The following is a 72089-nucleotide window of genomic DNA, read 5'->3' as shown; positions in this document are numbered from 1 at the left end:
CAAATCTACCAGCATGTTTTGTCGAATTTGAATATAAAATAAGTGTAACTAAAGAAGACACTTGTAGAAAAACTTAAAATTGATTCTTTTCAATATGAAATACAAATAAATTTTTATAATTATCTAAATTATCATATAACAACACGTTTTATAGTGTTTATGAAGTATAAGGTTAAATGAAATTAATGAAAGTTAATAATAGAAAATTAGAATATCTTTTTTAATCTAATGGTCTGAGTTTGATGACATTAACAAAATTAGAATTGAATTTATTATAAGCAGTTGAAACTATGAATTTTTTTATTTGTCTAAATTATCATATAAATACACGTTTTATAGTGTTTATGAAGTATAAGCTTAAATGAAATTAATGAAAGTTAGTAATACAAAATTTGAATTTCTTTCTTCATGTTATTGTCAGAATTTCTCGGCATTAACTTATTGTCACACTACTCTTAATTAACTATCAATTACATTCGATAACCATTACACATACATTGCATAAAACAATTAATATTATCAGTATCTTCTAGTCCATTTTACACGTAGGATATTGATACTTTCCGAAGTGGTAGTAATGTGAATTCATGTCTCAGCATGCAACGAGTGATCTATGTACTGCCATCTGAAAATATTTAGTCAGTTAAATTTATAAAATGGTTGGAGGATAAAATGTCACTACTACACACCATAAGGTGAACGAAAATCTTTTTATGACAACTAGTGTTTGGTAACCATTGAATAATTCAGAAATTAAAACAATCAAACAAAAACTAAGAGACCAACTACATTCTTAATAGAAAATATTTGAAAGAATCTTACAGTTGAAACATGAATTAAAATACAAATGTATAAATGCAAAAAGATATGAAATATAATCATATAATAGATGATAAGAAACATTAATTATGATAAGCAATCAAATATTATAAAAATCTACCAGCTGTTTTGTTGAATTTGAAGGTAAAATAATTGTAACTTTAAAATACACTCATTGGAAAATATAAAATTGATTTTTTGCAATTTAGTATGACATTACTATTCTTCAGAAATAATTCTGATTTGAACATAATAATATGAAATTATATTTGAATAAAATCATCGTAAAACATCTATTGAATCTTGACAATTTAAATTAAATCACTTTGGGATGTGGTTAAATTAAAACCTATTAATGAAATAAATATAGTAAATAATATTAAAAGATTTTTACAGCTAAGGCAAATGTTATGAATGAAAATTTCAAGCTAAAGGTGTTTCCCAATCCTTTATTCAGATTTTTAACAAATTTCAATTGTTACACTACTATTAAATTACTATCAATTACATTCAATAGCCATTTCACGTACATTGCATAAAACCTATATAATTATCAGTATCTTCTAGTTAATTTTCAACGTAGGATGATGATATTTTCCCAAGTGGTATGAATGCGTAGTCATGTCTCAGCAAGCCTTGAGTGATCTGCTGTATTGCCATCTAAAAAAAAGTAGTCGATTAAATATGTATAATGATTGGAGAAACAATTATTATGATAGATAATAAAAGATAGTACAAATCTACCAGCATGTTTTGTCGAATTTGAATATAAAATAAGTGTAACTAAAGAAGACACTTGTAGAAAAACTTAAAATTGATTCTTTTCAATATGAAATACATATGTATTTTTATAATTGTCTAAATTATCATATAAAAACACGTATTATAGTGTTTATGAAGTATAAGCTTAAATGAAATTAATGAAAGTTAATAATAGAAAATTAGAATATCTTTCTTAATCTAATGGTCTGAGTTTGATGACATTAACATTAGAATTGAGTTTATTATAAGCAGTTAAAACTACGATTTTTTATATTTGTCTAAATTATCATATAAAAACACGTTTTATAGTGTTTATGAAGTATAAGCTTAAATGAAATTAATGAAAGTTAATAATAGATAATTACAATATTTTTCTTAATCTAATGGTCTGAGTTTGATGTAACTATCATGAGAATTGAATGATCAATATGCGGTTAAAAATATGAATTTGTAATAATTGTCTAAATTATCATATAAATACACGTTTCATAGTGTTTATGAAGTATAAGCTTAAATGAAATTAATGAAAGTTAATAATAGTAAATTAGAATATCTTTCTTAATCTAATGGTCTGAGTTTGATGACATTAACATTAGAATTGAGTTTATTATAAGCAGTTAAAACTATGAATTTTTATATTTGTCTAAATTATCATATAAATACACGTTTTATAGTGTTTATGAAGTAGAAGCTTAAATGAAATTAATGAAAGTTAATAATAGAAAATTAGAATATTTTTCTTAATCTAATGGTCTGAGTTTGATGACATTAACATTAGAATTGAGTTTATTATAAGCAGTTAAAACTATGAATTTTTATAATTGTCTAAATTATCATATAAAAACACGTATTATAGTGTTTATGAAGTATAAGCTTAAATGAAATAAATGAAAGTTAATAATAGAAAATTAGAATATTTTTCTTAATCTAATGGTCTGAGTTTGATGACATTAACATTAGAATTGAGTTTATTATAAGCAGTTAAAACTACAAATTTTTATATTTGTCTAAATTATCATATAAATACACGTTTTACAGTGTTTATGAAGTATAAGCTTAAATGAAATTAATGAAAGTTAGTAATACAAAATTTGAATTTCTTTCTTCATGTAATTGTCAGAATTTCTCGGCATTAACTTATTGTCACACTACTCTTAATTGACTATCAATTACAGTCGATAACCATTACACGTACATTGTATAAAACCATTAATATTTTCAGTATCTTCTAGTCCATTTTACATGTAGGATATTGATACTTTCCGAAGTGGTAGAAATGTGAATTCATGTCTCAGCATGCATCGAGAGATCTATGTACTGCCATCTGAAAAAATTTAGTCAGTTAAATTTATAAAATGGTTGGAGGATAAAATGTCACTACTACACACCATAAGGTGAACGAAAATCTTTTTATGACAACTAGTGTTTGGTAACCATTGAATAATTCAGAAATTAAAACAATCAAACAAAAATTAAGAGACCAACTACATTCTTAATAGAAAATATTTGAAAGAATCTTACAGTTCAAACATGAATTAAAATACAAATGTATTAATGCAAAAAGATATGAAATATAATCATATAATAGATGATAAGAAACATTAATTATGATAAGCAATCAAATATTATAAAAATCTACCAGCTGTTTTGTTGAATTTGAAGGTAAAATAATTGTAACTTTAAAATACACTCATAGGAAAATATAAAATTGATTTTTTGCAATATAGTATGACATTACTATTCTTCAGAAATAATTCTGATTTGAACATAATAATATGAAATTATTTTTGAATAAAATCACCGTAAAACATCTATTGAATCTTGACAATTTAAATTAAATCACTTTGGGATGTGGTTAAATTAAAACCTATTAATGAAATAAACATAGTAAATAATATTAAAAGATTTTTACAGCTAAGGCAAGTGTTATGAATGAAAATTTCAAGCTAAAGGTGTTTCCCAATCCTTTATTCAGAATTTTAACAAATTTCAATTGTTACACTACTATTAATTTACTATCAATTACATACAATAGCCATTTCACGTACATTGCATAAAACCTATATAATTATCAGTATCTTCTAGTTGATTTTCAACGTAGGTTGATGATATTTTCTCAAGTGGTATGAATGCGTAGTCATGTCTCAGCAAGCCTTGAGTGAATTGCTGTATTGCCATCTAAAAAAAAGTAGTCGATAAAATATGTATAATGATTAGAGAAACAATAATTATGATAAATAATAAATGATTGTACAAATCTACCAGAATGTTTAGTCGAATTTGAATATAAAATAAGTGTAACTAAAGAAGACACTTGTAGAAAAACTTAAAATTGATTCTTTTCAATATGAAATACATATGAATTTTTATAATTGTCTAAATTATCATATAAAAACACGTATTATAGTGTTTATGAAGTATAAGCTTAAATGAAATTAATGAAAGTTTATAATAGAAAATTAGAATATCTTTCTTAATCTAATGGTCTGAGTTTGATGACATTAACATTAGAATTGAGTTTATTATAAGCAGTTAAAACTATGAATTTTTATATTTGTCTAAATTATCATATAAAAACACGTTTTATAGTGTTTATGAAGTATAAGCTTAAATGAAATTAATGAAAGTTAATAATAGAAAATTAGAATATTTTTCTTAATCTAATGGTCTGAGTTTGATGTGATTAACGTGAGAATTGAGTGTTTTATAAGCAGTTAAAAATATAAATTTTTATATTTGTCTAAATTATCATATAAATACACGTTTTATAGTGTTTATGAAGTATAAGCTTAAATGAAATTAATGAAAGTTAATAATAGAAAATTAGAATATCTTTCTTAATCTAATGGTCTGAGTTTGATGACAATAACATTAGAATTGAGTTTATTATAAGCAGTTAAAACTATGAATTTGTAATAATTGTCTAAATTATCATATAAATACACGTTTTATAGTGTTTATGAAGTATAAGCTTAAATGAAATTAATGAAAGTTAGTAATACAAAATTTGAATTTCTTTCTTCATGTAATTGTCAGAATTTCTCGGCATTAACTTATTGTCACACTACTCTTAATTGACTATCAATTACAGACGATAACCATTACACGTACATTGTATAAAACCATTAATATTTTCAGTATCTTCTAGTCCATTTTACATGTAGGTTATTGATACTTTCCGAAGTGGTAGAAATGTGAATTCATGTCTCAGCATGCATCGAGTGATCTATGTACTGCCATCTGAAAAAATTTAGTCAGTTAAATTTATAAAATGGTTGGAGGATAAAATGTCACTACTACACACCATAAGGTGAACGAAAATCTTTTTATGACAACTAGTGTTTGGTAACCATTGAATAATTCAGAAATTAAAACAATCAAACAAAAATTAAGAGACCAACTACATTCTTAATAGAAAATATTTGAAAGAATCTTACAGTTCAAACATGAATTAAAATACAATTGTATTAATGCAAAAAGATATGAAATATAATCATATAATAGATGATAAGAAACATTAATTATGATAAGCAATAAAATATTATAAAAATCTACCAGCTGTTTTGTTGAATTTGAAGGTAAAATAATTGTAACTTTAAAATACACTCATAGGAAAATATAAAATTGATTTTTTGCAATATAGTATGACATTACTATTCTTCAGAAATAATTCTGATTTGAACATAATAATATGAAATTATTTTTGAATAAAATCACCGTAAAACGTCTATTGAATCTTGACAATTTAAATTAAATCACTTTGGGATGTGGTTAAATTAAAACCTATTAATGAAATAAACATAGTAAATAATATTAAAAGATTTTTACAGCTAAGGCAAGTGTTATGAATGAAAATTTCAAGCTAAAGGTGTTTCCCAATCCTTTATTCAGAATTTTAACAAATTTCAATTGTTACACTACTATTAATTTACTATCAATTACATACAATAGCCATTTCACGTACATTGCATAAAACCTATATAATTATCAGTATCTTCTAGTTGATTTTCAACGTAGGTTGATGATATTTTCTCAAGTGGTATGAATGCGTAGTCATGTCTCAGCAAGCCTTGAGTGAATTGCTGTATTGCCATCTAAAAAAAAGTAGTCGATAAAATATGTATAATGATTAGAGAAACAATAATTATGATAAATAATAAATGATTGTACAAATCTACCAGAATGTTTAGTCGAATTTGAATATAAAATAAGTGTAACTAAAGAAGACACTTGTAGAAAAACTTAAAATTGATTCTTTTCAATATGAAATACATATGAATTTTTATAATTGTCTAAATTATCATATAAAAACACGTATTATAGTGTTTATGAAGTATAAGCTTAAATGAAATTAATGAAAGTTTATAATAGAAAATTAGAATATCTTTCTTAATCTAATGGTCTGAGTTTGATGACATTAACATTAGAATTGAGTTTATTATAAGCAGTTAAAACTATGAATTTTTATATTTGTCTAAATTATCATATAAAAACACGTTTTATAGTGTTTATGAAGTATAAGCTTAAATGAAATTAATGAAAGTTAATAATAGAAAATTAGAATATTTTTCTTAATCTAATGGTCTGAGTTTGATGTGATTAACGTGAGAATTGAGTGTTTTATAAGCAGTTAAAAATATAAATTTTTATATTTGTCTAAATTATCATATAAATACACGTTTTATAGTGTTTATGAAGTATAAGCTTAAATGAAATTAATGAAAGTTAATAATAGAAAATTAGAATATCTTTCTTAATCTAATGGTCTGAGTTTGATGACAATAACATTAGAATTGAGTTTATTATAAGCAGTTAAAACTATGAATTTGTAATAATTGTCTAAATTATCATATAAATACACGTTTTATAGTGTTTATGAAGTATAAGCTTAAATGAAATTAATGAAAGTTAGTAATACAAAATTTGAATTTCTTTCTTCATGTAATTGTCAGAATTTCTCGGCATTAACTTATTGTCACACTACTCTTAATTGACTATCAATTACAGTCGATAACCATTACACGTACATTGTATAAAACCATTAATATTTTCAGTATCTTCTAGTCCATTTTACATGTAGGATATTGATACTTTCCGAAGTGGTAGAAATGTGAATTCATGTCTCAGCATGCATCGAGAGATCTATGTACTGCCATCTGAAAAAATTTAGTCAGTTAAATTTATAAAATGGTTGGAGGATAAAATGTCACTACTACACACCATAAGGTGAACGAAAATCTTTTTATGACAACTAGTGTTTGGTAACCATTGAATAATTCAGAAATTAAAACAATCAAACAAAAATTAAGAGACCAACTACATTCTTAATAGAAAATATTTGAAAGAATCTTACAGTTCAAACATGAATTAAAATACAAATGTATTAATGCAAAAAGATATGAAATATAATCATATAATAGATGATAAGAAACATTAATTATGATAAGCAATCAAATATTATAAAAATCTACCAGCTGTTTTGTTGAATTTGAAGGTAAAATAATTGTAACTTTAAAATACACTCATAGGAAAATATAAAATTGATTTTTTGCAATATAGTATGACATTACTATTCTTCAGAAATAATTCTGATTTGAACATAATAATATGAAATTATTTTTGAATAAAATCACCGTAAAACGTCTATTGAATCTTGACAATTTAAATTAAATCACTTTGGGATGTGGTTAAATTAAAACCTATTAATGAAATAAACATAGTAAATAATATTAAAAGATTTTTACAGCTAAGGCAAGTGTTATGAATGAAAATTTCAAGCTAAAGGTGTTTCCCAATCCTTTATTCAGAATTTTAACAAATTTCAATTGTTACACTACTATTAATTTACTATCAATTACATACAATAGCCATTTCACGTACATTGCATAAAACCTATATAATTATCAGTATCTTCTAGTTGATTTTCAACGTAGGTTGATGATATTTTCTCAAGTGGTATGAATGCGTAGTCATGTCTCAGCAAGCCTTGAGTGAATTGCTGTATTGCCATCTAAAAAAAAGTAGTCGATAAAATATGTATAATGATTAGAGAAACAATAATTATGATAAATAATAAATGATTGTACAAATCTACCAGAATGTTTAGTCGAATTTGAATATAAAATAAGTGTAACTAAAGAAGACACTTGTAGAAAAACTTAAAATTGATTCTTTTCAATATGAAATACATATGAATTTTTATAATTGTCTAAATTATCATATAAAAACACGTATTATAGTGTTTATGAAGTATAAGCTTAAATGAAATTAATGAAAGTTTATAATAGAAAATTAGAATATCTTTCTTAATCTAATGGTCTGAGTTTGATGACATTAACATTAGAATTGAGTTTATTATAAGCAGTTAAAACTATGAATTTTTATATTTGTCTAAATTATCATATAAAAACACGTTTTATAGTGTTTATGAAGTATAAGCTTAAATGAAATTAATGAAAGTTAATAATAGAAAATTAGAATATTTTTCTTAATCTAATGGTCTGAGTTTGATGTGATTAACGTGAGAATTGAGTGTTTTATAAGCAGTTAAAAATATAAATTTTTATATTTGTCTAAATTATCATATAAATACACGTTTTATAGTGTTTATGAAGTATAAGCTTAAATGAAATTAATGAAAGTTAATAATAGAAAATTAGAATATCTTTCTTAATCTAATGGTCTGAGTTTGATGACAATAACATTAGAATTGAGTTTATTATAAGCAGTTAAAACTATGAATTTGTAATAATTGTCTAAATTATCATATAAATACACGTTTTATAGTGTTTATGAAGTATAAGCTTAAATGAAATTAATGAAAGTTAGTAATACAAAATTTGAATTTCTTTCTTCATGTAATTGTCAGAATTTCTCGGCATTAACTTATTGTCACACTACTCTTAATTGACTATCAATTACAGACGATAACCATTACACGTACATTGTATAAAACCATTAATATTTTCAGTATCTTCTAGTCCATTTTACATGTAGGTTATTGATACTTTCCGAAGTGGTAGAAATGTGAATTCATGTCTCAGCATGCATCGAGTGATCTATGTACTGCCATCTGAAAAAATTTAGTCAGTTAAATTTATAAAATGGTTGGAGGATAAAATGTCACTACTACACACCATAAGGTGAACGAAAATCTTTTTATGACAACTAGTGTTTGGTAACCATTGAATAATTCAGAAATTAAAACAATCAAACAAAAATTAAGAGACCAACTACATTCTTAATAGAAAATATTTGAAAGAATCTTACAGTTCAAACATGAATTAAAATACAATTGTATTAATGCAAAAAGATATGAAATATAATCATATAATAGATGATAAGAAACATTAATTATGATAAGCAATAAAATATTATAAAAATCTACCAGCTGTTTTGTTGAATTTGAAGGTAAAATAATTGTAACTTTAAAATACACTCATAGGAAAATATAAAATTGATTTTTTGCAATATAGTATGACATTACTATTCTTCAGAAATAATTCTGATTTGAACATAATAATATGAAATTATTTTTGAATAAAATCACCGTAAAACGTCTATTGAATCTTGACAATTTAAATTAAATCACTTTGGGATGTGGTTAAATTAAAACCTATTAATGAAATAAACATAGTAAATAATATTAAAAGATTTTTACAGCTAAGGCAAGTGTTATGAATGAAAATTTCAAGCTAAAGGTGTTTCCCAATCCTTTATTCAGAATTTTAACAAATTTCAATTGTTACACTACTATTAATTTACTATCAATTACATACAATAGCCATTTCACGTACATTGCATAAAACCTATATAATTATCAGTATCTTCTAGTTGATTTTCAACGTAGGTTGATGATATTTTCTCAAGTGGTATGAATGCGTAGTCATGTCTCAGCAAGCCTTGAGTGAATTGCTGTATTGCCATCTAAAAAAAAGTAGTCGATAAAATATGTATAATGATTAGAGAAACAATAATTATGATAAATAATAAATGATTGTACAAATCTACCAGAATGTTTAGTCGAATTTGAATATAAAATAAGTGTAACTAAAGAAGACACTTGTAGAAAAACTTAAAATTGATTCTTTTCAATATGAAATACATATGAATTTTTATAATTGTCTAAATTATCATATAAAAACACGTATTATAGTGTTTATGAAGTATAAGCTTAAATGAAATTAATGAAAGTTTATAATAGAAAATTAGAATATCTTTCTTAATCTAATGGTCTGAGTTTGATGACATTAACATTAGAATTGAGTTTATTATAAGCAGTTAAAACTATGAATTTTTATATTTGTCTAAATTATCATATAAAAACACGTTTTATAGTGTTTATGAAGTATAAGCTTAAATGAAATTAATGAAAGTTAATAATAGAAAATTAGAATATTTTTCTTAATCTAATGGTCTGAGTTTGATGTGATTAACGTGAGAATTGAGTGTTTTATAAGCAGTTAAAAATATAAATTTTTATATTTGTCTAAATTATCATATAAATACACGTTTTATAGTGTTTATGAAGTATAAGCTTAAATGAAATTAATGAAAGTTAATAATAGAAAATTAGAATATCTTTCTTAATCTAATGGTCTGAGTTTGATGACAATAACATTAGAATTGAGTTTATTATAAGCAGTTAAAACTATGAATTTGTAATAATTGTCTAAATTATCATATAAATACACGTTTTATAGTGTTTATGAAGTATAAGCTTAAATGAAATTAATGAAAGTTAGTAATACAAAATTTGAATTTCTTTCTTCATGTAATTGTCAGAATTTCTCGGCATTAACTTATTGTCACACTACTCTTAATTGACTATCAATTACAGACGATAACCATTACACGTACATTGTATAAAACCATTAATATTTTCAGTATCTTCTAGTCCATTTTACATGTAGGTTATTGATACTTTCCGAAGTGGTAGAAATGTGAATTCATGTCTCAGCATGCATCGAGTGATCTATGTACTGCCATCTGAAAAAATTTAGTCAGTTAAATTTATAAAATGGTTGGAGGATAAAATGTCACTACTACACACCATAAGGTGAACGAAAATCTTTTTATGACAACTAGTGTTTGGTAACCATTGAATAATTCAGAAATTAAAACAATCAAACAAAAATTAAGAGACCAACTACATTCTTAATAGAAAATATTTGAAAGAATCTTACAGTTCAAACATGAATTAAAATACAATTGTATTAATGCAAAAAGATATGAAATATAATCATATAATAGATGATAAGAAACATTAATTATGATAAGCAATAAAATATTATAAAAATCTACCAGCTGTTTTGTTGAATTTGAAGGTAAAATAATTGTAACTTTAAAATACACTCATAGGAAAATATAAAATTGATTTTTTGCAATATAGTATGACATTACTATTCTTCAGAAATAATTCTGATTTGAACATAATAATATGAAATTATTTTTGAATAAAATCACCGTAAAACGTCTATTGAATCTTGACAATTTAAATTAAATCACTTTGGGATGTGGTTAAATTAAAACCTATTAATGAAATAAACATAGTAAATAATATTAAAAGATTTTTACAGCTAAGGCAAGTGTTATGAATGAAAATTTCAAGCTAAAGGTGTTTCCCAATCCTTTATTCAGAATTTTAACAAATTTCAATTGTTACACTACTATTAATTTACTATCAATTACATACAATAGCCATTTCACGTACATTGCATAAAACCTATATAATTATCAGTATCTTCTAGTTGATTTTCAACGTAGGTTGATGATATTTTCTCAAGTGGTATGAGTGCGTAGTCATGTCTCAGCAAGCCTTGAGTGATCTGCTGTATTGCCATCTAAAAAAAAGTAGTCGATAAAATATGTATAATGATTAGAGAAACAATAATTATGATAAATAATAAATGATTGTACAAATCTACCAGAATGTTTAGTCGAATTTGAATATAAAATAAGTGTAACTAAAGAAGACACTTGTAGAAAAACTTAAAATTGATTCTTTTCAATATGAAATACATATGAATTTTTATAATTGTCTAAATTATCATATAAAAACACGTATTATAGTGTTTATGAAGTATAAGCTTAAATGAAATTAATGAAAGTTTATAATAGAAAATTAGAATATCTTTCTTAATCTAATGGTCTGAGTTTGATGACATTAACATTAGAATTGAGTTTATTATAAGCAGTTAAAACTATGAATTTTTATATTTGTCTAAATTATCATATAAAAACACGTTTTATAGTGTTTATGAAGTATAAGCTTAAATGAAATTAATGAAAGTTAATAATAGAAAATTAGAATATTTTTCTTAATCTAATGGTCTGAGTTTGATGTGATTAACGTGAGAATTGAGTGTTTTATAAGCAGTTAAAAATATAAATTTTTATATTTGTCTAAATTATCATATAAATACACGTTTTATAGTGTTTATGAAGTATAAGCTTAAATGAAATTAATGAAAGTTAATAATAGAAAATTAGAATATCTTTCTTAATCTAATGGTCTGAGTTTGATGACAATAACATTAGAATTGAGTTTATTATAAGCAGTTAAAACTATGAATTTGTAATAATTGTCTAAATTATCATATAAATACACGTTTTATAGTGTTTATGAAGTATAAGCTTAAATGAAATTAATGAAAGTTAGTAATACAAAATTTGAATTTCTTTCTTCATGTAATTGTCAGAATTTCTCGGCATTAACTTATTGTCACACTACTCTTAATTGACTATCAATTACAGACGATAACCATTACACGTACATTGTATAAAACCATTAATATTTTCAGTATCTTCTAGTCCATTTTACATGTAGGTTATTGATACTTTCCGAAGTGGTAGAAATGTGAATTCATGTCTCAGCATGCATCGAGTGATCTATGTACTGCCATCTGAAAAAATTTAGTCTGTTAAATTTATAAAATGGTTGGAGGATAAAATGTCACTACTACACACCATAAGGTGAACGAAAATCTTTTTATGACAACTAGTGTTTGGTAACCATTGAATAATTCAGAAATTAAAACAATCAAACAAAAATTAAGAGACCAACTACATTCTTAATAGAAAATATTTGAAAGAATCTTACAGTTCAAACATGAATTAAAATACAATTGTATTAATGCAAAAAGATATGAAATATAATCATATAATAGATGATAAGAAACATTAATTATGATAAGCAATAAAATATTATAAAAATCTACCAGCTGTTTTGTTGAATTTGAAGGTAAAATAATTGTAACTTTAAAATACACTCATAGGAAAATATAAAATTGATTTTTTGCAATATAGTATGACATTACTATTCTTCAGAAATAATTCTGATTTGAACATAATAATATGAAATTATTTTTGAATAAAATCACCGTAAAACGTCTATTGAATCTTGACAATTTAAATTAAATCACTTTGGGATGTGGTTAAATTAAAACCTATTAATGAAATAAACATAGTAAATAATATTAAAAGATTTTTACAGCTAAGGCAAGTGTTATGAATGAAAATTTCAAGCTAAAGGTGTTTCCCAATCCTTTATTCAGAATTTTAACAAATTTCAATTGTTACACTACTATTAATTTACTATCAATTACATACAATAGCCATTTCACGTACATTGCATAAAACCTATATAATTATCAGTATCTTCTAGTTGATTTTCAACGTAGGTTGATGATATTTTCTCAAGTGGTATGAATGCGTAGTCATGTCTCAGCAAGCCTTGAGTGATCTGCTGTATTGCCATCTAAAAAAAAGTAGTCGATTAAATATGTATTATGATTAGAGAAACAATAATTATGATAAATAATAAATGATTGTACAAATCTACCAGAATGTTTAGTCGAATTTGAATATAAAATAAGTGTAACTAAAGAAGACACTTGTAGAAAAACTTAAAATTGATTCTTTTCAATATGAAATACATATGAATTTTTATAATTGTCTAAATTATCATATAAAAACACGTATTATAGTGTTTATGAAGTATAAGCTTAAATGAAATTAATGAAAGTTAATAATAGAAAATTAGAATATCTTTCTTAATCTAATGGTCTGAGTTTGATGACATTAACATTAGAATTGAGTTTATTATAAGCAGTTAAAACTATGAATTTTTATATTTGTCTAAATTATCATATAAAAACACGTTTTATAGTGTTTATGAAGTATAAGCTTAAATGAAATTAATGAAAGTTAATAATAGAAAATTAGAATATCTTTCTTAATCTAATGGTCTGAGTTTGATGACATTAACATTAGAATTGAGTTTATTATAAGCAGTTAAAACTATGAATTTTTATATTTGTCTAAATTATCATATAAAAACACGTTTTATAGTGTTTATGAAGTATAAGCTTAAATGAAATTAATGAAAGTTAATAATAGAAAATTAGAATATCTTTCTTAATCTAATGGTCTGAGTTTGATGTGACTAACGTGAGAATTGAGTGTTTTATAAGCAGTTAAAAATATAAATTTTTATATTTGTCTAAATTATCATATAAATACACGTTTTATAGTGTTTATGAAGTATAAGCTTAAATGAAATTAATGAAAGTTAGTAATACAAAATTTGAATTTCTTTCTTCATGTAATTGTCACAATTTCTCGGCATTAACTTATTTTCACACTACTCTTAATTGACTATCAATTACAGACGATAACCATTACACGTACATTGTATAAAACCATTAATATTTTCAGTATCTTCTAGTCCATTTTACATGTAGGTTATTGATACTTTCCGAAGTGGTAGAAATGTGAATTCATGTCTCAGCATGCATCGAGAGATCTATGTACTGCCATCTGAAAAAATTTAGTCAGTTAAATTTATAAAATGGTTGGAGGATAAAATGTCACTACTACACACCATAAGGTGAACGAAAATCTTTTTATGACAACTAGTGTTTGGTAACCATTGAATAATTCAGAAATTAAAACAATCAAACAAAAATTAAGAGACCAACTACATTCTTAATAGAAAATATTTGAAAGAATCTTACAGTTCAAACATGAATTAAAATACAATTGTATTAATGCAAAAAGATATGAAATATAATCATATAATAGATGATAAGAAACATTAATTATGATAAGCAATCAAATATTATAAAAATCTACCAGCTGTTTTGTTGAATTTGAAGGTAAAATAATTGTAACTTTAAAATACACTCATAGGAAAATATAAAATTGATTTTTTGCAATATAGTATGACATTACTATTCTTCAGAAATAATTCTGATTTGAACATAATAATATGAAATTATTTTTGAATAAAATCACCGTAAAACATCTATTGAATCTTGACAATTTAAATTAAATCACTTTGGGATGTGGTTAAATTAAAACCTATTAATGAAATAAATATAGTAAATAATATTAAAAGATTTTTACAGCTAAGGAAAGTGTTATGAATGAAAATTTCAAGCTAAAGGTGTTTCCCAATCCTTTATTCAGAATTTTAACAAATTTCAATTGTTACACTACTATTAATTTACTATCAATTACATACAATAGCCATTTCACGTACATTGCATAAAACCTATATAATTATCAGTATCTTCTAGTTGATTTTCAACGTAGGTTGATGATATTTTCTCAAGTGGTATGAATGCGTAGTCATGTCTCAGCAAGCCTTGAGTGATCTGCTGTATTGCCATCTAAAAAAAAGTAGTCGATTAAATATGTATTATGATTAGAGAAACAATAATTATGATAAATAATAAATGATTGTACAAATCTACCAGAATGTTTAGTCGAATTTGAATATAAAATAAGTGTAACTAAAGAAGACACTTGTAGAAAAACTTAAAATTGATTCTTTTCAATATGAAATACATATGAATTTTTATAATTGTCTAAATTATCATATAAAAACACGTATTATAGTGTTTATGAAGTATAAGCTTAAATGAAATTAATGAAAGTTAATAATAGAAAATTAGAATATCTTTCTTAATCTAATGGTCTGAGTTTGATGACATTAACATTAGAATTGAGTTTATTATAAGCAGTTAAAACTATGAATTTTTATATTTGTCTAAATTATCATATAAAAACACGTTTTATAGTGTTTATGAAGTATAAGCTTAAATGAAATTAATGAAAGTTAATAATAGAAAATTAGAATATCTTTCTTAATCTAATGGTCTGAGTTTGATGACATTAACATTAGAATTGAGTTTATTATAAGCAGTTAAAACTATGAATTTTTATATTTGTCTAAATTATCATATAAAAACACGTTTTATAGTGTTTATGAAGTATAAGCTTAAATGAAATTAATGAAAGTTAATAATAGAAAATTAGAATATCTTTCTTAATCTAATGGTCTGAGTTTGATGTGACTAACGTGAGAATTGAGTGTTTTATAAGCAGTTAAAAATATAAATTTTTATATTTGTCTAAATTATCATATAAATACACGTTTTATAGTGTTTATGAAGTATAAGCTTAAATGAAATTAATGAAAGTTAGTAATACAAAATTTGAATTTCTTTCTTCATGTAATTGTCACAATTTCTCGGCATTAACTTATTTTCACACTACTCTTAATTGACTATCAATTACAGACGATAACCATTACACGTACATTGTATAAAACCATTAATATTTTCAGTATCTTCTAGTCCATTTTACATGTAGGTTATTGATACTTTCCGAAGTGGTAGAAATGTGAATTCATGTCTCAGCATGCATCGAGAGATCTATGTACTGCCATCTGAAAAAATTTAGTCAGTTAAATTTATAAAATGGTTGGAGGATAAAATGTCACTACTACACACCATAAGGTGAACGAAAATCTTTTTATGACAACTAGTGTTTGGTAACCATTGAATAATTCAGAAATTAAAACAATCAAACAAAAATTAAGAGACCAACTACATTCTTAATAGAAAATATTTGAAAGAATCTTACAGTTCAAACATGAATTAAAATACAAATGTATTAATGCAAAAAGATATGAAATATAATCATATAATAGATGATAAGAAACATTAATTATGATAAGCAATCAAATATTATAAAAATCTACCAGCTGTTTTGTTGAATTTGAAGGTAAAATAATTGTAACTTTAAAATACACTCATAGGAAAATATAAAATTGATTTTTTGCAATATAGTATGACATTACTATTCTTCAGAAATAATTCTGATTTGAACATAATAATATGAAATTATTTTTGAATAAAATCACCGTAAAACATCTATTGAATCTTGACAATTTAAATTAAATCACTTTGGGATGTGGTTAAATTAAAACCTATTAATGAAATAAATATAGTAAATAATATTAAAAGATTTTTACAGCTAAGGAAAGTGTTATGAATGAAAATTTCAAGCTAAAGGTGTTTCCCAATCCTTTATTCAGAATTTTAACAAATTTCAATTGTTACACTACTATTAATTTACTATCAATTACATACAATAGCCATTTCACGTACATTGCATAAAACCTATATAATTATCAGTATCTTCTAGTTGATTTTCAACGTAGGTTGATGATATTTTCTCAAGTGGTATGAATGCGTAGTCATGTCTCAGCAAGCCTTGAGTGATCTGCTGTATTGCCATCTAAAAAAAAGTAGTCGATTAAATATGTATTATGATTAGAGAAACAATAATTATGATAAATAATAAATGATTGTACAAATCTACCAGAATGTTTAGTCGAATTTGAATATAAAATAAGTGTAACTAAAGAAGACACTTGTAGAAAAACTTAAAATTGATTCTTTTCAATATGAAATACATATGAATTTTTATAATTGTCTAAATTATCATATAAAAACACGTATTATAGTGTTTATGAAGTATAAGCTTAAATGAAATTAATGAAAGTTAATAATAGAAAATTAGAATATCTTTCTTAATCTAATGGTCTGAGTTTGATGACATTAACATTAGAATTGAGTTTATTATAAGCAGTTAAAACTATGAATTTTTATATTTGTCTAAATTATCATATAAAAACACGTTTTATAGTGTTTATGAAGTATAAGCTTAAATGAAATTAATGAAAGTTAATAATAGAAAATTAGAATATCTTTCTTAATCTAATGGTCTGAGTTTGATGACATTAACATTAGAATTGAGTTTATTATAAGCAGTTAAAACTATGAATTTTTATATTTGTCTAAATTATCATATAAAAACACGTTTTATAGTGTTTATGAAGTATAAGCTTAAATGAAATTAATGAAAGTTAATAATAGAAAATTAGAATATCTTTCTTAATCTAATGGTCTGAGTTTGATGACATTAACATTAGAATTGAGTTTATTATAAGCAGTTAAAACTATGAATTTTTATATTTGTCTAAATTATCATATAAAAACACGTTTTATAGTGTTTATGAAGTATAAGCTTAAATGAAATTAATGAAAGTTAATAATAGAAAATTTGAATTTCTTTCTTCATGTAATTGTCACAATTTCTCGGCATTAACTTATTGTCACACTACTCTTAATTGACTATCAATTACAGACGATAACCATTACACGTACATTGTATAAAACCATTAATATTTTCAGTATCTTCTAGTCCATTTTACATGTAGGTTATTGATACTTTCCGAAGTGGTAGAAATGTGAATTCATGTCTCAGCATGCATCGAGAGATCTATGTACTGCCATCTGAAAAAATTTAGTCAGTTAAATTTATAAAATGGTTGGAGGATAAAATGTCACTACTACACACCATAAGGTGAACGAAAATCTTTTTATGACAACTAGTGTTTGGTAACCATTGAATAATTCAGAAATTAAAACAATCAAACAAAAATTAAGAGACCAACTACATTCTTAATAGAAAATATTTGAAAGAATCTTACAGTTCAAACATGAATTAAAATACAAATGTATTAATGCAAAAAGATATGAAATATAATCATATAATAGATGATAAGAAACATTAATTATGATAAGCAATCAAATATTATAAAAATCTACCAGCTGTTTTGTTGAATTTGAAGGTAAAATAATTGTAACTTTAAAATACACTCATAGGAAAATATAAAATTGATTTTTTGCAATATAGTATGACATTACTATTCTTCAGAAATAATTCTGATTTGAACATAATAATATGAAATTATTTTTGAATAAAATCACCGTAAAACGTCTATTGAATCTTGACAATTTAAATTAAATCACTTTGGGATGTGGATAAATTAAAACCTATTAATGAAATAAATATAGTAAATAATATTAAAAGATTTTTACAGCTAAGGAAAGTGTTATGAATGAAAATTTCAAGCTAAAGGTGTTTCCCAATCCTTTATTCAGAATTTTAACAAATTTCAATTGTTACACTACTATTAATTTACTATCAATTACATACAATAGCCATTTCACATACATTGCATAAAACCTATATAATTATCAGTATCTTCTAGTTGATTTTCAACGTAGGTTGATGATTTTTTCTCAAGTGGTATGAATGCGTAGTCATGTCTCAGCAAGCCTTGAGTGATCTGCTGTATTGCCATCTAAAAAAAAGTAGTCGATTAAATATGTATAATGATTAGAGAAACAATAATTATGATAAATAATAAATGATTGTACAAATCTACCAGAATGTTTTGTCGAATATGAATATAAAATAAGTGTAACTAAAGAAGACACTTGTAGAAAAACTTAAAATTGATTCTTTTCAATATGAAATACATATGAATTTTTATAATTGTCTAAATTATCATATAAAAACACGTATTATAGTGTTTATGAAATATAAGCTTAAATGAAATTAATGAAAGTTAATAATAGAAAATTAGAATATCTTTCTTAATCTAATGGTCTGAGTTTGATGACATTAACATTAGAATTGAGTTTATTATAAGCAGTTAAAACTATGAATTTTTATATTTGTCTAAATTATCATATAAAAACACGTTTTATAGTGTTTATGAAGTATAAGCTTAAATGAAATTAATGAAAGTTAATAATAGAAAATTAGAATATCTTTCTTAATCTAATGGTCTGAGTTTGATGACATTAACATTAGAATTGAGTTTATTATAAGCAGTTAAAACTATGAATTTTTATATTTGTCTAAATTATCATATAAATACACGTTTTATAGTGTTTATGAAGTATAAGCTTAAATGAAATTAATGAAAGTTAGTAATACAAAATTTGAATTTCTTTCTTCATGTAATTGTCAGAATTTCTCGGCATTAACTTATTGTCACACAACTCTTAATTAACTATCAATTACAGTCGATAACCATTACACGTACATTGTATACAACCATTAATATTTTCAGTAACTTCTAGTCCATTTTACATGTAGGATATTGATACTTTCCGAAGTGGTAGAAATGTGAATTCATGTCTCACCATGCATCGAGTGATCTATGTACTGCCATCTGAAAATATTTAGTCTGTTAAATTTATAAAATGGTTGGAGGATAAAATGTCACTACTACACACCATAAGGTGAACGAAAATCTTTTTATGACAACTACTGTTTGGTAACCATTGAATAATTCAGAAATTAAAACAATCAAACAAAAACTAAGAGACCAACTACATTCTTAATAGAAAATATTTGAAAGAATCTTACAATTGAAACATGAATTAAAATACAAATGTATAAATGCAAAAAGATATGAAATATAATCATATAATAGATGATAAGAAACATTAATTATGATAAGCAATCAAATATTATAAAAATCTACCAGCTGTTTTGTTGAATTTGAAGGTAAAATAATTGTAACTTTAAAATACACTCATAGGAAAATATAAAATTGATTTTTTGCAATATAGTATGACATTACTATTCTTCAGAAATAATTCTGATTTGAACATAATAATATGAAATTATTTTTGAATAAAATCACCGTAAAACATCTATTGAATCTTGACAATTTAAATTAAATCACTTTGGGATGTGGTTAAATTAAAACCTATTAATGAAATAAATATAGTAAATAATATTAAAAGATTTTTACAGCTAAGGCAAGTGTTATGAATGAAAATTTCAAACTAAAGGTGTTTCCCAATCCTTTATTCAGAATTTTAACAAATTTCAATTGTTACACTACTATTAATTTACTATCAATTACATTCAATAGCCATTTAACGTACATTGCATAAAACCTATATAATTATCAGTATCTTCTAGTTGATTTTCAACGTAGGTTGATGATATTTTCTCAAGTGGTATGAATGCGTAGTCATGTCTCAGCAAGCCTTGAGTGATCTGCTGTATTGCCATCTAAAAAAAAGTAGTCGATTAAATATGTATAATGATTAGAGAAACAATAATTATGATAAATAATAAATGATTGTACAAATCTACCAGAATGTTTTGTCGAATTTGAATATAAAATAAGTGTAACTAAAGAAGACACTTGTAGAAAAACTTAAAATTGATTCTTTTCAATATGAAATACATATGAATTTTTATAATTGTCTAAATTATCATATAAAAACACGTATTATAGTGTTTATGAAGTATAAGCTTAAATGAAATTAATGAAAGTAACAAAAATATTTTAAAATACTTTATTGAGGTCATGTATAAATATGATACATATTTATAATTGTTATCTATATACATATAATTAACCTAGGCGTTTGCGTGTCAGAAACGACAGAAGCGTATAGTTTGGAAGTTTTGAATCTACTATAGTTCAGTCTTTTTTATTTTGATAAACTCTTAATCTTACATGGGCCATAAACATTCAACTATAAATTTAATTTAATGGTCGGTTTTACTGGTGTTAGTTTTTGTTATTTTTAGATTTCGACAATCGTTGGTTTTTTTATTTTATTTTAGGCACTATCTATTTTTTGTATTTTTTTGATAGGTATTCTTTTTGAAAAAAACATTTTTTTTTATCAATCACTAACCAAAAGTAAATTATTAATATAAATTAATAAGATTTTCTTTATATGGCATACCGCCTAAAGACGTGTGTGAGAGATAAGCCCCTACAAGTATTTCATTGGGAAAAATTATGGAAATTGATAAACGGTCCAAAAATTATTGGCCTTCCCCAATGTAAAAACATAAAATTAAAATTAAACGAAATATATTTTAGATATATAAAAATATAAAATAATCATATTACAAAAAGTAACAAACTATTATTTTATACTTTTCTTTTTCTTGCTTTTTGATGGGCAAATGTGTTAATAGTATCATTGAAATCTATTTTTTCAACCATTTCTGCTTCAATGCTACATATTGCTATTGCATTCAGTCTTTCCTCCTTCATGGTTGACCTCAAATAGGATTTTACCATTTTAAGTACAGAAAAAGCTCTTTCGCCTGAGCTGTTTGAAACTGCTGTACTAAGGTACATACGCATAACTATTTCTAAATTTGGAAACATACACTCTAATTGATCGCATTGATTATTACTATTTAAAATGTCCGATATTATTTAAATAAAAATAACATCAGGATAGTATTGTGCTTATTGTCAATAATTATTTTACAGATTGTACAATTTTTCTAGTTTAAAAAAAAAATATAAGGATAGTAAGTAGTGCCCGTGCCCCTAAATCCGTGGTTGTGTAGGCTGAAGCATACACTGCTTACGCCTTAATCCGGGCCTGGGTATACTTGTTGAAAAAACATTTCTTTTTAATCAATTACTAACCAAACGTAAATTATTAATATAAATTAATAAGATTTCCTTTATATGGCATACCGCCTAATGACGAGTGTGAGAGATAAGCCCCCTACAAGTATTTCATTGGGAAAAATTATGGAAAATGATAAACGGTCCAAAAATTATTGGCCTTCCCCTTGTAGAAATATTTTAGCTACTTGCCTGCTCATTAGGTATACGGTACACCACCGTCTCATTTGGACACAAATTAATTTGTTTTATTACAGAATGACATGTCAAACATTTAAAATAGCCTAAAATAAGAAGGTATAAAATAAATAGTTAACGACAATAAAATTCATGTACGAAATACGAATAATACTATAATAGAGATTACATCGCGCGCAGACTGAGTAGGTACCTATAGTTATTTCGTAAAAGCATGCAAATAAGTGCTAGCTAGTACACGATGAAAATAAAAAAATCATTTTATAAACAACCAGCTAAAAACGATCAACTATTGAATACCTACCAATAAAATCGTATTATTGCAACATATAAGGTACCAGCCACTAAACATATTAATAGGTAAGTTTATGTATAATATTTCTAGGTCTTAAATGGTCAATATTTCTTTTTTTTAATTAATAATATATTTACGCATTTATATTTATTTGTGTGTGTGTGTGTGTGTGTGTGTGTTACGGTAAATGATATTATATCGGAAATTAACGTTATTTACCTACGAATGAGGGAATTATCGTTATTTTCTTGTGAAGACTAAGAATGATAGTATAAACTTATATCCCAATATTCCACCCCAGAACCAATTCTAAATTACGCCACCGGGAATATGGTTTTATTAAATACAATTACACACGCCAAGAAATAGCTGTTTACGAAGAAAATCTATTAGACATGGACAATGTGATAAAATTAGCTGATGGTAGACTACAGTTGACACTGAGGTCTGAGAGAAGCAGCTAGTAATTATTCGGTTGCGGGCCCTTGAAGGTACCAGCGTTGCTATTGCAAGACTGGTTATAATAATAAGCATTGTGCTTGCCGTGGGGCTGAACAATTATGTAATAGTAAATATCATGGCAGTATAACTTGTAAAAATAAATAAAAAATAATAATGCATTTTTTCTCTTTTTAAAAATACAATAGGTACATGATTTTTTCAAATTGTAGTACCTACTACCTACTTGAGATTCACTTGCATATCTGATGATCTATAACAACAAATACCTGTGTAATTAATCATTAACGTGATTATCCGGTTTATAACGATAATCACTTGTGTATTTGGTAAATAACGTTAATAACCTGTGAATAATGTTAATTTTCATTTAACATCATTTACCGTAACATATATATATATATATATATAATTTTATTTAATTGGGTATTTGGGTATAAAGTATAAACCGTCTAAATAAATAAAATATAAATGTCGTTTGACTCGACTAATAATTGGCTTATTTGAAAATTAGAAATGTTTGAAATGTTGTATTCGTACAGTGTTGCCAAACTTGACATATTTATTTGTATGTTTATTGTTTATACGATCATCGGGCTGTTACATATCATTGTTATATCAAAATGGTGTGATTCACGTCTTATTCACTAAAAATATTATCAAAAATATAAACAGAAGAAATTTATATTTTATAAGGCACTTTCTGTAAAAGTTGATCAAACATATAAAATTCCCGTTTGTTTTTGTATACAAGTGTACAAGTATAAGTATACTTATACTTATTTTTTCTTCAATAATTCTCAGCCGAATCATAAAATAATAAAAATGACTTCTGCTCTTAACTTGGAACACTATCTGAACAGTAAGTTTTTGTTCGATTTTGCATTTAAACGATGTACTATCAGAGTTATATTTTAGATTTAGAGAATCTTCCTGTTGAGTTACAACGAAACTTCACTCTGATGCGAGATCTTGACTCCAGAGTTCAAGAATTGATGCGCAACGTTGACAAACTGACAGACGATTATATGTCAAATTCCAAGGGATACACAGCAGATAAAAAACGCGAAATGATGACCAGCATACAACGTCAGTTTGACAAAGCAAAAGAATACAGTGATGATAAAGTTCAATTGGCTATACAAACTTATGAAATGGTATATTGATTTTGAATTATTAACATTACCGTAAAAATGTTCTATTCCATTGTATCGTACAGGTAGATAAACATATTAGAGAATTTGATTCAGATTTAGCACGCTTTGGAGCTGAAATTCAAGACAGAGCCATTAGTGCTACAAGAAATATAGAAGAAAATTCACAAAAACGTAGGTGTTCTGCATTATATCATATTATAATTCCAATAATGTATTTGGTCATTTCTTTATGTGTATTGCTTCCAGGAGAATGTAAAAAGATTAAAGACAAAGAAATTAAAAAGAAGAGTGCATCGAGTGAAGAAGAAACAGCTCCAAAAAAAACATCTAAAATGAAACAACTGAAAAAAGGTTTGTGTACAACAAATTTTAGTCATATTTAAGTTGATTTCTTTGTATAATAATTACCAACATTTTTCAGGAGTTACAATAGCAACAAGTGCAGCACCTAGTAAAACACCTTTAATTAATGTTGTCACTAATCCAACAAACCCTACAAATAGTGTAACCAGCGTTACAGTAGAAACTAGTTCCCTTACTGGTGCCGGAGTTGCACACTCGACTGAAGTATTAGATATGCCTGTTGATCCAAATGAACCAACGTATTGTTTATGCAACCAAGTTTCTTATGGTGAAATGATTGGCTGTGATAATCCAGATGTAAAAATTTTAATTTTAATTTATTAATTATTTATGTATTTATTGTTTTTATTTTATATAACAATTTATTAAATACTTAAACCATTGAAAAAATAATAACAATCTTAATTTTTATTGTAAATATTGTTTCATTTTTTTTTATCATATTTTATTAACTGTGTACTTTTATTATTTTAGTGTCCTATTGAATGGTTCCACTTTGCATGTGTCAAATTAACTACCAAGCCTAAAGGAAAATGGTTCTGTCTTAAATGTATAACAGACAGGAAGAAAAAATAACACATATTAAAAATGATACGTTTTTTTATTTTATTTATACATACATATAATGTATAATGTTATGTTAATTTTCTTACGGCATAAGAACAAACGATTGTAATTTGTAATATTGTCATGAATTGAAAACATAATAAGAATAAAATTGAATTTCTATATAAAATTGGTGTTGTTAATATATATATATTTTTTTTTTTATTCAAAACTGAAAACAAACTACAATGTTCAAATGTATTATATTAATAATTACACCAGTCTTTTTATGTTGAAAAATGTATTTATGGAATTAAATACAAATTTCTAACAACATTTAGATGGCATCACTGACCAGTTATATTTGTAGGAAGCCATATTTTTTAACTCTATCACTTAGTTTTCCAGTCTGAATAATGTTTGACCAGTGCAGTCTCATCATTTCAGGACTACGTTTATGTGTTACTAAATAATCATTTTGACATAAGCGACTATACCATTGTGTGTCAAATCGCCGGTCATGTTTTCTAGTAATATTTAATGGACTTACCAAAGCGCCAACCAAAACATCTTCACTAGCAAAGAAACTGAAAAATAAAAAAGACAACAAGAATTAGAATAGTTAATCTATAATTTTAATAAAACCGTTATAATTGGTAAGCTATTACATAATGAATTTGCTAAACTTTATATCAATATTTTCTCTTATTACTTTATATTATGCTACTATGATCAACTTACCTTAGGTAATCTCAATTCTTCAAAATTTAGATGATAAGATCTTTGGATAAAACATAGCCTCCTCCCAAAGCATACAGTAAATATCTATCACATGCTATTCAATCAGTTTGTTTAAATTAACCTCTTATTTTTAATGTTTGCATTACCATCAAAATATCCCCAGTAGAACCTTTTTTTAGGCTTATGTTCTACATCATTGACAATTAATAACACATTGTCAAAAGAATCGTCATCACATTTTAACAGATAATCAAAGTTTATATGATATATACACCAGAAAATGATGCTATTATTTTATGAGTGAGAAGGTTATACTCATTCTTTTCAATAAGTCTTCATGAACTAGCTTTTCAACATTTAAAGATTTGTCTTTTGATACAAAAAAAAGTATTTTAAAGTCTCCTTTTGTTTGAGCTCGTGTTTCACATATAGCATCTTTACGATAAACATTTTTTACCGCAGATAAGACAAGTAAAAGCAACTTAATTCTAAAATACATTTGGAGAAATGTTTTCAAAACAAACAACGTTAATATGTATCCTAGAATGAATGAAAAACTTGACAGGAAATAGTATGTAAGGCGTTTTTTATGCAGTAACATTTGTTTCTAAGTAATGCCCACTTAAAATATTTAATTAAAATCAAAAAATATTCAAAATATTAAATAACAAAACATTAAAAAAAATAAAAATGAGGTGTTTCATAACATTGAGTGTTTGACATAAAAATTAAGGGACCAAAAATAATTAATTAAAAGTATGTAAGAGTAATTAACAAATTATGAGCAATGAGCATTGAGCACTGTGAAAAGTGTGAAATGAATATTAAATGGATGGAAAAATTTAAATCTATTCTACCATCATGGTAGGTAGTAGGTACTATCTAAATGTAATATCTACGAATGTCGAATACTTCCTTGTTTATCTACATTTGAATGCTCGCTATGCTCGAGAAATGTCAAAATGTATTTATCACTGTTGTGATAACAGTCTTCTTTAGTATCATTGTGTTTTTTTGTTTAAACATTGAACGCAAAAAGTTTTTCTAGTAGAAAATATGTTCCCATCTTCGTCAACCAACTTAAAAAGAGGTTTTGTTCAATATAGTATGACATTACTATTCATCAAAAATAATTCTGATTTGAACATAATAATATCAAATTATAATTGAATAAAATCACGGTAAACATTTATCGAAACTTGACAATTTAAATTAAATCACTTTGGGTTATGGATAAATTTAAACCTATTAATACAATAAATGTAGGAACTAATATCAAAAGAATTTTATAGCTAGGGCTAGTTTTATGAATGAAAATTACAAGCTAAAGATGTTATCCTTTATTCAGATTTGTAACAAATATCAATTGTTACACTACTCTTAATTAACTATCAATTACATTCGATAACCATTACACGTACATTGCATAAAACAATTAATATTATCAGTATCTTCTAGTCCATTTTACATGTAGGATATTGATACTTTCCGAAGTGGTAGAAATGTGAATTCATGTCTCACCATGCATCGAGTGATCTATGTACTGCCATCTGAAAATATTTAGTCAGTTAAATTTATAAAATGGTTGGAGGATAAAATGTCACTACTACACACCATAAGGTGAACGAAAATCTTTTTATGACAACTAGTGTTTGGTAACCATTGAATAATTCAGAAATTAAAACAATCATAAAAAACTAAGAGACCAACTACATTCTTAATAGAAAATATTTGAAAGAATCTTACAATTGAAACATGAATTAAAATACAAATGTATAAATGCAAAAAGATATGAAATATAATCATATAATAGATGATTAGAAACATTAATTATGATAAGCAATCAAATATTATAAAAATCTACCAGCTGTTTTGTTGAATTTGAAGGTAAAATAATTGTAACTTTAAAATACACTCATAGGAAAATATAATATTGATTTTTTGCAATATAGTATGACATTACTATTCTTCAGAAATAATTCTGATTTGAACATAATAATATGAAATTATTTTTGAATAAAATCACCGTAAAACATCTATTGAATCTTGACAATTTAAATTAAATCACTTTGGGATGTGATTAAATTAAAACCTATTAATGAAATAAATATAGTAAATAATATTAAAAGATTTTTACAGCTAAGGCAAGTGTTATGAATGAAAATTTCAAGCTAAAGGTGTTTCCCAATCCTTTATTCAGAATTTTAACAAATTTCAATTGTTACACTACTATTAATTTACTATCAATTACATACAATAGCCATTTCACATACATTGCATAAAACCTATATAATTATCAGTATCTTCTAGTTGATTTTCAACGTAGGTTGATGATTTTTTCTCAAGTGGTATGAATGCGTAGTCATGTCTCAGCAAGCCTTGAGTGATCTGCTGTATTGCCATCTAAAAAAAAGTAGTCGATTAAATATGTATAATGATTAGAGAAACAATAATTATGATAAATAATAAATGATTGTACAAATCTACCAGAATGTTTTGTCGAATATGAATATAAAATAAGTGTAACTAAAGAAGACACTTGTAGAAAAACTTAAAATTGATTCTTTTCAATATGAAATACATATGAATTTTTATAATTGTCTAAATTATCATATAAAAACACGTATTATAGTGTTTATGAAATATAAGCTTAAATGAAATTAATGAAAGTTAATAATAGAAAATTAGAATATCTTTCTTAATCTAATGGTCTGAGTTTGATGACATTAACATTAGAATTGAGTTTATTATAAGCAGTTAAAACTATGAATTTTTATATTTGTCTAAATTATCATATAAAAACACGTTTTATAGTGTTTATGAAGTATAAGCTTAAATGAAATTAATGAAAGTAACAAAAATATTTTAAAATACTTTATTGAGGTCATGTATAAATATGATACATATTTATAATTGTTATCTATATACATATAATTAACCTAGGCGTTTGCGTGTCAGAAACGACAGAAGCGTATAGTTTGGAAGTTTTGAATCTACTATAGTTCAGTCTTTTTTATTTTGATAAACTCTTAATCTTACATGGGCCATAAACATTCAACTATAAATTTAATTTAATGGTCGGTTTTACTGGTGTTAGTTTTTGTTATTTTTAGATTTCGACAATCGTTGGTTTTTTTATTTTATTTTAGGCACTATCTATTTTTTGTATTTTTTTGATAGGTATTCTTTTTGAAAAAAACATTTTTTTTTATCAATCACTAACCAAAAGTAAATTATTAATATAAATTAATAAGATTTTCTTTATATGGCATACCGCCTAAAGACGTGTGTGAGAGATAAGCCCCTACAAGTATTTCATTGGGAAAAATTATGGAAATTGATAAACGGTCCAAAAATTATTGGCCTTCCCCAATGTAAAAACATAAAATTAAAATTAAACGAAATATATTTTAGATATATAAAAATATAAAATAATCATATTACAAAAAGTAACAAACTATTATTTTATACTTGTCTTTTTCTTGCTTTTTGATGGGCAAATGTGTTAATAGTATCATTGAAATCTATTTTTTCAACCATTTCTGCTTCAATGCTACATATTGCTATTGCATTCAGTCTTTCCTCCTTCATGGTTGACCTCAAATAGGATTTTACCATTTTAAGTACAGAAAAAGCTCTTTCGCCTGAGCTGTTTGAAACTGCTGTACTAAGGTACATACGCATAACTATTTCTAAATTTGGAAACATACACTCTAATTGATCGCATTGATTATTACTATTTAAAATGTCCGATATTATTTAAATAAAAATAACATCAGGATAGTATTGTGCTTATTGTCAATAATTATTTTACAGATTGTACAATTTTTCTAGTTTAAAAAAAAAATATAAGGATAGTAAGTAGTGCCCGTGCCCCTAAATCCGTGGTTGTGTAGGCTGAAGCATACACTGCTTACGCCTTAATCCGGGCCTGGGTATACTTGTTGAAAAAACATTTCTTTTTAATCAATTACTAACCAAACGTAAATTATTAATATAAATTAATAAGATTTCCTTTATATGGCATACCGCCTAATGACGAGTGTGAGAGATAAGCCCCCTACAAGTATTTCATTGGGAAAAATTATGGAAAATGATAAACGGTCCAAAAATTATTGGCCTTCCCCTTGTAGAAATATTTTAGCTACTTGCCTGCTCATTAGGTATACGGTACACCACCGTCTCATTTGGACACAAATTAATTTGTTTTATTACAGAATGACATGTCAAACATTTAAAATAGCCTAAAATAAGAAGGTATAAAATAAATAGTTAACGACAATAAAATTCATGTACGAAATACGAATAATACTATAATAGAGATTACATCGCGCGCAGACTGAGTAGGTACCTATAGTTATTTCGTAAAAGCATGCAAATAAGTGCTAGCTAGTACACGATGAAAATAAAAAAATCATTTTATAAACAACCAGCTAAAAACGATCAACTATTGAATACCTACCAATAAAATCGTATTATTGCAACATATAAGGTACCAGCCACTAAACATATTAATAGGTAAGTTTATGTATAATATTTCTAGGTCTTAAATGGTCAATATTTCTTTTTTTTAATTAATAATATATTTACGCATTTATATTTATTTGTGTGTGTGTGTGTGTGTGTGTGTGTTACGGTAAATGATATTATATCGGAAATTAACGTTATTTACCTACGAATGAGGGAATTATCGTTATTTTCTTGTGAAGACTAAGAATGATAGTATAAACTTATATCCCAATATTCCACCCCAGAACCAATTCTAAATTACGCCACCGGGAATATGGTTTTATTAAATACAATTACACACGCCAAGAAATAGCTGTTTACGAAGAAAATCTATTAGACATGGACAATGTGATAAAATTAGCTGATGGTAGACTACAGTTGACACTGAGGTCTGAGAGAAGCAGCTAGTAATTATTCGGTTGCGGGCCCTTGAAGGTACCAGCGTTGCTATTGCAAGACTGGTTATAATAATAAGCATTGTGCTTGCCGTGGGGCTGAACAATTATGTAATAGTAAATATCATGGCAGTATAACTTGTAAAAATAAATAAAAAATAATAATGCATTTTTTCTCTTTTTAAAAATACAATAGGTACATGATTTTTTCAAATTGTAGTACCTACTACCTACTTGAGATTCACTTGCATATCTGATGATCTATAACAACAAATACCTGTGTAATTAATCATTAACGTGATTATCCGGTTTATAACGATAATCACTTGTGTATTTGGTAAATAACGTTAATAACCTGTGAATAATGTTAATTTTCATTTAACATCATTTACCGTAACATATATATATATATATATATAATTTTATTTAATTGGGTATTTGGGTATAAAGTATAAACCGTCTAAATAAATAAAATATAAATGTCGTTTGACTCGACTAATAATTGGCTTATTTGAAAATTAGAAATGTTTGAAATGTTGTATTCGTACAGTGTTGCCAAACTTGACATATTTATTTGTATGTTTATTGTTTATACGATCATCGGGCTGTTACATATCATTGTTATATCAAAATGGTGTGATTCACGTCTTATTCACTAAAAATATTATCAAAAATATAAACAGAAGAAATTTATATTTTATAAGGCACTTTCTGTAAAAGTTGATCAAACATATAAAATTCCCGTTTGTTTTTGTATACAAGTGTACAAGTATAAGTATACTTATACTTATTTTTTCTTCAATAATTCTCAGCCGAATCATAAAATAATAAAAATGACTTCTGCTCTTAACTTGGAACACTATCTGAACAGTAAGTTTTTGTTCGATTTTGCATTTAAACGATGTACTATCAGAGTTATATTTTAGATTTAGAGAATCTTCCTGTTGAGTTACAACGAAACTTCACTCTGATGCGAGATCTTGACTCCAGAGTTCAAGAATTGATGCGCAACGTTGACAAACTGACAGACGATTATATGTCAAATTCCAAGGGATACACAGCAGATAAAAAACGCGAAATGATGACCAGCATACAACGTCAGTTTGACAAAGCAAAAGAATACAGTGATGATAAAGTTCAATTGGCTATACAAACTTATGAAATGGTATATTGATTTTGAATTATTAACATTACCGTAAAAATGTTCTATTCCATTGTATCGTACAGGTAGATAAACATATTAGAGAATTTGATTCAGATTTAGCACGCTTTGGAGCTGAAATTCAAGACAGAGCCATTAGTGCTACAAGAAATATAGAAGAAAATTCACAAAAACGTAGGTGTTCTGCATTATATCATATTATAATTCCAATAATGTATTTGGTCATTTCTTTATGTGTATTGCTTCCAGGAGAATGTAAAAAGATTAAAGACAAAGAAATTAAAAAGAAGAGTGCATCGAGTGAAGAAGAAACAGCTCCAAAAAAAACATCTAAAATGAAACAACTGAAAAAAGGTTTGTGTACAACAAATTTTAGTCATATTTAAGTTGATTTCTTTGTATAATAATTACCAACATTTTTCAGGAGTTACAATAGCAACAAGTGCAGCACCTAGTAAAACACCTTTAATTAATGTTGTCACTAATCCAACAAACCCTACAAATAGTGTAACCAGCGTTACAGTAGAAACTAGTTCCCTTACTGGTGCCGGAGTTGCACACTCGACTGAAGTATTAGATATGCCTGTTGATCCAAATGAACCAACGTATTGTTTATGCAACCAAGTTTCTTATGGTGAAATGATTGGCTGTGATAATCCAGATGTAAAAATTTTAATTTTAATTTATTAATTATTTATGTATTTATTGTTTTTATTTTATATAACAATTTATTAAATACTTAAACCATTGAAAAAATAATAACAATCTTAATTTTTATTGTAAATATTGTTTCATTTTTTTTTATCATATTTTATTAACTGTGTACTTTTATTATTTTAGTGTCCTATTGAATGGTTCCACTTTGCATGTGTCAAATTAACTACCAAGCCTAAAGGAAAATGGTTCTGTCTTAAATGTATAACAGACAGGAAGAAAAAATAACACATATTAAAAATGATACGTTTTTTTATTTTATTTATACATACATATAATGTATAATGTTATGTTAATTTTCTTACGGCATAAGAACAAACGATTGTAATTTGTAATATTGTCATGAATTGAAAACATAATAAGAATAAAATTGAATTTCTATATAAAATTGGTGTTGTTAATATATATATATTTTTTTTTTTATTCAAAACTGAAAACAAACTACAATGTTCAAATGTATTATATTAATAATTACACCAGTCTTTTTATGTTGAAAAATGTATTTATGGAATTAAATACAAATTTCTAACAACATTTAGATGGCATCACTGACCAGTTATATTTGTAGGAAGCCATATTTTTTAACTCTATCACTTAGTTTTCCAGTCTGAATAATGTTTGACCAGTGCAGTCTCATCATTTCAGGACTACGTTTATGTGTTACTAAATAATCATTTTGACATAAGCGACTATACCATTGTGTGTCAAATCGCCGGTCATGTTTTCTAGTAATATTTAATGGACTTACCAAAGCGCCAACCAAAACATCTTCACTAGCAAAGAAACTGAAAAATAAAAAAGACAACAAGAATTAGAATAGTTAATCTATAATTTTAATAAAACCGTTATAATTGGTAAGCTATTACATAATGAATTTGCTAAACTTTATATCAATATTTTCTCTTATTACTTTATATTATGCTACTATGATCAACTTACCTTAGGTAATCTCAATTCTTCAAAATTTAGATGATAAGATCTTTGGATAAAACATAGCCTCCTCCCAAAGCATACAGTAAATATCTATCACATGCTATTCAATCAGTTTGTTTAAATTAACCTCTTATTTTTAATGTTTGCATTACCATCAAAATATCCCCAGTAGAACCTTTTTTTAGGCTTATGTTCTACATCATTGACAATTAATAACACATTGTCAAAAGAATCGTCATCACATTTTAACAGATAATCAAAGTTTATATGATATATACACCAGAAAATGATGCTATTATTTTATGAGTGAGAAGGTTATACTCATTCTTTTCAATAAGTCTTCATGAACTAGCTTTTCAACATTTAAAGATTTGTCTTTTGATACAAAAAAAAGTATTTTAAAGTCTCCTTTTGTTTGAGCTCGTGTTTCACATATAGCATCTTTACGATAAACATTTTTTACCGCAGATAAGACAAGTAAAAGCAACTTAATTCTAAAATACATTTGGAGAAATGTTTTCAAAACAAACAACGTTAATATGTATCCTAGAATGAATGAAAAACTTGACAGGAAATAGTATGTAAGGCGTTTTTTATGCAGTAACATTTGTTTCTAAGTAATGCCCACTTAAAATATTTAATTAAAATCAAAAAATATTCAAAATATTAAATAACAAAACATTAAAAAAAATAAAAATGAGGTGTTTCATAACATTGAGTGTTTGACATAAAAATTAAGGGACCAAAAATAATTAATTAAAAGTATGTAAGAGTAATTAACAAATTATGAGCAATGAGCATTGAGCACTGTGAAAAGTGTGAAATGAATATTAAATGGATGGAAAAATTTAAATCTATTCTACCATCATGGTAGGTAGTAGGTACTATCTAAATGTAATATCTACGAATGTCGAATACTTCCTTGTTTATCTACATTTGAATGCTCGCTATGCTCGAGAAATGTCAAAATGTATTTATCACTGTTGTGATAACAGTCTTCTTTAGTATCATTGTGTTTTTTTGTTTAAACATTGAACGCAAAAAGTTTTTCTAGTAGAAAATATGTTCCCATCTTCGTCAACCAACTTAAAAAGAGGTTTTGTTCAATATAGTATGACATTACTATTCATCAAAAATAATTCTGATTTGAACATAATAATATCAAATTATAATTGAATAAAATCACGGTAAACATTTATCGAAACTTGACAATTTAAATTAAATCACTTTGGGTTATGGATAAATTTAAACCTATTAATACAATAAATGTAGGAACTAATATCAAAAGAATTTTATAGCTAGGGCTAGTTTTATGAATGAAAATTACAAGCTAAAGATGTTATCCTTTATTCAGATTTGTAACAAATATCAATTGTTACACTACTCTTAATTAACTATCAATTACATTCGATAACCATTACACGTACATTGCATAAAACAATTAATATTATCAGTATCTTCTAGTCCATTTTACATGTAGGATATTGATACTTTCCGAAGTGGTAGAAATGTGAATTCATGTCTCACCATGCATCGAGTGATCTATGTACTGCCATCTGAAAATATTTAGTCAGTTAAATTTATAAAATGGTTGGAGGATAAAATGTCACTACTACACACCATAAGGTGAACGAAAATCTTTTTATGACAACTAGTGTTTGGTAACCATTGAATAATTCAGAAATTAAAACAATCATAAAAAACTAAGAGACCAACTACATTCTTAATAGAAAATATTTGAAAGAATCTTACAATTGAAACATGAATTAAAATACAAATGTATAAATGCAAAAAGATATGAAATATAATCATATAATAGATGATTAGAAACATTAATTATGATAAGCAATCAAATATTATAAAAATCTACCAGCTGTTTTGTTGAATTTGAAGGTAAAATAATTGTAACTTTAAAATACACTCATAGGAAAATATAATATTGATTTTTTGCAATATAGTATGACATTACTATTCTTCAGAAATAATTCTGATTTGAACATAATAATATGAAATTATTTTTGAATAAAATCACCGTAAAACATCTATTGAATCTTGACAATTTAAATTAAATCACTTTGGGATGTGATTAAATTAAAACCTATTAATGAAATAAATATAGTAAATAATATTAAAAGATTTTTACAGCTAAGGCAAGTGTTATGAATGAAAATTTCAAGCTAAAGGTGTTTCCCAATCCTTTATTCAGAATTTTAACAAATTTCAATTGTTACACTACTATTAATTTACTATCAATTACATACAATAGCCATTTCACATACATTGCATAAAACCTATATAATTATCAGTATCTTCTAGTTGATTTTCAACGTAGGTTGATGATTTTTTCTCAAGTGGTATGAATGCGTAGTCATGTCTCAGCAAGCCTTGAGTGATCTGCTGTATTGCCATCTAAAAAAAAGTAGTCGATTAAATATGTATAATGATTAGAGAAACAATAATTATGATAAATAATAAATGATTGTACAAATCTACCAGAATGTTTTGTCGAATTTGAATATAAAATAAGTGTAACTAAAGAAGACACTTGTAGAAAAACTTAAAATTGATTCTTTTCAATATGAAATACATATGAATTTTTATAATTGTCTAAATTATCATATAAAAACACGTATTATAGTGTTTATGAAGTATAAGCTTAAATGAAATTAATGAAAGTTAATAATAGAAAATTAGAATATCTTTCTTAATCTAATGGTCTGAGTTTGATGACATTAACATTAGAATTGAGTTTATTATAAGCAGTTAAAACTATGAATTTTTATATTTATCTAAATTATCATATAAAAACACGTATTATAGTGTTTATGAAGTATAAGCTTAAATGAAATTAATGAAAGTTAATAATAGAAAATTAGAATATCTTTCTTAATCTAATGGTCTGAGTTTGATGTAACTAACATGAGAATTGAGTGATCTCTATGCGATTAAAAATATGAATTTGTAATAATTGTCTAAATTATCATATAAATACACGTTTCATAGTGTTTATGAAGTATAAGCTTAAATGAAATTAATGAAAGTTAATAATAGAAAATTAGAATATCTTTCTTAATCTAATGGTCTGAGTTTGATGACATTAACATTAGAATTGAGTTTATTATAAGCAGTTAAAACTATGAATTTTTATATTTGTCTAAATTATCATATAAAAACACGTTTTTTAGTGTTTATGAAGTATAAGCTTAAATGAAATTAATGAAAGTTAATAATAGAAAATTAGAATATCTTTCTTAATCTAATGGTCTGAGTTTGATGACATTAACATTAGAATTGAGTTTATTATAAGCAGATAAAACTATGAATTTTTATATTTGTCTAAATTATCATATAAATACACGTTATATAGTGTTTATGAAGTATAAGCTTAAGTGAAATTAATGAAAGTTAGTAATACAAAATTTGAATTTCTTTCTTCATGTAATTGTCAGAATTTCTCGGCATTAACTTATTGTCACACTACTCTTAATTGACTATCAATTACAGTTGATAACCATTACACGTACATTGTATAAAACCATTAATATTTTCAGTATCTTCTAATCAATTTTACATGTAGGATATTGATACTTTCCGAAGTGGTAGAAATGTGAATTCATGTCTCACTATGCATCGAGTGATCTATGTACTGCCATCTGAAAAAATTTAGTCAGTTAAATTTATAAAATGGTTGGAGGATAAAATGTCACTACTACACACCATAAGTTGAACGAAAATCTTTTTATGACAACTAGTGTTTGATAACCATTGAATAATTCAGAAATTAAAACAATCAAACAAAAACTAAGAGACCAACTACATTCTTAATAGAAAATATTTGAAAGAATCTTACAGTTGAAACATGAATTAAATTGATACAAATGTATAAATGCAAAAAGATATGAAATATAATCATATAATAGATGATAAGAAACATTCATTATGATAAGCAATCAAATATTATAAAAATCTACCAGCTGTTTTGTTGAATTTGAAGGTAAAATAATTGTAACTTTAAAATACACTCATAGGAAAATATAAAATTGATTTTTTGCAATATAGTATGACATTACTATTCTTCAGAAATAATTCTGATTTGAACATAATAATATGAAATTATTTTTGAATAAAATCACCGTAAAACATCTATTGAATCTTGACAATTTAAATTAAATCACTTTGGGATGTGGTTAAATTAAAACCTATTAATGAAATAAATATAGTAAATAATATTAAAAGATTTTTACAGCTAAGGCAAGTGTTATGAATGAAAATTTCAAACTAAAGGTGTTTCCCAATCCTTTATTCAGAATTTTAACAAATTTCAATTGTTACACTACTATTAATTTACTATCAATTACATTCAATAGCCATTTAACGTACATTGCATAAAACCTATATAATTATCAGTATCTTCTAGTTGATTTTCAACGTAGGTTGATGATATTTTCTCAAGTGGTATGAATGCGTAGTCATGTCTCAGCAAGCCTTGAGTGATCTGCTGTATTGCCATCTAAAAAAAAGTAGTCGATTAAATATGTATAATGATTGGAGAAACAATTATTATGATAGATAATAAAAGATAGTACAAATCTACTAGCATGTTTTGTCGAATTTGAATATAAAATAAGTGTAACTAAAGAAGACACTTGTAGAAAAACTTAAAATTGATTCTTTTCAATATGAAATACATATGAATTTTTATAATTGTCTAAATTATCATATAAAAACACGTATTATAGTGTTTATGAAGTATAAGCTTAAATGAAATTAATGAAAGTAACAAAAATATTTTAAAATACTTTATTGAGGTCATGTATAAATATGATACATATTTATAATTGTTATCTATATACATATAATTAACCTAGGCGTTTGCGTGTCAGAAACGACAGAAGCGTATAGTTTGGAAGTTTTGAATCTACTATAGTTCAGTCTTTTTTATTTTGATAAACTCTTAATCTTACATGGGCCATAAACATTCAACTATAAATTTAATTTAATGGTCGGTTTTACTGGTGTTAGTTTTTGTTATTTTTAGATTTCGACAATCGTTGGTTTTTTTTATTTTATTTTAGGCACTATCTATTTTTTGTATTTTTTTGATAGGTATTCTTTTTGAAAAAAACATTTTTTTTTATCAATCACTAACCAAAAGTAAATTATTAATATAAATTAATAAGATTTTCTTTATATGGCATACCGCCTAAAGACGTGTGTGAGAGATAAGCCCCTACAAGTATTTCATTGGGAAAAATTATGGAAATTGATAAACGGTCCAAAAATTATTGGCCTTCCCCAATGTAAAAACATAAAATTAAAATTAAACGAAATATATTTTAGATATATAAAAATATAAAATAATCATATTACAAAAAGTAACAAACTATTATTTTATACTTGTCTTTTTCTTGCTTTTTGATGGGCAAATGTGTTAATAGTATCATTGAAATCTATTTTTTCAACCATTTCTGCTTCAATGCTACATATTGCTATTGCATTCAGTCTTTCCTCCTTCATGGTTGACCTCAAATAGGATTTTACCATTTTAAGTACAGAAAAAGCTCTTTCGCCTGAGCTGTTTGAAACTGCTGTACTAAGGTACATACGCATAACTATTTCTAAATTTGGAAACATACACTCTAATTGATCGCATTGATTATTACTATTTAAAATGTCCGATATTATTTAAATAAAAATAACATCAGGATAGTATTGTGCTTATTGTCAATAATTATTTTACAGATTGTACAATTTTTCTAGTTTAAAAAAAAAATATAAGGATAGTAAGTAGTGCCCGTGCCCCTAAATCCGTGGTTGTGTAGGCTGAAGCATACACTGCTTACGCCTTAATCCGGGCCTGGGTATACTTGTTGAAAAAACATTTCTTTTTAATCAATTACTAACCAAACGTAAATTATTAATATAAATTAATAAGATTTCCTTTATATGGCATACCGCCTAATGACGAGTGTGAGAGATAAGCCCCCTACAAGTATTTCATTGGGAAAAATTATGGAAAATGATAAACGGTCCAAAAATTATTGGCCTTCCCCTTGTAGAAATATTTTAGCTACTTGCCTGCTCATTAGGTATACGGTACACCACCGTCTCATTTGGACACAAATTAATTTGTTTTATTACAGAATGACATGTCAAACATTTAAAATAGCCTAAAATAAGAAGGTATAAAATAAATAGTTAACGACAATAAAATTCATGTACGAAATACGAATAATACTATAATAGAGATTACATCGCGCGCAGACTGAGTAGGTACCTATAGTTATTTCGTAAAAGCATGCAAATAAGTGCTAGCTAGTACACGATGAAAATAAAAAAATCATTTTATAAACAACCAGCTAAAAACGATCAACTATTGAATACCTACCAATAAAATCGTATTATTGCAACATATAAGGTACCAGCCACTAAACATATTAATAGGTAAGTTTATGTATAATATTTCTAGGTCTTAAATGGTCAATATTTCTTTTTTTTAATTAATAATATATTTACGCATTTATATTTATTTGTGTGTGTGTGTGTGTGTGTGTGTGTTACGGTAAATGATATTATATCGGAAATTAACGTTATTTACCTACGAATGAGGGAATTATCGTTATTTTCTTGTGAAGACTAAGAATGATAGTATAAACTTATATCCCAATATTCCACCCCAGAACCAATTCTAAATTACGCCACCGGGAATATGGTTTTATTAAATACAATTACACACGCCAAGAAATAGCTGTTTACGAAGAAAATCTATTAGACATGGACAATGTGATAAAATTAGCTGATGGTAGACTACAGTTGACACTGAGGTCTGAGAGAAGCAGCTAGTAATTATTCGGTTGCGGGCCCTTGAAGGTACCAGCGTTGCTATTGCAAGACTGGTTATAATAATAAGCATTGTGCTTGCCGTGGGGCTGAACAATTATGTAATAGTAAATATCATGGCAGTATAACTTGTAAAAATAAATAAAAAATAATAATGCATTTTTTCTCTTTTTAAAAATACAATAGGTACATGATTTTTTCAAATTGTAGTACCTACTACCTACTTGAGATTCACTTGCATATCTGATGATCTATAACAACAAATACCTGTGTAATTAATCATTAACGTGATTATCCGGTTTATAACGATAATCACTTGTGTATTTGGTAAATAACGTTAATAACCTGTGAATAATGTTAATTTTCATTTAACATCATTTACCGTAACATATATATATATATATATATAATTTTATTTAATTGGGTATTTGGGTATAAAGTATAAACCGTCTAAATAAATAAAATATAAATGTCGTTTGACTCGACTAATAATTGGCTTATTTGAAAATTAGAAATGTTTGAAATGTTGTATTCGTACAGTGTTGCCAAACTTGACATATTTATTTGTATGTTTATTGTTTATACGATCATCGGGCTGTTACATATCATTGTTATATCAAAATGGTGTGATTCACGTCTTATTCACTAAAAATATTATCAAAAATATAAACAGAAGAAATTTATATTTTATAAGGCACTTTCTGTAAAAGTTGATCAAACATATAAAATTCCCGTTTGTTTTTGTATACAAGTGTACAAGTATAAGTATACTTATACTTATTTTTTCTTCAATAATTCTCAGCCGAATCATAAAATAATAAAAATGACTTCTGCTCTTAACTTGGAACACTATCTGAACAGTAAGTTTTTGTTCGATTTTGCATTTAAACGATGTACTATCAGAGTTATATTTTAGATTTAGAGAATCTTCCTGTTGAGTTACAACGAAACTTCACTCTGATGCGAGATCTTGACTCCAGAGTTCAAGAATTGATGCGCAACGTTGACAAACTGACAGACGATTATATGTCAAATTCCAAGGGATACACAGCAGATAAAAAACGCGAAATGATGACCAGCATACAACGTCAGTTTGACAAAGCAAAAGAATACAGTGATGATAAAGTTCAATTGGCTATACAAACTTATGAAATGGTATATTGATTTTGAATTATTAACATTACCGTAAAAATGTTCTATTCCATTGTATCGTACAGGTAGATAAACATATTAGAGAATTTGATTCAGATTTAGCACGCTTTGGAGCTGAAATTCAAGACAGAGCCATTAGTGCTACAAGAAATATAGAAGAAAATTCACAAAAACGTAGGTGTTCTGCATTATATCATATTATAATTCCAATAATGTATTTGGTCATTTCTTTATGTGTATTGCTTCCAGGAGAATGTAAAAAGATTAAAGACAAAGAAATTAAAAAGAAGAGTGCATCGAGTGAAGAAGAAACAGCTCCAAAAAAAACATCTAAAATGAAACAACTGAAAAAAGGTTTGTGTACAACAAATTTTAGTCATATTTAAGTTGATTTCTTTGTATAATAATTACCAACATTTTTCAGGAGTTACAATAGCAACAAGTGCAGCACCTAGTAAAACACCTTTAATTAATGTTGTCACTAATCCAACAAACCCTACAAATAGTGTAACCAGCGTTACAGTAGAAACTAGTTCCCTTACTGGTGCCGGAGTTGCACACTCGACTGAAGTATTAGATATGCCTGTTGATCCAAATGAACCAACGTATTGTTTATGCAACCAAGTTTCTTATGGTGAAATGATTGGCTGTGATAATCCAGATGTAAAAATTTTAATTTTAATTTATTAATTATTTATGTATTTATTGTTTTTATTTTATATAACAATTTATTAAATACTTAAACCATTGAAAAAATAATAACAATCTTAATTTTTATTGTAAATATTGTTTCATTTTTTTTTATCATATTTTATTAACTGTGTACTTTTATTATTTTAGTGTCCTATTGAATGGTTCCACTTTGCATGTGTCAAATTAACTACCAAGCCTAAAGGAAAATGGTTCTGTCTTAAATGTATAACAGACAGGAAGAAAAAATAACACATATTAAAAATGATACGTTTTTTTATTTTATTTATACATACATATAATGTATAATGTTATGTTAATTTTCTTACGGCATAAGAACAAACGATTGTAATTTGTAATATTGTCATGAATTGAAAACATAATAAGAATAAAATTGAATTTCTATATAAAATTGGTGTTGTTAATATATATATATTTTTTTTTTTATTCAAAACTGAAAACAAACTACAATGTTCAAATGTATTATATTAATAATTACACCAGTCTTTTTATGTTGAAAAATGTATTTATGGAATTAAATACAAATTTCTAACAACATTTAGATGGCATCACTGACCAGTTATATTTGTAGGAAGCCATATTTTTTAACTCTATCACTTAGTTTTCCAGTCTGAATAATGTTTGACCAGTGCAGTCTCATCATTTCAGGACTACGTTTATGTGTTACTAAATAATCATTTTGACATAAGCGACTATACCATTGTGTGTCAAATCGCCGGTCATGTTTTCTAGTAATATTTAATGGACTTACCAAAGCGCCAACCAAAACATCTTCACTAGCAAAGAAACTGAAAAATAAAAAAGACAACAAGAATTAGAATAGTTAATCTATAATTTTAATAAAACCGTTATAATTGGTAAGCTATTACATAATGAATTTGCTAAACTTTATATCAATATTTTCTCTTATTACTTTATATTATGCTACTATGATCAACTTACCTTAGGTAATCTCAATTCTTCAAAATTTAGATGATAAGATCTTTGGATAAAACATAGCCTCCTCCCAAAGCATACAGTAAATATCTATCACATGCTATTCAATCAGTTTGTTTAAATTAACCTCTTATTTTTAATGTTTGCATTACCATCAAAATATCCCCAGTAGAACCTTTTTTTAGGCTTATGTTCTACATCATTGACAATTAATAACACATTGTCAAAAGAATCGTCATCACATTTTAACAGATAATCAAAGTTTATATGATATATACACCAGAAAATGATGCTATTATTTTATGAGTGAGAAGGTTATACTCATTCTTTTCAATAAGTCTTCATGAACTAGCTTTTCAACATTTAAAGATTTGTCTTTTGATACAAAAAAAAGTATTTTAAAGTCTCCTTTTGTTTGAGCTCGTGTTTCACATATAGCATCTTTACGATAAACATTTTTTACCGCAGATAAGACAAGTAAAAGCAACTTAATTCTAAAATACATTTGGAGAAATGTTTTCAAAACAAACAACGTTAATATGTATCCTAGAATGAATGAAAAACTTGACAGGAAATAGTATGTAAGGCGTTTTTTATGCAGTAACATTTGTTTCTAAGTAATGCCCACTTAAAATATTTAATTAAAATCAAAAAATATTCAAAATATTAAATAACAAAACATTAAAAAAAATAAAAATGAGGTGTTTCATAACATTGAGTGTTTGACATAAAAATTAAGGGACCAAAAATAATTAATTAAAAGTATGTAAGAGTAATTAACAAATTATGAGCAATGAGCATTGAGCACTGTGAAAAGTGTGAAATGAATATTAAATGGATGGAAAAATTTAAATCTATTCTACCATCATGGTAGGTAGTAGGTACTATCTAAATGTAATATCTACGAATGTCGAATACTTCCTTGTTTATCTACATTTGAATGCTCGCTATGCTCGAGAAATGTCAAAATGTATTTATCACTGTTGTGATAACAGTCTTCTTTAGTATCATTGTGTTTTTTTGTTTAAACATTGAACGCAAAAAGTTTTTCTAGTAGAAAATATGTTCCCATCTTCGTCAACCAACTTAAAAAGAGGTTTTGTTCAATATAGTATGACATTACTATTCATCAAAAATAATTCTGATTTGAACATAATAATATCAAATTATAATTGAATAAAATCACGGTAAACATTTATCGAAACTTGACAATTTAAATTAAATCACTTTGGGTTATGGATAAATTTAAACCTATTAATACAATAAATGTAGGAACTAATATCAAAAGAATTTTATAGCTAGGGCTAGTTTTATGAATGAAAATTACAAGCTAAAGATGTTATCCTTTATTCAGATTTGTAACAAATATCAATTGTTACACTACTCTTAATTAACTATCAATTACATTCGATAACCATTACACGTACATTGCATAAAACAATTAATATTATCAGTATCTTCTAGTCCATTTTACATGTAGGATATTGATACTTTCCGAAGTGGTAGAAATGTGAATTCATGTCTCACCATGCATCGAGTGATCTATGTACTGCCATCTGAAAATATTTAGTCAGTTAAATTTATAAAATGGTTGGAGGATAAAATGTCACTACTACACACCATAAGGTGAACGAAAATCTTTTTATGACAACTAGTGTTTGGTAACCATTGAATAATTCAGAAATTAAAACAATCATAAAAAACTAAGAGACCAACTACATTCTTAATAGAAAATATTTGAAAGAATCTTACAATTGAAACATGAATTAAAATACAAATGTATAAATGCAAAAAGATATGAAATATAATCATATAATAGATGATTAGAAACATTAATTATGATAAGCAATCAAATATTATAAAAATCTACCAGCTGTTTTGTTGAATTTGAAGGTAAAATAATTGTAACTTTAAAATACACTCATAGGAAAATATAATATTGATTTTTTGCAATATAGTATGACATTACTATTCTTCAGAAATAATTCTGATTTGAACATAATAATATGAAATTATTTTTGAATAAAATCACCGTAAAACATCTATTGAATCTTGACAATTTAAATTAAATCACTTTGGGATGTGATTAAATTAAAACCTATTAATGAAATAAATATAGTAAATAATATTAAAAGATTTTTACAGCTAAGGCAAGTGTTATGAATGAAAATTTCAAGCTAAAGGTGTTTCCCAATCCTTTATTCAGAATTTTAACAAATTTCAATTGTTACACTACTATTAATTTACTATCAATTACATACAATAGCCATTTCACATACATTGCATAAAACCTATATAATTATCAGTATCTTCTAGTTGATTTTCAACGTAGGTTGATGATTTTTTCTCAAGTGGTATGAATGCGTAGTCATGTCTCAGCAAGCCTTGAGTGATCTGCTGTATTGCCATCTAAAAAAAAGTAGTCGATTAAATATGTATAATGATTAGAGAAACAATAATTATGATAAATAATAAATGATTGTACAAATCTACCAGAATGTTTTGTCGAATATGAATATAAAATAAGTGTAACTAAAGAAGACACTTGTAGAAAAACTTAAAATTGATTCTTTTCAATATGAAATACATATGAATTTTTATAATTGTCTAAATTATCATATAAAAACACGTATTATAGTGTTTATGAAATATAAGCTTAAATGAAATTAATGAAAGTTAATAATAGAAAATTAGAATATCTTTCTTAATCTAATGGTCTGAGTTTGATGACATTAACATTAGAATTGAGTTTATTATAAGCAGTTAAAACTATGAATTTTTATATTTGTCTAAATTATCATATAAAAACACGTTTTATAGTGTTTATGAAGTATAAGCTTAAATGAAATTAATGAAAGTTAATAATAGAAAATTAGAATATCTTTCTTAATCTAATGGTCTGAGTTTGATGTAACTAACATGAGAATTGAGTGATCTCTATGCGATTAAAAATATGAATTTGTAATAATTGTCTAAATTATCATATAAATACACGTTTCATAGTGTTTATGAAGTATAAGCTTAAATGAAATTAATGAAAGTTAATAATAGAAAATTAGAATATCTTTCTTAATCTAATGGTCTGAGTTTGATGACATTAACATTAGAATTGAGTTTATTATAAGCAGTTAAAACTATGAATTTTTATATTTGTCTAAATTATCATATAAATACACGTTTTTAGTGTTTATGAAGTATAAGCTTAAATGAAATTAATGAAAGTTAGTAATACAAAATTTGAATTTCTTTCTTCATGTAATTGTCAGAATTTCTCGGCATTAACTTATTGTCACACAACTCTTAATTAACTATCAATTACAGTCGATAACCATTACACGTACATTGTATACAACCATTAATATTTTCAGTAACTTCTAGTCCATTTTACATGTAGGATATTGATACTTTCCGAAGTGGTAGAAATGTGAATTCATGTCTCACCATGCATCGAGTGATCTATGTACTGCCATCTGAAAATATTTAGTCTGTTAAATTTATAAAATGGTTGGAGGATAAAATGTCACTACTACACACCATAAGGTGAACGAAAATCTTTTTATGACATCTACTGTTTGGTAACCATTGAATAATTCAGAAATTAAAACAATCAAACAAAAACTAAGAGACCAACTACATTCTTAATAGAAAATATTTGAAAGAATCTTACAGATGAAACATGAATTAAAATACAAATGTATAAATGCAAAAAGATATGAAATATAATCATATAATAGATGATAAGAAACATTATTTATGATAAGCAATCAAATATTATAAAAATCTACCAGCTGTTTTGTTGAATTTGAAGGTAAAATAATTGTAACTTTAAAATACACTCATAGGAAAATATAAAATTGATTTTTTGCAATATAGTATGAAATTACTATTCTTCAGAAATAATTCTGATTTGAACATAATAATATGAAATTATTTTTGAATAAAATCACCGTAAAACATCTATTGAATCTTGACAATTTAAATTAAATCACTTTGGGATGTGGTTAAATTAAAACCTATTAATGAAATAAATATAGTAAATAATATTAAAAGATTTTTACAGCTAAGGCAAGTGTTATGAATGAAAATTTCAAGCTAAAGGTGTTTCCCAATCCTTTATTCAGATTTTTAACAAATTTCAATTGTTACACTACTATTAAATTACTATCAATTACATTCAATAGCCATTTCACGTACATTGCATAAAACCTATATAATTATCAGTATCTTCTAGTTAATTTTCAACGTAGGATGATGATATTTTCCCAAGTGGTATGAATGCGTAGTCATGTCTCAGCAAGCCTTGAGTGATCTGCTGTATTTCCATCTAAAAAAAAGTAGTCGATTAAATATGTATAATGATTGGAGAAACAATAATTATGATAAATAATAAATGATTGTACAAATCTACCAGAATGTTTTGTCGAATTTGAATATAAAATAAGTGTAACTAAAGAAGACACTAGTAGAAAAACTTAAAATTGATTCTTTTCAATATGAAATACATATGAATTTTTATAATTGTCTAAATTATCATATAAAAACACGTATTATAGTGTTTATGAAGTATAAGCTTAAATGAAATTAATGAAAGTTAATAATAGAAAATTAGAATATCTTTCTTAATCTAATGGTCTGAGTTTGATGACATTAACATTAGAATTGAGTTTATTATAAGCAGTTAAAACTATGAATTTTTATATTTATCTAAATTATCATATAAAAACACGTATTATAGTGTTTATGAAGTATAAGCTTAAATGAAATTAATGAAAGTTAATAATAGAAAATTAGAATATCTTTCTTAATCTAATGGTCTGAGTTTGATGTAACTAACATGAGAATTGAGTGATCTCTATGCGATTAAAAATATGAATTTGTAATAATTGTCTAAATTATCATATAAATACACGTTTCATAGTGTTTATGAAGTATAAGCTTAAATGAAATTAATGAAAGTTAATAATAGAAAATTAGAATATCTTTCTTAATCTAATGGTCTGAGTTTGATGACATTAACATTAGAATTGAGTTTATTATAAGCAGTTAAAACTATGAATTTTTATATTTGTCTAAATTATCATATAAAAACACGTTTTTTAGTGTTTATGAAGTATAAGCTTAAATGAAATTAATGAAAGTTAATAATAGAAAATTAGAATATCTTTCTTAATCTAATGGTCTGAGTTTGATGACATTAACATTAGAATTGAGTTTATTATAAGCAGATAAAACTATGAATTTTTATATTTGTCTAAATTATCATATAAATACACGTTTTATAGTGTTTATGAAGTATAAGCTTAAGTGAAATTAATGAAAGTTAGTAATACAAAATTTGAATTTCTTTCTTCATGTAATTGTCAGAATTTCTCGGCATTAACTTATTGTCACACTACTCTTAATTGACTATCAATTACAGTTGATAACCATTACACGTACATTGTATAAAACCATTAATATTTTCAGTATCTTCTAATCAATTTTACATGTAGGATATTGATACTTTCCGAAGTGGTAGAAATGTGAATTCATGTCTCACTATGCATCGAGTGATCTATGTACTGCCATCTGAAAAAATTTAGTCAGTTAAATTTATAAAATGGTTGGAGGATAAAATGTCACTACTACACACCATAAGTTGAACGAAAATCTTTTTATGACAACTAGTGTTTGATAACCATTGAATAATTCAGAAATTAAAACAATCAAACAAAAACTAAGAGACCAACTACATTCTTAATAGAAAATATTTGAAAGAATCTTACAGTTGAAACATGAATTAAATTGATACAAATGTATAAATGCAAAAAGATATGAAATATAATCATATAATAGATGATAAGAAACATTCATTATGATAAGCAATCAAATATTATAAAAATCTACCAGCTGTTTTGTTGAATTTGAAGGTAAAATAATTGTAACATTAAAATACACTCATAGGAAAATATAAAATTGATTTTTTGAAATATAGTATGACATTACTATTCTTCAGAAATAATTCTGATTTGAACATAATAATATGAAATTATATTTGAATAAAATCACCGTAAAACATCTATTGAATCTTGACAATTTAAATTAAATCACTTTGGGATGTGGTTAAATTAAAACCTATTAATGAAATAAATATAGTAAATAATATCAAAAGATTTTTACAGCTAAGGCAAGTGTTATGAATGAAAATTTCAAACTAAAGGTGTTTCCCAATCCTTTATTCAGAATTTTAACAAATTTCAATTGTTCCACTACTATTAATTTACTATCAATTACATTCAATAGCCATTTAACGTACATTGCATAAAACCTATATAATTATCAGTATCTTCTAGTTAATTTTCAACGTAGGATGATGATATTTTCCCAAGTGGTATGAATGCGTAGTCATGTCTCAGCAAGCCTTGAGTGATCTGCTGTATTGCCATCTAAAAAAAAGTAGTCGATTAAATATGTATAATGATTGGAGAAACAATTATTATGATAGATAATAAAAGATAGTACAAATCTACCTGCATGTTTTGTCGAATTTGAATATAAAATAAGTGTAACTAAAGAAGACACTTGTAGAAAAACTTAAAATTGATTCTTTTCAATATGAAATACATATGAATTTTTATAATTGTCTAAATTATCATATAAAAACACGTATTATAGTGTTTATGAAGTATAAGCTTAAATGAAATTAATGAAAGTTAATAATAGAAAATTAGAATATCTTTCTTAATCTAATGGTCTGAGTTTGATGACATTAACATTAGAATTGAGTTTATTATAAGCAGATAAAACTATGAATTTTTATATTTGTCTAAATTATCATATAAATACACGTTTTATAGTGTTTATGAAGTATAAGCTTAAGTGAAATTAATGAAAGTTAGTAATACAAAATTTGAATTTCTTTCTTCATGTAATTGTCAGAATTTCTCGGCATTAACTTATTGTCACACTACTCTTAATTGACTATCAATTACAGTTGATAACCATTACACGTACATTGTATAAAACCATTAATATTTTCAGTATCTTCTAATCAATTTTACATGTAGGATATTGATACTTTCCGAAGTGGTAGAAATGTGAATTCATGTCTCACTATGCATCGAGTGATCTATGTACTGCCATCTGAAAAAATTTAGTCAGTTAAATTTATAAAATGGTTGGAGGATAAAATGTCACTACTACACACCATAAGTTGAACGAAAATCTTTTTATGACAACTAGTGTTTGATAACCATTGAATAATTCAGAAATTAAAACAATCAAACAAAAACTAAGAGACCAACTACATTCTTAATAGAAAATATTTGAAAGAATCTTACAGTTGAAACATGAATTAAATTGATACAAATGTATAAATGCAAAAAGATATGAAATATAATCATATAATAGATGATAAGAAACATTCATTATGATAAGCAATCAAATATTATAAAAATCTACCAGCTGTTTTGTTGAATTTGAAGGTAAAATAATTGTAACATTAAAATACACTCATAGGAAAATATAAAATTGATTTTTTGAAATATAGTATGACATTACTATTCTTCAGAAATAATTCTGATTTGAACATAATAATATGAAATTATATTTGAATAAAATCACCGTAAAACATCTATTGAATCTTGACAATTTAAATTAAATCACTTTGGGATGTGGTTAAATTAAAACCTATTAATGAAATAAATATAGTAAATAATATCAAAAGATTTTTACAGCTAAGGCAAGTGTTATGAATGAAAATTTCAAACTAAAGGTGTTTCCCAATCCTTTATTCAGAATTTTAACAAATTTCAATTGTTACACTACTATTAATTTACTATCAATTACATTCAATAGCCATTTAACGTACATTGCATAAAACCTATATAATTATCAGTATCTTCTAGTTAATTTTCAACGTAGGATGATGATATTTTCCCAAGTGGTATGAATGCGTAGTCATGTCTCAGCAAGCCTTGAGTGATCTGCTGTATTGCCATCTAAAAAAAAGTAGTCGATTAAATATGTATAATGATTGGAGAAACAATTATTATGATAGATAATAAAAGATAGTACAAATCTACCTGCATGTTTTGTCGAATTTGAATATAAAATAAGTGTAACTAAAGAAGACACTTGTAGAAAAACTTAAAATTGATTCTTTTCAATATGAAATACATATGAATTTTTATAATTGTCTAAATTATCATATAAAAACACGTATTATAGTGTTTATGAAGTATAAGCTTAAATGAAATTAATGAAAGTTAATAATAGAAAATTAGAATATCTTTCTTAATCTAATGGTCTGAGTTTGATGACATTAACATTAGAATTGAGTTTATTATAAGCAGTTAAAACTATGAATTTTTATATTTATCTAAATTATCATATAAAAACACGTATTATAGTGTTTATGAAGTATAAGCTTAAATGAAATTAATGAAAGTTAATAATAGAAAATTAGAATATCTTTCTTAATCTAATGGTCTGAGTTTGATGTAACTAACATGAGAATTGAGTGATCTCTATGCGATTAAAAATATGAATTTGTAATAATTGTCTAAATTATCATATAAATACACGTTTCATAGTGTTTATGAAGTATAAGCTTAAATGAAATTAATGAAAGTTAATAATAGAAAATTAGAATATCTTTCTTAATCTAATGGTCTGAGTTTGATGACATTAACATTAGAATTGAGTTTATTATAAGCAGTTAAAACTATGAATTTTTATATTTGTCTAAATTATCATATAAAAACACGTTTTTTAGTGTTTATGAAGTATAAGCTTAAATGAAATTAATGAAAGTTAATAATAGAAAATTAGAATATCTTTCTTAATCTAATGGTCTGAGTTTGATGACATTAACATTAGAATTGAGTTTATTATAAGCAGATAAAACTATGAATTTTTATATTTGTCTAAATTATCATATAAATACACGTTTTATAGTGTTTATGAAGTATAAGCTTAAGTGAAATTAATGAAAGTTAGTAATACAAAATTTGAATTTCTTTCTTCATGTAATTGTCAGAATTTCTCGGCATTAACTTATTGTCACACTACTCTTAATTGACTATCAATTACAGTTGATTACCATTACACGTACATTGTATAAAACCATTAATATTTTCAGTATCTTCTAATCAATTTTACATGTAGGATATTGATACTTTCCGAAGTGGTAGAAATGTGAATTCATGTCTCACTATGCATCGAGTGATCTATGTACTGCCATCTGAAAAAATTTAGTCAGTTAAATTTATAAAATGGTTGGAGGATAAAATGTCACTACTACACACCATAAGTTGAACGAAAATCTTTTTATGACAACTAGTGTTTGATAACCATTGAATAATTCAGAAATTAAAACAATCAAACAAAAACTAAGAGACCAACTACATTCTTAATAGAAAATATTTGAAAGAATCTTACAGTTGAAACATGAATTAAATTGATACAAATGTATAAATGCAAAAAGATATGAAATATAATCATATAATAGATGATAAGAAACATTCATTATGATAAGCAATCAAATATTATAAAAATCTACCAGCTGTTTTGTTGAATTTGAAGGTAAAATAATTGTAACATTAAAATACACTCATAGGAAAATATAAAATTGATTTTTTGAAATATAGTATGACATTACTATTCTTCAGAAATAATTCTGATTTGAACATAATAATATGAAATTATATTTGAATAAAATCACCGTAAAACATCTATTGAATCTTGACAATTTAAATTAAATCACTTTGGGATGTGGTTAAATTAAAACCTATTAATGAAATAAATATAGTAAATAATATCAAAAGATTTTTACAGCTAAGGCAAATGTTATGAATGAAAATTTCATGCTAAAGGTGTTTCCCAATCCTTTATTCAGATTTTTAACAAATTTCAATTGATACACTACTATTAAATTACTATCAATTACATTCAATAGCCATTTCACGTACATTGCATAAAACCTATATAATTATCAGTATCTTCTAGTTAATTTTCAACGTAGGATGATGATATTTTCCCAAGTGGTATGAATGCGTAGTCATGTCTCAGCAAGCCTTGAGTGATCTGCTGTATTGCCATCTAAAAAAAAGTAGTCGATTAAATATGTATAATGATTGGAGAAACAATTATTATGATAGATAATAAAAGATAGTACAAATCTACTAGCATGTTTTGTCGAATTTGAATATAAAATAAGTGTAACTAAAGAAGACACTTGTAGAAAAACTTAAAATTGATTCTTTTCAATATGAAATACATATGAATTTTTATAATTGTCTAAATTATCATATAAAAACACGTATTATAGTGTTTATGAAGTATAAGCTTAAATGAAATTAATGAAAGTTAATAATAGAAAATTAGAATATCTTTCTTAATCTAATGGTCTGAGTTTGATGACATTAACATTAGAATTGAGTTTATTATAAGCAGTTAAAACTATGAATTTTTATATTTATCTAAATTATCATATAAAAACACGTATTATAGTGTTTATGAAGTATAAGCTTAAATGAAATTAATGAAAGTTAATAATAGAAAATTAGAATATCTTTCTTAATCTAATGGTCTGAGTTTGATGTAACTAACATGAGAATTGAGTGATCTCTATGCGATTAAAAATATGAATTTGTAATAATTGTCTAAATTATCATATAAATACACGTTTCATAGTGTTTATGAAGTATAAGCTTAAATGAAATTAATGAAAGTTAATAATAGAAAATTAGAATATCTTTCTTAATCTAATGGTCTGAGTTTGATGACATTAACATTAGAATTGAGTTTATTATAAGCAGTTAAAACTATGAATTTTTATATTTGTCTAAATTATCATATAAAAACACGTTTTTTAGTGTTTATGAAGTATAAGCTTAAATGAAATTAATGAAAGTTAATAATAGAAAATTAGAATATCTTTCTTAATCTAATGGTCTGAGTTTGATGACATTAACATTAGAATTGAGTTTATTATAAGCAGATAAAACTATGAATTTTTATATTTGTCTAAATTATCATATAAATACACGTTTTATAGTGTTTATGAAGTATAAGCTTAAGTGAAATTAATGAAAGTTAGTAATACAAAATTTGAATTTCTTTCTTCATGTAATTGTCAGAATTTCTCGGCATTAACTTATTGTCACACTACTCTTAATTGACTATCAATTACAGTTGATAACCATTACACGTACATTGTATAAAACCATTAATATTTTCAGTATCTTCTAATCAATTTTACATGTAGGATATTGATACTTTCCGAAGTGGTAGAAATGTGAATTCATGTCTCACTATGCATCGAGTGATCTATGTACTGCCATCTGAAAAAATTTAGTCAGTTAAATTTATAAAATGGTTGGAGGATAAAATGTCACTACTACACACCATAAGTTGAACGAAAATCTTTTTATGACAACTAGTGTTTGATAACCATTGAATAATTCAGAAATTAAAACAATCAAACAAAAACTAAGAGACCAACTACATTCTTAATAGAAAATATTTGAAAGAATCTTACAGTTGAAACATGAATTAAATTGATACAAATGTATAAATGCAAAAAGATATGAAATATAATCATATAATAGATGATAAGAAACATTCATTATGATAAGCAATCAAATATTATAAAAATCTACCAGCTGTTTTGTTGAATTTGAAGGTAAAATAATTGTAACATTAAAATACACTCATAGGAAAATATAAAATTGATTTTTTGAAATATAGTATGACATTACTATTCTTCAGAAATAATTCTGATTTGAACATAATAATATGAAATTATATTTGAATAAAATCACCGTAAAACATCTATTGAATCTTGACAATTTAAATTAAATCACTTTGGGATGTGGTTAAATTAAAACCTATTAATGAAATAAATATAGTAAATAATATCAAAAGATTTTTACAGCTAAGGCAAATGTTATGAATGAAAATTTCATGCTAAAGGTGTTTCCCAATCCTTTATTCAGATTTTTAACAAATTTCAATTGATACACTACTATTAAATTACTATCAATTACATTCAATAGCCATTTCACGTACATTGCATAAAACCTATATAATTATCAGTATCTTCTAGTTAATTTTCAACGTAGGATGATGATATTTTCCCAAGTGGTATGAATGCGTAGTCATGTCTCAGCAAGCCTTGAGTGATCTGCTGTATTGCCATCTAAAAAAAAGTAGTCGATTAAATATGTATAATGATTGGAGAAACAATTATTATGATAGATAATAAAAGATAGTACAAATCTACTAGCATGTTTTGTCGAATTTGAATATAAAATAAGTGTAACTAAAGAAGACACTTGTAGAAAAACTTAAAATTGATTCTTTTCAATATGAAATACATATGAATTTTTATAATTGTCTAAATTATCATATAAAAACACGTATTATAGTGTTTATGAAGTATAAGCTTAAATGAAATTAATGAAAGTAACAAAAATATTTAAAAATACTTTATTGAGGTCATGTATAAGTATGATACATATTTATAATTTTTACCTATATACATATAATTAACTTAGGCTTTTGGGTGTCAGAAACGACAGAAGCGTATAGTTTGGAAGTTTTGAATCTACTATAGTTCAGTCTTTTTTATTTTGATAAACTCTTAATCTTACATGGGCCATAAACATTCAACTATAAATTTAATTTAATGGTCGGTTTTACTGGTGTTAGTTTTTGTTATTTTTCGATTTCGATAATCGTTGGGTTTTTTATTTTATTTTAGGCACTATCTATTTTTTGTATTTTTTGGATAGGTATTCTTTTTGAAAAAAACATTTTTTTTTATCAATCACTAACCAAAAGTAAATTATTAATATAAATTAATAAGATTTTCTTTATATGGCATACCGCCTAAAGACGTGTGTGAGAGATAAGCCCCTACAAGTATTTCATTGGGAAAAATTATGGAAATTGATAAACGGTCCAAAAATTATTGGCCTTCCCCAATGTAAAAACATAAAATTAAAATTAAACGAAATATATTTTAGATATATAAAAATATAAAATAATCATATTACAAAAAGTAACAAACTATTATTTTATACTTTTCTTTTTCTTGCTTTTTGATGGGCAAATGTGTTAATAGTATCATTGAAATCTATTTTTTCAACCATTTCTGCTTCAATGCTACATATTGCTATTGCATTCAGTCTTTCCTCCTTCATGGTTGACCTCAAATAGGATTTTACCATTTTAAGTACAGAAAAAGCTCTTTCGCCTGAGCTGTTTGAAACTGCTGTACTAAGGTACATACGCATAACTATTTCTAAATTTGGAAACATACACTCTAATTGATCGCATTGATTATTACTATTTAAAATGTCCGATATTATTTAAATAAAAATAACATCAGGATAGTATTGTGCTTATTGTCAATAATTATTTTACAGATTGTACAATTTTTCTAGTTTAAAAAAAAAAATATAAGGATAGTAAGTAGTGCCCGTGCCCCTAAATCCGTGGTTGTGTAGGCTGAAGCATACACTGCTTACGCCTTAATCCGGGCCTGGGTATACTTGTTGAAAAAACATTTCTTTTTAATCAATTACTAACCAAACGTAAATTATTAATATAAATTAATAAGATTTCCTTTATATGGCATACCGCCTAATGACGAGTGTGAGAGATAAGCCCCCTACAAGTATTTCATTGGGAAAAATTATGGAAAATGATAAACGGTCCAAAAATTATTGGCCTTCCCCTTGTAGAAATATTTTAGCTACTTGCCTGCTCATTAGGTATACGGTACACCACCGTCTCATTTGGACACAAATTAATTTGTTTTATTACAGAATGACATGTCAAACATTTAAAATAGCCTAAAATAAGAAGGTATAAAATAAATAGTTAACGACAATAAAATTCATGTACGAAATACGAATAATACTATAATAGAGATTACATCGCGCGCAGACTGAGTAGGTACCTATAGTTATTTCGTAAAAGCATGCAAATAAGTGCTAGCTAGTACACGATGAAAATAAAAAAATCATTTTATAAACAACCAGCTAAAAACGATCAACTATTGAATACCTACCAATAAAATCGTATTATTGCAACATATAAGGTACCAGCCACTAAACATATTAATAGGTAAGTTTATGTATAATATTTCTAGGTCTTAAATGGTCAATATTTCTTTTTTTTAATTAATAATATATTTACGCATTTATATTTATTTGTGTGTGTGTGTGTGTGTGTGTGTGTTACGGTAAATGATATTATATCGGAAATTAACGTTATTTACCTACGAATGAGGGAATTATCGTTATTTTCTTGTGAAGACTAAGAATGATAGTATAAACTTATATCCCAATATTCCACCCCAGAACCAATTCTAAATTACGCCACCGGGAATATGGTTTTATTAAATACAATTACACACGCCAAGAAATAGCTGTTTACGAAGAAAATCTATTAGACATGGACAATGTGATAAAATTAGCTGATGGTAGACTACAGTTGACACTGAGGTCTGAGAGAAGCAGCTAGTAATTATTCGGTTGCGGGCCCTTGAAGGTACCAGCGTTGCTATTGCAAGACTGGTTATAATAATAAGCATTGTGCTTGCCGTGGGGCTGAACAATTATGTAATAGTAAATATCATGGCAGTATAACTTGTAAAAATAAATAAAAAATAATAATGCATTTTTTCTCTTTTTAAAAATACAATAGGTACATGATTTTTTCAAATTGTAGTACCTACTACCTACTTGAGATTCACTTGCATATCTGATGATCTATAACAACAAATACCTGTGTAATTAATCATTAACGTGATTATCCGGTTTATAACGATAATCACTTGTGTATTTGGTAAATAACGTTAATAACCTGTGAATAATGTTAATTTTCATTTAACATCATTTACCGTAACATATATATATATATATATATAATTTTATTTAATTGGGTATTTGGGTATAAAGTATAAACCGTCTAAATAAATAAAATATAAATGTCGTTTGACTCGACTAATAATTGGCTTATTTGAAAATTAGAAATGTTTGAAATGTTGTATTCGTACAGTGTTGCCAAACTTGACATATTTATTTGTATGTTTATTGTTTATACGATCATCGGGCTGTTACATATCATTGTTATATCAAAATGGTGTGATTCACGTCTTATTCACTAAAAATATTATCAAAAATATAAACAGAAGAAATTTATATTTTATAAGGCACTTTCTGTAAAAGTTGATCAAACATATAAAATTCCCGTTTGTTTTTGTATACAAGTGTACAAGTATAAGTATACTTATACTTATTTTTTCTTCAATAATTCTCAGCCGAATCATAAAATAATAAAAATGACTTCTGCTCTTAACTTGGAACACTATCTGAACAGTAAGTTTTTGTTCGATTTTGCATTTAAACGATGTACTATCAGAGTTATATTTTAGATTTAGAGAATCTTCCTGTTGAGTTACAACGAAACTTCACTCTGATGCGAGATCTTGACTCCAGAGTTCAAGAATTGATGCGCAACGTTGACAAACTGACAGACGATTATATGTCAAATTCCAAGGGATACACAGCAGATAAAAAACGCGAAATGATGACCAGCATACAACGTCAGTTTGACAAAGCAAAAGAATACAGTGATGATAAAGTTCAATTGGCTATACAAACTTATGAAATGGTATATTGATTTTGAATTATTAACATTACCGTAAAAATGTTCTATTCCATTGTATCGTACAGGTAGATAAACATATTAGAGAATTTGATTCAGATTTAGCACGCTTTGGAGCTGAAATTCAAGACAGAGCCATTAGTGCTACAAGAAATATAGAAGAAAATTCACAAAAACGTAGGTGTTCTGCATTATATCATATTATAATTCCAATAATGTATTTGGTCATTTCTTTATGTGTATTGCTTCCAGGAGAATGTAAAAAGATTAAAGACAAAGAAATTAAAAAGAAGAGTGCATCGAGTGAAGAAGAAACAGCTCCAAAAAAAACATCTAAAATGAAACAACTGAAAAAAGGTTTGTGTACAACAAATTTTAGTCATATTTAAGTTGATTTCTTTGTATAATAATTACCAACATTTTTCAGGAGTTACAATAGCAACAAGTGCAGCACCTAGTAAAACACCTTTAATTAATGTTGTCACTAATCCAACAAACCCTACAAATAGTGTAACCAGCGTTACAGTAGAAACTAGTTCCCTTACTGGTGCCGGAGTTGCACACTCGACTGAAGTATTAGATATGCCTGTTGATCCAAATGAACCAACGTATTGTTTATGCAACCAAGTTTCTTATGGTGAAATGATTGGCTGTGATAATCCAGATGTAAAAATTTTAATTTTAATTTATTAATTATTTATGTATTTATTGTTTTTATTTTATATAACAATTTATTAAATACTTAAACCATTGAAAAAATAATAACAATCTTAATTTTTATTGTAAATATTGTTTCATTTTTTTTTATCATATTTTATTAACTGTGTACTTTTATTATTTTAGTGTCCTATTGAATGGTTCCACTTTGCATGTGTCAAATTAACTACCAAGCCTAAAGGAAAATGGTTCTGTCTTAAATGTATAACAGACAGGAAGAAAAAATAACACATATTAAAAATGATACGTTTTTTTATTTTATTTATACATACATATAATGTATAATGTTATGTTAATTTTCTTACGGCATAAGAACAAACGATTGTAATTTGTAATATTGTCATGAATTGAAAACATAATAAGAATAAAATTGAATTTCTATATAAAATTGGTGTTGTTAATATATATATATTTTTTTTTTTATTCAAAACTGAAAACAAACTACAATGTTCAAATGTATTATATTAATAATTACACCAGTCTTTTTATGTTGAAAAATGTATTTATGGAATTAAATACAAATTTCTAACAACATTTAGATGGCATCACTGACCAGTTATATTTGTAGGAAGCCATATTTTTTAACTCTATCACATAGTTTTCCAGTCTGAATAATGTTTGACCAGTGCAGTCTCATCATTTCAGGACTACGTTTATGTGTTACTAAATAATCATTTTGACATAAGCGACTATACCATTGTGTGTCAAATCGCCGGTCATGTTTTCTAGTAATATTTAATGGACTTACCAAAGCGCCAACCAAAACATCTTCACTAGCAAAGAAACTGAAAAATAAAAAAGACAACAAGAATTAGAATAGTTAATCTATAATTTTAATAAAACCGTTATAATTGGTAAGCTATTACATAATGAAATTGCTAAACTTTATATCAATATTTTCTCTTATTACTTTATATTATGCTACTATGATCAACTTACCTTAGGTAATCTCAATTCTTCAAAATTTAGATGATAAGATCTTTGGATAAAACATAGCCTCCTCCCAAAGCATACAGTAAATATCTATCACATGCAATTCAATCAGTTTGTTTAAATTAACCTCTTATTTTTAATGTTTGCATTACCATCAAAATATCCCCAGTAGAACCTTTTTTTAGGCTTATGTTCTACCTCATTGACAATTAATAACACATTGTCAAAAGAATCGTCATCACATTTTAACAGATAATCAAAGTTTATATGATATATACACCAGAAAATGATGCTATTATTTTATGAGTGAGAAGGTTATACTCATTCTTTTCAATAAGTCTTCATGAACTAGCTTTTCAACATTTAAAGATTTGTCTTTTGATACAAAAAAAAGTATTTTAAAGTCTCCTTTTGTTTGAGCTCGTGTTTCACATATAGCATCTTTACGATAAACATTTTTTACCGCAGATAAGACAAGTAAAAGCAACTTAATTCTAAAATACATTTGGAGAAATGTTTTCAAAACAAACAACGTTAATATGTATCCTAGAATGAATGAAAAACTTGACAGGAAATAGTATGTAAGGCGTTTTTTATGCAGTAACATTTGTTTCTAAGTAATGCCCACTTAAAATATTTAATTAAAATCAAAAAATATTCAAAATATTAAATAACAAAACATTAAAAAAAATAAAAATGAGGTGTTTCATAACATTGAGTGTTTGACATAAAAATTAAGGGACCAAAAATAATTAATTAAAAGTATGTAAGAGTAATTAACAAATTATGAGCAATGAGCATTGAGCACTGTGAAAAGTGTGAAATGAATATTAAATGGATGGAAAAATTTAAATCTATTCTACCATCATGGTAGGTAGTAGGTACTATCTAAATGTAATATCTACGAATGTCGAATACTTCCTTGTTTATCTACATTTGAATGCTCGTTATGCTCAAGAAATGTCAAAATGTATTTATCACTGTTGTGATAACAGTCTTCTTTAGTATCATTGTGTTTTTTTGTTTAAACATTGAACGCAAAAAGTTTTTCTAGTAGAAAATATGTTCCCATCTTCGTCAACCAACTTAAAAAGAGGTTTTGTTCAATATAGTATGACATTACTATTCTTCAAAAATAATTCTGATTTGAACATAATAATATCAAATTATAATTGAATAAAACCACGGTAAACATTTATCGAAACTTGACAATTTAAATTAAATCACTTTGGGTTATGGTTAAATTTAAACCTATTAATACAATAAATGTAGGAACTAATATCAAAAGAATTTTATAGCTAGAGCTAGTTTTATGAATGAAAATTACAAGCTAAAGATGTTATCCTTTATTCAGATTTGTAACAAATATCAATTGTTACACTACTCTTAATTGACTATCAATTACATTCGATAACCATTACACGTACATTGCATAAAACAATTAATATTATCAGTATCTTCTAGTCCATTTTACACGTAGGATATTGATACTTTCCGAAGTGGTAGAAATGTGAATTCATGTCTCAGCATGTATCGAGTGATCTATGTACTGCCATCTGAAAATATTTAGTCAGTTAAATTTATAAAATGGTTGGAGGATAAAATGTCACTACTACACACCATAAGGTGAACGAAAATCTTTTTATGACAACTAGTGTTTGGTAACCATTGAATAATTCAGAAATTAAAACAATCAAACAAAAATTAAGAGACCAACTACATTCTTAATAGAAAATATTTGAAAGAATCTTACAGTTCAAACATGAATTAAAATACAAATGTATTAATGCAAAAAGATATGAAATATAATCATATAATAGATGATAAGAAACATTAATTATGATAAGAAATCAAATATTATAAAAATCTACCAGCTGTTTTGTTGAATTTGAAGGTAAAATAATTGTAACTTTAAAATACACTCATAGGAAAATATAAAATTGATTTTTTGCAATATAGTATGACATTACTATTCTTCAGAAATAATTCTGATTTGAACATAATAATATGAAATTATTTTTGAATAAAATCACCGTAAAACATCTATTGAATCTTGACAATTTAAATTAAATCACTTTGGGATGTGGTTAAATTAAAACCTATTAATGAAATAAATATAGTAAATAATATTAAAAGATTTTTACAGCTAAGGCAAGTGTTATGAATGAAAATTTCAAGCTAATGGTGTTTCCCAATCCTTTATTCAGAATTTTAACAAATTTCAATTGTTACACTACTATTAATTTACTATCAATTACATTCAATAGCCATTTCACGTACATTGCATAAAACCTATATAATTATCAGTATCTTCTAGTTGATTTTCAACGTAGGTAGATGATATTTTTTCAAGTGGTATGAATGCGTAGTCATGTCTCAGCAAGCCTTGAGTGATCTGCAGTATTGCCATCTAAAAAAAAGTAGTCGATTAAATATGTATAATGATTGGAGAAACAATAATTATGATAAATAATAAATGATTGTACAAATCTACCAGAATGTTTTGTCGAATTTGAATATAAAATAAGTGTAACTAAAGAAGACACTTGTAGAAAAACTTAAAATTGATTCTTTTCAATATGAAATACATATGTATTTTTATAATTGTCTAAATTATCATATAAAAACAAGTATTATAGTGTTTATGAAGTATAAGCTTAAATGAAATTAATGAAAGTTAATAATAGAAAATTAGAATATCGTTCTTAATCTAATGGTCTGAGTTTGATGACATTAACATTAGAATTGAGTTTATTATAAGCAGTTAAAACTATGAATTTTTATATTTGTCTAAATTATCATATAAAAACACGTTTTTTAGTGTTTATGAAGTATAAGCTTAAATGAAATTATTGAAAGTTAATAATAGAAAATTAGAATATCTTTCTTAATCTAATGGTCTGAGTTTGATGACATTAACATTAGAATTGAGTTTATTATAAGCAGTTAAAACTATGAATTTGTAATAATTGTCTAAATTATCATATAAATACACGTTTTATAGTGTTTATGAAGTATAAGCTTAAATGAAATTAATGAAAGTTAGTAATACAAAATTTGAATTTCTTTCTTCATGTAATTGTCAGAATTTCTCGGCATTAACTTATTGTCACACTACTCTTAATTGACTATCACTTACAGACGATAACCATTACACGTACATTGTATAAAACCATTAATATTTTCAGTATCTTCTAGTCCATTTTACATGTAGGTTATTGATACTTTCCGAAGTGGTAGAAATGTGAATTCATGTCTCAGCATGCATCGAGAGATCTATGTACTGCCATCTGAAAAAATTTAGTCAGTTAAATTTATAAAATGGTTGGAGGATAAAATGTCACTACTACACACCATAAGGTGAACGAAAATCTTTTTATGACAACTAGTGTTTGGTAACCATTGAATAATTCAGAAATTAAAACAATCAAACAAAAATTAAGAGACCAACTACATTCTTAATAGAAAATATTTGAAAGAATCTTACAGTTCAAACATGAATTAAAATACAAATGTATTAATGCAAAAAGATATGAAATATAATCATATAATAGATGATAAGAAACATTAATTATGATAAACAATCAAATATTATAAAAATCTACCAGCTGTTTTGTTGAATTTGAAGGTAAAATAATTGTAACTTTAAAATACACTCATAGGAAAATATAAAATTGATTTTTTGCAATATAGTATGACATTACTATTCTTCAGAAATAATTCTGATTTGAACATAATAATATGAAATTATTTTTGAATAAAATCACCGTAAAACATCTATTGAATCTTGACAATTTAAATTAAATCACTTTGGGATGTGGTTAAATTAAAACCTATTAATGAAATAAATATAGTAAATAATATTAAAAGATTTTTACAGCTAAGGCAAGTGTTATGAATGAAAATTTCAAGCTAAAGGTGTTTCCCAATCCTTTATTCAGAATTTTAACAAATTTCAATTGTTACACTACTATTAATTTACTATCAATTACATACAATAGCCATTTCACGTACATTGCATAAAACCTATATAATTATCAGTATCTTCTAGTTAATTTTCAACGTAGGATGATGATATTTTCCCAAGTGGTATGAATGCGTAGTCATGTCTCAGCAAGCCTTGAGTGATCTGCTGTATTGCCATCTAAAAAAAAGTAGTCGATTAAATATGTATAATGATTAGAGAAACAATAATTATGATAAATAATAAATGATTGTACAAATCTACCAGAATGTTTTGTCGAATTTGAATATAAAATAAGTGTAACTAAAGAAGACACTTGTAGAAAAACTTAAAATTGATTCTTTTCAATATGAAATACATATGAATTTTTATAATTGTCTAAATTATCATATAAAAACACGTATTATAGTGTTTATGAAGTATAAGCTTAAATGAAATTAATGAAAGTTAATAATAGAAAATTAGAATATCTTTCTTAATCTAATGGTCTGAGTTTGATGACATTTATATTAGAATTGAGTTTATTATAAGCAGTTAAAACTATGAATTTTTATATTTGTCTAAATTATCATATAAAAACACGTTTTATAGTGTTTATGAAGTATAAGCTTAAATGAAATTAATGAAAGTTAGTAATACAAAATTTGAATTTCTTTCGTCATGTAATTGTCAGAATTTCTCGGCATTAACTTATTGTCTCACTAATCTTAATTAACTATCAATTACAGTCGATAACCATTACACCTACATTGTATAAAACCATTAATATTTTCAGTATCTTCTAGTCCATTTTACATGTAGGATATTGATACATTCCGAAGTGGTAGAAATGTGAATTCATGTCTCACCATGCATCGAGTGATCTATGTACTGCCATCTGAAAAAATTTAGTCAGTTAAATTTATAAAATGGTTGGAGGATAAAATGTCACTACTACACACCATAAGGTGAACGAAAATCTTTTTATGACAACTAGTGTTTGGTAACCATTGAATAATTCAGAAATTAAAACAATCAAACAAAAACTAAGAGACCAACTACATTCTTAATAGAAAATATTTGAAAGAATCTTACAGTTGAAACATTAATTAAAATACAATTGTATAAATGCAAAAAGATATGAAATATAATCATATAATAGATGATAAGAAACATTAATTATGATAAGCAATCAAATATCATAAAAATCTACCAGCTGTTTTGTTGAATTTGAAGGTAAAATAATTGTAACTTTAAAATACACTCATAGGAAAATATAAAATTGATTTTTTGCAATATAGTATGACATTACTATTCTTCAGAAATAATTCTGATTTGAACATAATAATATGAAATTATTTTTGAATAAAATCACCGTAAAACATCTATTGAATCTTGACAATTTAAATTAAATCACTTTGGGATGTGGTTAAATTAAAACCTATTAATGAAATAAATATAGTAAATAATATTAAAAGATTTTTACAGCTAAGGCAAGTGTTATGAATGAAAATTTCAAGCTAAAGGTGTTTCCCAATCCTTTATTCAGAATTTTAACAAATTTCAATTGTTACACTACTATTAATTTACTATCAATTACATTCAATAGCCATTTCACGTACATTGCATAAAACCTATATAATTATCAGTATCTTCTAGTTGATTTTCAACGTAGGTTGATGATATTTTCTCAAGTGGTATGAATGCGTAGTCATGTCTCAGCAAGCCTTGAGTGATCTGCTGTATTGCCATCTAAAAAAAAGTAGTCGATTAAATATGTATAATGATTAGAGAAACAATAATTATGATAAATAATAAATGATTGTACAAATCTACCAGAATGTTTTGTCGAATTTGAATATAAAATAAGTGTAACGAAAGAAGACATTTGTAGAAAAACTTAAAATTGATTCTTTTCAATATGAAATACATATGAATTTTTATAATTGTCTAAATTATCATATAAAAACACGTATTATAGTGTTTATGAAGTATAAGCTTAAATGAAATTAATGAAAGTTAATAATAGAAAATTAGAATATCTTTCTTAATCTAATGGTCTGAGTTTGATATCATTAACATTAGAATTGAGTGTTTTATAAGCAGTTAAAAATATGAATTTGTAATAATTGTCTAAATTATCATATAAATACACGTTTCATAGTGTTTATGAAGTATAAGCTTAAATGAAATTAATGAAAGTTAATAATAGAAAATTAGAATATTTTTCTTAATCTTATGGTCTGAGTTTGATGTGACTAACGTGAGAATTGAGTGTTTTATAAGCAGTAAAAAATATAAATTTTTATATTTATCTAAATTATCATATAAATACACGTTTTATAGTGTTTATGAAGTATAAGCTTAAATGAAATTAATGAAAGTTAGTAATACAAAATTTGAATTTCTTTCTTCATGTAATTGTCAGAATTTCTCGGCATTAACTTATTGTCACCCAACTCTTAGTTAACTATCAATTACAGTCGATAACCATTACACGTACATTGTATACAACCATTAATATTTTCAGTATCTTCTAGTCCATTTTACATGTAGGATATTGATACTTTCCGAAGTGGTAGAAATGTGAATTCATGTCTCACCATGCATCGAGTGATCTATGTACTGCCATCTGAAAATATTTAGTCAGTTAAATTTATAAAATGGTTGGAGGATAAAATGTCACTACTACACACTATAAGGTGAACGAAAATCTTTTTATGACAACTAGTGTTTGGTAACCATTGAATAATTCAGAAATTAAAACAATCAAACAAAAATTAAGAGACCAACTACATTCTTAATAGAAAATATTTGAAAGAATCTTACAGTTCAAACATGAATTAAAATACAAATGTATTAATGCAAAAAGATATGAAATATAATCATATAATAGATGATAAGAAACATTAATTATGATAAGAAATCAAATATTATAAAAATCTACCAGCTGTTTTGTTGAATTTGAAGGTAAAATAATTGTAACTTTAAAATACACTCATAGGAAAATATAAAATTGATTTTTTGCAATATTGTATTTATTTGAATATAAAATAAGTGTAACTAAAGAAGACACTTGTAGAAAAACTTAAAATTGATTCTTTTCAATATGAAATACATATGAATTTTTATAATTGTCTAAATTATCATATAAAAACACGTATTATAGTGTTTATAAAGTATAAGCTTAAATGAAATTAATGAAAGTTAATAATAGAAAATTAGAATATCTTTCTTAATCTAATGGTCTGAGTTTGATGACATTAACATTAGAATTGAGTTTATTATAAGCAGTTAAAACTATGAATTTTTATATTTGTCTAAATTATCATATAAATACACGTTTTATAGTGTTTATGAAGTATAAGCTTAAATGAAATTAATGAAAGTTTGTAATACAAAATTTGAATTTCTTTCTTCATGTAATTGTCAGAATTTCTCGGCATTAACTTATTGTCACACTAATCTTAATTAACTATCAATTACAGTCGATAACCATTACACCTACATTGTATAAAACCATTAATATTTTCAGTATCTTCTAGTCCATTTTACATGTAGGATATTGATACATTCCGAAGTGGTAGAAATGTGAATTCATGTCTCACCATGCATCGAGTGATCTATGTACTGCCATCTGAAAAAATTTAGTCAGTTAAATTTATAAAATGGTTGGAGGATAAAATGTCACTACTACACACCATAAGGTGAACGAAAATCTTTTTATGACAACTAGTGTTTGGTAACCATTGAATAATTCAGAAATTAAAACAATCAAACAAAAACTAAGAGACCAACTACATTCTTAATAGAAAATATTTGAAAGAATCTTACAGTTGAAACATTAATTAAAATACAATTGTATAAATGCAAAAAGATATGAAATATAATCATATAATAGATGATAAGAAACATTAATTATGATAAGCAATCAAATATCATAAAAATCTACCAGCTGTTTTGTTGAATTTGAAGGTAAAATAATTGTAACTTTAAAATACACTCATAGGAAAATATAAAATTGATTTTTTGCAATATAGTATGACATTACTATTCTTCAGAAATAATTCTGATTTGAACATAATAATATGAAATTATTTTTGAATAAAATCACCATAAAACATCTATTGAATCTTGACAATTTAAATTAAATCACTTTGGGATGTGGTTAAATTAAAACCTATTAATGAAATAAATATAGTAAATAATATTAAAAGATTTTTACAGCTAAGGCAAGTGTTATGAATGAAAATTTCAAGCTAAAGGTGTTTCCCAATCCTTTATTCAGAATTTTAACAAATTTCAATTGTTACACTACTATTAATTTACTATCAATTACATTCAATAGCCATTTCACGTACATTGCATAAAACCTATATAATTATCAGTATCTTCTAGTTGATTTTCAACGTAGGTTGATGATATTTTCTCAAGTGGTATGAATGCGTAGTCATGTCTCAGCAAGCCTTGAGTGATCTGCTGTATTGCCATCTAAAAAAAAGTAGTCGATTAAATATGTATAATGATTAGAGAAACAATAATTATGATAAATAATAAATTATTGTACAAATCTACCAGAATGTTTTGTCGAATTTGAATATAAAATAAGTGTAACGAAAGAAGACATTTGTAGAAAAACTTAAAATTGATTCTTTTCAATATGAAATACATATGAATTTTTATAATTGTCTAAATTATCATATAAAAACACGTATTATAGTGTTTATGAAGTATAAGCTTAAATGAAATTAATGAAAGTTAATAATAGAAAATTAGAATATCTTTCTTAATCTAATGGTCTGAGTTTGATATCATTAACATTAGAATTGAGTGTTTTATAAGCAGTTAAAAATATGAATTTGTAATAATTGTCTAAATTATCATATAAAAACACGTATTATAGTGTTTATGAAGTATAAGCTTAAATGAAATTAATGAAAGTTAATAATAGAAAATTAGAATATCTTTCTTAATCTAATGGTCTGAGTTTGATATCATTAACATTAGAATTGAGTGTTTTATAAGCAGTTAAAAATATGAATTTTTATATTTGTCTAAATTATCATATAAATACACGTTTTATAGTGTTTATGAAGTATAAGCTTAAATGAAATTAATGAAAGTTAGTAATACAAAATTTGAATTTCTTTCTTCATGTAATTGTCAGAATTTCTCGGCATTAACTTATTGTCACCCAACTCTTAGTTAACTATCAATTACAGTCGATAACCATTACACGTACATTGTATACAACCATTAATATTTTCAGTATCTTCTAGTCCATTTTACATGTAGGATATTGATACTTTCCGAAGTGGTAGAAATGTGAATTCATGTCTCACCATGCATCGAGTGATCTATGTACTGCCATCTGAAAATATTTAGTCAGTTAAATTTATAAAATGGTTGGAGGATAAAATGTCACTACTACACACTATAAGGTGAACGAAAATCTTTTTATGACAACTAGTGTTTGGTAACCATTGAATAATTCAGAAATTAAAACAATCAAACAAAAATTAAGAGACCAACTACATTCTTAATAGAAAATATTTGAAAGAATCTTACAGTTCAAACATGAATTAAAATACAAATGTATTAATGCAAAAAGATATGAAATATAATCATATAATAGATGATAAGAAACATTAATTATGATAAGAAATCAAATATTATAAAAATCTACCAGCTGTTTTGTTGAATTTGAAGGTAAAATAATTGTAACTTTAAAATACACTCATAGGAAAATATAAAATTGATTTTTTGCAATATTGTATTTATTTGAATATAAAATAAGTGTAACTAAAGAAGACACTTGTAGAAAAACTTAAAATTGATTCTTTTCAATATGAAATACATATGAATTTTTATAATTGTCTAAATTATCATATAAAAACACGTATTATAGTGTTTATAAAGTATAAGCTTAAATGAAATTAATGAAAGTTAATAATAGAAAATTAGAATATCTTTCTTAATCTAATGGTCTGAGTTTGATGACATTAACATTAGAATTGAGTTTATTATAAGCAGTTAAAACTATGAATTTTTATATTTGTCTAAATTATCATATAAATACACGTTTTATAGTGTTTATGAAGTATAAGCTTAAATGAAATTAATGAAAGTTTGTAATACAAAATTTGAATTTCTTTCTTCATGTAATTGTCAGAATTTCTCGGCATTAACTTATTGTCACACTAATCTTAATTAACTATCAATTACAGTCGATAACCATTACACCTACATTGTATAAAACCATTAATATTTTCAGTATCTTCTAGTCCATTTTACATGTAGGATATTGATACATTCCGAAGTGGTAGAAATGTGAATTCATGTCTCACCATGCATCGAGTGATCTATGTACTGCCATCTGAAAAAATTTAGTCAGTTAAATTTATAAAATGGTTGGAGGATAAAATGTCACTACTACACACCATAAGGTGAACGAAAATCTTTTTATGACAACTAGTGTTTGGTAACCATTGAATAATTCAGAAATTAAAACAATCAAACAAAAACTAAGAGACCAACTACATTCTTAATAGAAAATATTTGAAAGAATCTTACAGTTGAAACATTAATTAAAATACAATTGTATAAATGCAAAAAGATATGAAATATAATCATATAATAGATGATAAGAAACATTAATTATGATAAGCAATCAAATATCATAAAAATCTACCAGCTGTTTTGTTGAATTTGAAGGTAAAATAATTGTAACTTTAAAATACACTCATAGGAAAATATAAAATTGATTTTTTGCAATATAGTATGACATTACTATTCTTTAGAAATAATTCTGATTTGAACATAATAATATGAAATTATTTTTGAATAAAATCACCGTAAAACATCTATTGAATCTTGACAATTTAAATTAAATCACTTTGGGATGTGGTAAATTAAAACCTATTAATGAAATAAATATAGTAAATAATATTAAAAGATTTTTACAGCTAAGGCAAGTGTTATGAATGAAAATTTCAAGCTAAAGGTGTTTCCCAATCCTTTATTCAGAATTTTAACAAATTTCAATTGTTACACTACTATTAATTTACTATCAATTACATTCAATAGCCATTTCACGTACATTGCATAAAACCTATATAATTATCAGTATCTTCTAGTTAATTTTCAACGTAGGATGATGATATTTTCCCAAGTGGTATGAATGCGTAGTCATGTCTCAGCAAGCCTTGAGTGATCTGCTGTATTGCCATCTAAAAAAAAGTAGTCGATTAAATATGTATAATGATTAGAGAAACAATAATTATGATAAATAATAAATGATTGTACAAATCTACCAGAATGTTTTGTCGAATTTGAATATAAAATAAGTGTAACTAAAGAAGACACTTGTAGAAAAACTTAAAATTGATTCTTTTCAATATGAAATACATATGAATTTTTATAATTGTCTAAATTATCATATAAAAACACGTATTATAGTGTTTATGAAGTATAAGCTTAAATGAAATTAATGAAAGTTAATAATAGAAAATTAGAATATCTTTCTTAATCTAA

At 25.4% G+C, this 72089-nt stretch overlaps 4 protein-coding genes, 5 long non-coding RNA genes and 4 pseudogenes across 9 annotated transcripts in view; 4 read left to right on the top strand and 9 right to left on the bottom strand.

The window, feature by feature from the left end:
* LOC132926510 (uncharacterized) overlaps positions 1-620 on the bottom strand; it is a 1786-nt gene extending 1166 nt beyond the window's left edge. Inside the window, exon 1 of the long non-coding RNA XR_009661457.1 lies at positions 497-620. This is a non-coding gene — a long non-coding RNA (uncharacterized LOC132926510). The remainder of the gene's footprint in view (positions 1-496) is intronic.
* A 23181-nt stretch (positions 621-23801) lies between these two features.
* Positions 23802-25400, top strand: LOC132927822 (inhibitor of growth protein 4-like). The gene is made up of 6 exons (XM_060992414.1): positions 23802-24006; positions 24063-24301; positions 24364-24472; positions 24548-24652; positions 24723-24961; positions 25139-25400. Exons 1-6 carry the CDS (start codon positions 23970-23972, stop codon positions 25238-25240), a joined length of 831 nt encoding a protein of 276 aa, XP_060848397.1. The 5' UTR covers positions 23802-23969; the 3' UTR covers positions 25241-25400.
* Positions 25401-25519: 119 nt separating this feature from the next.
* Positions 25520-27016, bottom strand: LOC132927821 (beta-1,3-galactosyltransferase 6-like; annotated as a pseudogene).
* A 4504-nt stretch (positions 27017-31520) lies between these two features.
* LOC132927826 (inhibitor of growth protein 4-like) lies at positions 31521-33119 on the top strand. Its single transcript, XM_060992417.1, has 6 exons — positions 31521-31725; positions 31782-32020; positions 32083-32191; positions 32267-32371; positions 32442-32680; positions 32858-33119. The coding sequence occupies exons 1-6, from the start codon at positions 31689-31691 to the stop codon at positions 32957-32959; spliced, it is 831 nt and encodes a 276-aa protein (XP_060848400.1). The 5' UTR covers positions 31521-31688; the 3' UTR covers positions 32960-33119.
* Positions 33120-33234: 115 nt separating this feature from the next.
* LOC132927825 (beta-1,3-galactosyltransferase 6-like) lies at positions 33235-34735 on the bottom strand (annotated as a pseudogene).
* A 6424-nt stretch (positions 34736-41159) lies between these two features.
* LOC132927824 (inhibitor of growth protein 4-like) lies at positions 41160-42758 on the top strand. The gene is made up of 6 exons (XM_060992415.1): positions 41160-41364; positions 41421-41659; positions 41722-41830; positions 41906-42010; positions 42081-42319; positions 42497-42758. The coding sequence occupies exons 1-6, from the start codon at positions 41328-41330 to the stop codon at positions 42596-42598; spliced, it is 831 nt and encodes a 276-aa protein (XP_060848398.1). The 5' UTR covers positions 41160-41327; the 3' UTR covers positions 42599-42758.
* Positions 42759-42877: 119 nt separating this feature from the next.
* Positions 42878-44374, bottom strand: LOC132927823 (beta-1,3-galactosyltransferase 6-like; annotated as a pseudogene).
* Positions 44375-46628: 2254 nt separating this feature from the next.
* Positions 46629-49102, bottom strand: LOC132926315 (uncharacterized). The gene is made up of 4 exons (XR_009661408.1): positions 48936-49102; positions 48743-48871; positions 47498-47627; positions 46629-46773 (listed from the first exon to the last, which is right to left on the bottom strand). It is a non-coding gene; the product is annotated as an uncharacterized LOC132926315 (long non-coding RNA).
* A 9367-nt stretch (positions 49103-58469) lies between these two features.
* On the top strand, positions 58470-60068 carry LOC132927798 (inhibitor of growth protein 4-like). Its single transcript, XM_060992386.1, has 6 exons — positions 58470-58674; positions 58731-58969; positions 59032-59140; positions 59216-59320; positions 59391-59629; positions 59807-60068. The coding sequence occupies exons 1-6, from the start codon at positions 58638-58640 to the stop codon at positions 59906-59908; spliced, it is 831 nt and encodes a 276-aa protein (XP_060848369.1). The 5' UTR covers positions 58470-58637; the 3' UTR covers positions 59909-60068.
* Positions 60069-60183: 115 nt separating this feature from the next.
* LOC132927799 (beta-1,3-galactosyltransferase 6-like) lies at positions 60184-61744 on the bottom strand (annotated as a pseudogene).
* A 1051-nt stretch (positions 61745-62795) lies between these two features.
* Positions 62796-65665, bottom strand: LOC132927051 (uncharacterized). The gene is made up of 3 exons (XR_009661605.1): positions 65519-65665; positions 65326-65454; positions 62796-63023 (listed from the first exon to the last, which is right to left on the bottom strand). It is a non-coding gene; the product is annotated as an uncharacterized LOC132927051 (long non-coding RNA).
* Positions 65666-67065: 1400 nt separating this feature from the next.
* On the bottom strand, positions 67066-68394 carry LOC132926860 (uncharacterized). Its single transcript, XR_009661545.1, has 3 exons — positions 68258-68394; positions 68065-68193; positions 67066-67188 (listed from the first exon to the last, which is right to left on the bottom strand). It is a non-coding gene; the product is annotated as an uncharacterized LOC132926860 (long non-coding RNA).
* Positions 68395-69804: 1410 nt separating this feature from the next.
* Positions 69805-71789, bottom strand: LOC132926408 (uncharacterized). Its single transcript, XR_009661435.1, has 3 exons — positions 71656-71789; positions 70804-70932; positions 69805-69927 (listed from the first exon to the last, which is right to left on the bottom strand). It is a non-coding gene; the product is annotated as an uncharacterized LOC132926408 (long non-coding RNA).
* Between the last annotated feature and the right edge of the window lie 300 nt (positions 71790-72089).

Source organism: Rhopalosiphum padi, chromosome 3 (assembly GCF_020882245.1).
Source record: "Rhopalosiphum padi isolate XX-2018 chromosome 3, ASM2088224v1, whole genome shotgun sequence".
Taxonomy (NCBI): Eukaryota; Metazoa; Arthropoda; class Insecta; order Hemiptera; family Aphididae; genus Rhopalosiphum; species Rhopalosiphum padi.
Note: the sequence above shows the minus strand (reverse complement) of the source record. Positions and strands in the feature narration are given on the sequence as shown.

Bases quoted from the DNA above. Each gene is read 5' to 3' on its own strand.
- LOC132927798 (XM_060992386.1), top strand. From the start codon at position 58,638: ATGACTTCTGCTCTTAACTTGGAACACTATCTGAACA. The intron at 58,675-58,730 runs GTAAGTTTTTGT...GTTATATTTTAG, and splicing joins CTTGGAACACTATCTGAACA to ATTTAGAGAATCTTCCTGTT. The intron at 59,321-59,390 runs GTTTGTGTACAA...AACATTTTTCAG, and splicing joins AATGAAACAACTGAAAAAAG to GAGTTACAATAGCAACAAGT.
- LOC132927822 (XM_060992414.1), top strand. From the start codon at position 23,970: ATGACTTCTGCTCTTAACTTGGAACACTATCTGAACA. The intron at 24,302-24,363 runs GTATATTGATTT...TGTATCGTACAG, and splicing joins CTATACAAACTTATGAAATG to GTAGATAAACATATTAGAGA. The intron at 24,962-25,138 runs GTAAAAATTTTA...TTATTATTTTAG, and splicing joins TTGGCTGTGATAATCCAGAT to TGTCCTATTGAATGGTTCCA.
- LOC132927826 (XM_060992417.1), top strand. From the start codon at position 31,689: ATGACTTCTGCTCTTAACTTGGAACACTATCTGAACA. The intron at 31,726-31,781 runs GTAAGTTTTTGT...GTTATATTTTAG, and splicing joins CTTGGAACACTATCTGAACA to ATTTAGAGAATCTTCCTGTT. The intron at 32,192-32,266 runs GTAGGTGTTCTG...TATTGCTTCCAG, and splicing joins AGAAGAAAATTCACAAAAAC to GAGAATGTAAAAAGATTAAA.
- LOC132927824 (XM_060992415.1), top strand. From the start codon at position 41,328: ATGACTTCTGCTCTTAACTTGGAACACTATCTGAACA. The intron at 41,660-41,721 runs GTATATTGATTT...TGTATCGTACAG, and splicing joins CTATACAAACTTATGAAATG to GTAGATAAACATATTAGAGA. The intron at 41,831-41,905 runs GTAGGTGTTCTG...TATTGCTTCCAG, and splicing joins AGAAGAAAATTCACAAAAAC to GAGAATGTAAAAAGATTAAA.